At 47.5% G+C, this 55257-nt stretch overlaps 2 protein-coding genes across 4 annotated transcripts; one reads left to right on the top strand and one right to left on the bottom strand.

The window, feature by feature from the left end:
- Positions 1-25183: 25183 nt before the first annotated feature.
- Positions 25184-28070, bottom strand: LOC119339869 (methionine aminopeptidase 1B, chloroplastic-like). 3 transcript variants are annotated; one of them, XM_037611769.1, is made up of 10 exons: positions 27885-28070; positions 27725-27812; positions 27361-27598; positions 27052-27213; positions 26909-26953; positions 26764-26835; positions 26606-26685; positions 26070-26164; positions 25899-25946; positions 25184-25601 (listed from the first exon to the last, which is right to left on the bottom strand). In XM_037611769.1, exons 1-10 carry the CDS (start codon positions 27943-27945, stop codon positions 25456-25458), a joined length of 1035 nt encoding a protein of 344 aa, XP_037467666.1. In that variant the 5' UTR covers positions 27946-28070; the 3' UTR covers positions 25184-25455. The 3 variants fall into 3 exon arrangements, with proteins under 3 accessions (XP_037467666.1, XP_037467667.1, XP_037467668.1); XM_037611770.1 differs by having other exon boundaries at positions 25191-25601; positions 26912-26953; XM_037611771.1 differs by lacking the exon at positions 25899-25946 and having other exon boundaries at positions 25468-25601.
- LOC119339870 (oxygen-dependent coproporphyrinogen-III oxidase, chloroplastic-like) lies at positions 28070-52415 on the top strand. The gene is made up of 8 exons (XM_037611773.1): positions 28070-28483; positions 28663-28738; positions 49721-49815; positions 49944-50027; positions 50235-50322; positions 50405-50538; positions 50627-50725; positions 52151-52415. The coding sequence occupies exons 1-8, from the start codon at positions 28097-28099 to the stop codon at positions 52217-52219; spliced, it is 1032 nt and encodes a 343-aa protein (XP_037467670.1). The 5' UTR covers positions 28070-28096; the 3' UTR covers positions 52220-52415.
- Positions 52416-55257: the final 2842 nt, after the last annotated feature.

The following is a 55257-nucleotide window of genomic DNA, read 5'->3' as shown; positions in this document are numbered from 1 at the left end:
GAGGCCTCCCCCACCTACCTCCACCCACTCACAGATTCCCCTCGTCCGCTCCTCGCCTCTCCCCCTTGTTCCCCATCGATGCTCCAGCGCGGTCGCCGCCGTTCTCCATCGTCCCCGCGGCTACCGCCATCCCCGAGCCCGGTAACCGAGCCTGGGAGGTGCGCCGTCCTCGTCCATCAGCTGGAGTCGGGGAGGTCAGCGACGTCGGCATCACCCTCTTCCCCTTCTCAGTGGTCACCGGCGATCACCGGAGCCACAGGCCTCCCTCTACGCTCCCGAACCCCGAGAGGCCTCCGTGTGCCTGCCCCGTAAGCTCCGCCTCCTTCCTCCCCGTCCTTGCTCCGTTTCCTCCTTCCCTAGCTAGCTGGACGTAAGCGTCGGCTCCGCCGTCCGCCATTGCTGTCGCGCACCAGCTCCTGAGCTCTTCCTGCCCCGTCTAGTCCCCGCAGCACGGTCCTGGAGGACTACTGCTCCCGCCTACCCTTTCCCTGAGCTGTAGCACGCCATAGCACCTTTTCCGCCATCGACCGTAGCCGCTCCACCGCGGACCTCGTCGCCGGCAACGTTTCTGGCCAGGTCCGATGATGCCACCACCACCACTTGACGCGCGGTTGAGTGACCGTTTGAACGTGCCTAGCCGCACCCCTTTCCGTGCCCCGTACGCGTTTTCCGTCCAACTCTAGTGACGCACCGCCACGGGTAGGCTCGTTGGCGTCACTCTGTCGCCTGCGCTGACCTGGCGCCGACGTGGCACCGCCTGGGCCACTGGCCAGTGGGCCCAATGAGTCCCGCTGGGCCGGTTAACCCAGTCAACTGCTGACCAGGCAGCCCAGTGCCACTAACATGCGGGCCCTACTGCCTATATTAATTAATTAAAATGTTTTAATAATTAAAACCTAATTAGTTACTAATTAGAGACTGACATGTGGGGCCTAGTAGCTATTTAACCTTAGATTAGTTCAATATAAACTCTGTTAATTACAGTGGCTGACATGTGGGCGCCATCTGTGTGGTTTGACTGGTAAGCCGACCTGTTGACCTAGTGACATTAGCATTGCATCATGTTGATGTCATAATTCCCTATTCTATTAATTTAAATAATTCCAGAAAATGGTTTAATCTTTGAAAATTCATGGAAAAAAACCGTAGCTCGGTTGGAAAAACTTTATGCATGAAAGTTGCTCAGAACGACGAGACGAACCCGAATACGCTAACCACATACTTGTCAGATGCTTCTAACTATCTGAACATGGAACATTCCCCTCCGGTCATCTGTCTGACACAGGTCCGGAATCGGGAATACATTCTCGGTTGAATTCCCCCTTCACCTATATCGTGTAGCCATACGTTAGGTCACACCCGGCACAGCATATTGCCACGTTATGCATTGTGATGCTATGTTTGCTTTATATTTACTGTTTCTTCCCCCTCTTCTCTTCGGTAGACCCCGAGACCGATGCTGCCCCTGTGATCGACTACGTCGACGACGACCCCTCCTTGCCGGAGCAACCAGGCAAGCCCCCCCCCCCTTTGATCATCCCGATATCGCCCATTCCATTCTCTCATGCTCAAATTAGATTTTGCTACTATTATTGTTTGCTCCTATTCTGATGCATAGCTTGCTTTTTTATCTGTTGTTGTACCTTACCTGCTTATCCTAAACTACTTAGTATAGGTTGGTTAGTGATCCATCAGTGACCCCCACCTTGTCCTTGTTACCCATGCTTCATCATCGATGACTCGATCAACGTGATCGACGACCAGAGCCCGACACGTCACCTCACATCACATCACATCACGCCCCTTTTGTTGCTCGACTCTGCAGAGTTACCATCGAGTGCCGAGGGTGGAACCTCATACATCACTCTTGATGAGATCTCTGTAGTGTAGCTGTTCGGTCGTGGTCATCGAGGGTGATTTCCTCCTTAACCACTTCCGATACGACTCTGTCGTGCAACCCCTCAAGTGTGAACCTCGAGGATGGTTCCTCTTACGTTCACCTTGATGATTACATCAAGTGGAATCCACCGAGGGTGGTTCCTCAGGGTTCCCCTTGGTGTTAGACACACGGTTACTACAATTACTATGACTTTACACTGAACCATGTTACTAAAGACGGGTCGGCCCTGAGGGGTACCCGCGCGAGCTTAATTGCAAGTGATGTGGAGTCGGGTTGACCTGGAAGGTGCCCGCGAGATAATTACGAGGCGTGGCCGGGCATTCTTAGCCCTTGCCGCAAGTCCTCGAGACGGGGCGACGGGGTCACATCTTTCGTGGGTCTCTGCTTGTTATCGCGCGTTCCTAATCCACTACGACTTGGATATTTGATCTGATGGGCCTCTGGCCTGATAGCACTAACCATCACGTGGGCATAGTATGGGTGTTCTAAGTCGTATGCATCAGCCGAAGCTTAATAGACGTCAGCGACTGAGTGGCGCGTCGAGTTGGACTGTGTAAGCACCTGCCTTTTTAAGGAGGTAGCTAGGTCTGCTCACCGGCAGCCCACGCAACATGTAGGAGTTCCCGAGGCGATGGCCCATGACCCCTGGGGGCATAAGTTTAGTCCGGCGTGTTGACCTCTCTATTAAGCATAGGTCGGGTTGCGGCGTATTGTTTGGCCGAGGTCGGGCATGACCCAGGAAAGTGTGTTCGGCCGGAGTTAATCGAGCGTGGTGGGTAAGTTGGTGCACCCCTGCAGGGAAGAAAACATCTATCAATAGCATGCCCTATGGTAACGGACACTCGGAGTTGTATCCCAATCGATACAATTAGAACTGGATGCTGAGGCATTATTTGGATATGTTACTTCGGGAGTCGAGAAAGGATCCCGGAGCGTTCATACAACAACATAAATATGACTTATGTTATACTACTCTACTCCCTCATGTTGCTGCAAGATGGTGGTTTCCAGACGATGCTAGTCTTCGATAGGACTAGTTTTTCCCCTTCTCTTCTGGCATTCTGCAGTTCAGTCCACAGATACAGCCCATTTCAATTGACACCGATGCATATGTAGTGTAGATCCTTGCTTGCGAGTATTTTGGATGAGTACTCACGGTTGCTTTGCTCCCTCTTTTCCCTCTTTTCCATTCTTCTCGGATGACGCAACCAGATGATCGACGGAGTCCAGGAGCTAGATGCCACCTTCGACGACTACTACTACAAACCCGAGGGTGCCTACTACTACGTGGAGGCCGCCGACGACCAGGAGTAGTTAGGAGGCTCCCAGGCAAGAGGCCTTGCCTTTTCGATCATGTTGCTTTTGTGCTAGCCTTCTTAAGGCAAACTTGTTTAACTCATGTCTGTACTCAGATATTGTTGCTTCCACTGACTCGTTTGTATTCGAGCTGATGTATTTGAGCCCTTGAGGCCCCTGGCTTGTAATATAAAGCTTGTATTATTTTAATTTGTGTCTAGAGTTGTGTTGTGATATCTTCCCGTGAGTCCCTGATCTTGATCGTACACATTTGCATGTATGATTAGTGTACGATTGAATCGGGGGCATCACAAGTTGGTATCAGAGCCGACTGCCTGTAGGTAGACCCCTTCCAACTCCTTGGCCGAAGTCGAGTCTAGTCACTACAAAATGTTTACTAACATGGTTGTGTGCCTTACGGGCCCACGTCACCATTGGGTGGTATTAGGATCTTTTATTCCTCGTCTATACTCTAGGATTCTAATCTCTCTGCTATTCAGGTTAAATGTTTTTACTAACTCTAACCTTAGGTTCTCGTAACTACTTCCTCCTAGAGAGCCCTCATTCCACATGGTCGCTTGGTGCACAAGAAGATTCTGAAGATACTCTTCAATGTTTTCCCGAGACCCATGTGCCCTTCGTCGTTGCAATTCCCAAACATCGATGAATCCCTATGGATAGCCACATACACTTGCTGGCCAAACCTTCTTTCCAATTGATCTTGTTACTACAAGATACCTTGAAATTCTCTCTTTTGTTCCGAGGATCCTTTGTGCCACTGCCTTGCAGTTCCTTGCCGCATGAATACCCCTACGAATAATTCCTCACACTTACCGAGTATCCATTCATCCCTAGTTATTCTCACAAATTCTTCAAAATGCTAATCGATCTTCGGAAAAACCTCAGCGACCTATTGCTACTAAAGTTCTTTCCTTCCTGCATTATGGTTAACTCCATATGACTGGTAATCTTCATTGACATCCTTTGTCACTGTCATTCTGACCCTATTGATTCATCAGGTGTGCGGATACACTCAATCAACAGTTGATACCTAGAATTTGTCCTTCCGAAATGGACGTCATTCCGAATATGAGTTGGTCCTTGGCCAATCGAATTATGATCGGTTGTGCCTCTAAGTCTATTCAACTTGCTCATCTTTAATCAGAGCATCTGATCCTGATACACCGATCTAGAAATCATAATTTCTTTGCATTTTAAGCATCAAATTATTCATATGTTTCTATAATTCGATGCCTTTGCATTCTTCCTCATCTGGTTGAGTACCGATACTCACATCAGCTCTGTTGTGGATCGCTAGACCCCTTGCTGGATTTTGTGTGACAACATCCTTCATATGCCATAACCTTGTGAGCCTTTCCTCGGATACATAAAGCCTTTGGTAAATTGTCTCCTCTCCTTTTGTCAACCATGATCTGCTTTCAAGCTTGTGTTGTTTACTTCTGAAGTTTGTGGAATAGGTTCCTAAGATGCCCCTATGGGTTGAACCTATGCCTCCCCTAATCCGTTGAACCCAAGAGCTTTTAACGAGTCTTACTCTTCTGGTGTTTTGCCAGATAACATTTCAACACTACAACTTCATCAAAAGCGAGAAGTAAATGGAATGATATGCATTAAAAAAAAGTGGGGGTCGACCTTGAACTTTGTGTTCATGCGCATGGACATGATGTAGATCTTATCATGGAAGCTTCTCTTAAAGTTAATTATCCCCTTGGTATAAGATCATCTTATATCTAGGATTTGATCCTTTGCAACCATGGTTCTGACCATGATTGTTCCCCTTTGATTCCATTTCTCGGACAAGTTAAAGCACTTGTCTTATGTAGATAAATGCATCTTCGTAACCTCTATTTTTATCTTCCATCGAGTATTACCCTCCGGTATCTTGAGAATAACAAAGAACCGTGTTGCTTCCTATGAGTCTTCATCTGGTATTGCTTCTCATCGATTTCAGATTTCCCGGGGTTTTGAGTTGTTAGTCACTCGAGAACGCCGATAAGTGAATCGATTCCACACTCCAATTTAATAACTCTAAATAATTTGCGTTGCTTATGAGTTTAATAATCCTTCAAGTCATTCCTAGCCCGATCGGCTATATCATATCATGCTAAATTTTAACTGTGCTACCTGGTCCTTCTTCCCGGAGCACAATTTCCGACGATGAGCTAAGTCTACGTCCATTTTCCTTGTCACATCTTTTCGCCTTGAACAACAAGCTTGATTTCGAGTTTGTGCCATACCCGTGGTTCCAATAACCTTTTGCTTCATCATTCCTTTGACTTGATGTCATCGCTGATCGATTACATCTTCATGAAATCTCTCCACAATTGTGGTGATCATCATCAACATTATGAAATCTTCCGGGATATCAATACTTCATGATGAGAAATACCATGCTTACCCCTCGATGATTTGTGTTATCATCGACAACATTTATGCCTTCGTCCCAACACAAACTTGTTCATATAATTTTGGAAATACATCCTTTGTGACATGTCGATGGATTGCTGTTGAACCCATCGGCCACCTTCCCATCTTTTACCTAATAAAATTGCATAAGATGTTCTAAAAATTCTTGATTGATCCTTTGTATTCCCAAGGTCCGATCTTTACCGAATGACCATGTCAATGCTATCCGAAAGCATGGCAGTGGTACTCCGAACATCAATAAGAACATTGAGAGTGCAACGCTAACTGTTCTTGATCAGTTATCCCAAGACCATTGTATGGGTAAACCTCATAAATTCCTTACCCCTTTGTCTAAATGGTTTAATACTTGGAGCCCTATCATGCCATGCCTTTCCTTGGGAAAGTTATACTCTAATACTTGGGTATAAAGTATAAACACCTTTCCTCTCCATTGGTCTGATTATCATAATAATCACATTTTCCTTTCCCTTGTTTTGTTTCACCTTTCTTGTAATCTAACTTGTCTGAGCAGAGATAAATCCCTGCTTAAGTAAGCACCTTGGTGTACAACTCTGTCAGTAAGACCCTGTTACTATTGTTGATGTCATCCCGGTAACCACCGATGGATGATAACTTTGCCTATTGGTCCGCCTCGTCTTACGAGCAGGAAAATGGTTCTCTTCGTCCCACGCCCTTGGTACCAAACTTTGTTGCCAACATAACTGACAGGATATCCTCTGACCTGCCTTGCTATCATGACCGTTCAAGATGTTAGCACCTTCTTGCTTTTAACCCACATGGTGGGCCCATAACCCATAGTTCCACAAGATCAAAACCTGACTCTCCTGTACACCTTTGTTTCTAAGGTTATTTCTCACGCTTGGCTTCATATGAAAATCCCGAGCCGCCTTCCGAGAGGCGATCTATTCTGGTATCAGACGCAATACTTATTACCATTTCTCTGAACCCCTTTCACCCCTTGTTTCAGGCAACAAACGATTGCCTACCCTGTTGGAGCTTCTTATTGCACCTCACTTTGCTCTCGATGACTTTCATGAATTTCAACTCGAGAGATGCTTCTATGCCATGTTCACTGAGATAGTCCCCACGTACCTATCTTGTGTTGAGCTCCGTCCTTCCCGAGTCTCTCCCCCTTACTCCACCCCTTAAATCTCGGGACGAGATTTCTTGTAGTGGAGGAGATTTGTAACACCCGGAGAATCATGCTACAGTAATCCCCTATTGATGGTGCCATGTCATCACTCTTATTGTTGCTAATCCTCATTCGCATTCAAACACCATTCAACTTCAAATTCAAATTAAATTCAAAATTCAAAGTGCTCAAACATGAAAACTAAAATGTTCATCATGTGGAAAGTATTCTTCTGGTAATATTGGTGATGAACTAACATTTTTCCAAAATGCCTAAGTTCCCTAAACTAGTTAAAACTTTGGCTAAAGCAATTAATTAAATGCATGTTTAATATAGAAAAATTGCAAACTATTTCAAAAGCCTCACAATCTCTTTGTGGCAGTGCCCAATAATTCTTAGAAATTATTTTGTCCAGTAGCATAATTTTGCAAAGTCAATGGTGGCTAAAAGCAAATGCAAAAGCTGCTGAAAAAAAGCAAAGAAAAGTAGAAAAGGAAAAGCAGAGGGGAGAGAAAGCCCCTGCCCCACTTGGGCACAACTAGCCCAGCTAGGCCGGCCCACGCCCACTCCCTGGTCGCTCTCCCCTCCCTTATGTTCCCCCGGTGCGCGCTGCTACAGGGGCTCGTCGCCGCCCGACCACCTCGCCGGCAACGCCGCGGGTGGATAAGAGCCCCCCCTCCGGCTCCTCGAGGTCTCCCCCACCTACCTCCACCCACTCACAGATTCCCCTCGCCCGCTCCTTGCCTCTCCCCCTCGTTCCCCATCGACGCTCCAGCGCGTTCGCCGCCGTTCTCCGTCGTCCCCGCGGCTACCGGCGTCCCCAAGCCCGGCAACCGAGCCTGGGAGGTGCGCCGTCCTCGTCCATTAGCTGGAGTCGGGGAGGTCGGCGACATCGGCATCACCCTCTTCCCCTTCTCGGTGGTCACCGGCGATCACCGGAGCCATAGGCCTCCCTCTGCGCTCCCGAACCCCGAGAGGCCTCCGTGTGCCTGCCCCGTAAGCTCCGCCTCCTTCCTCCCCGTCCTTACATAGTTTCCTCCTTCCCTAGATAGCTGGCCGTAAACGCTGGCTCCTCCGTCCGCCATTGCTGCCGCGCACGAGCTCCCGAGCTCTTCCTGCTCCGTCTAGTCCCCGCAGCGCGGTCCTGGAGGACTGCTGCTCCCGCCTAGCCCTTTCGCCTGATCTGTAGCACGCCGTAGCACCTTTTCCGCCGCCGATCGTAGCTGCTTCGGCACGGACCTTGTCGCCGGCGACGTTTCCGGCCAGGTCCGGCGATGCCACCACCACCACTCGACGCGCGGTCGACTGACCGTTCGAACATGCCTAGTCGCAACCCTTTCCGTGCCCCGTACGCGTTTTCCGGCCAACTCCGGCGATGCACCACCGCGGGTAGGCTCGTTGGCGTCACTCTGTCGCCTGCTCTGACCTGGCACCGACGTGGCACCGCCTGGGCACCAGGCAGCCCAGCCAACTGCTGGCCCGGTTAACCCAGCCAACTGCTCACCAGGCAGCCCAGTGCCACTAACACACGGGCCTCACCGCTATATTAATTAATTAAAATGTTTTAATAATTAAAACCTAATTAGTTACTAATTAGAGACTGACATGTGGGGCCTAGTAGCTATTTAACCTCAGATTAGTTTAATATAAACTCTGTTAATTACAGTGCCTGACATGTGGGCGCCACCTGTCTGGTTTGACTGGTTAGCCGACCTGGTGACCTGCTGACGTTAGCATTGCCTCATGCTGATGTCATAATTCCCTTTTCTGTTAATTTAAATAATTCCGGAAAATGGTTTAATCTTTGAAAATTCATAGAAAATAAACTGTAGCTCGGTTGGAAAAACTTTATACATGAAAGTTGCTCAGAACGACTAGACGAACCCGAATACGCTAACCACATACCTGTCAGATGCTTCCAACTATCTGAACATGGAACGTTCCCCTCCGGTCATCTGTCTGACACATGTCCGGAACCGGGAATACATTCCCGGTTGAATTCCCCCCTTCACCTATATCGTGTAGCCATACGATAGGTCACACCCGGCACAACATATTGCCACGTTATGCTTTGTGATGCTATTTTTGCTTTATATTTACTGTTTCTTCCCCCTCTTCTCTCCGGTAGACCTCGAGACCGATGCTGCCCCTGTGATCGACTACGTCGACGAGGACCCCTCCTTGCCGGAGCAACCAGGCAAGCCCCCTCTTTGATCATCCCGATATCACCCATTTCATTCTCTCATGATTGCATTAGATTTTGCTACTATTATTGTTTGCTCCTATTCTGATTCATAGCCTGCTTTTGTATCTGCTATTGTACCTTACCTGCTTATCCTGAACTGCTTAGTATAGGTTGGTTAGTGATCCATCAGTGACCCCCACCTTGTCCTTGTTGCCCCTGCTTCATCATCGATGACTCGATCAACGTGATCGATGACCAGAGCCTGACACCTCACATCACATCACATCACGCCCCTTTTGTTGCTCGACTCTGCAGAGTTACCATCGAGTGCCAAGGGTGGAACCTCATACATCACTCCTGATGAGATCTCTGTAGTGTAGCTATTCAGTCATGGTCATCGAGGGTGATTTCCTCCTTAACCACTTCCGATATGACTCTATCGTGCAACCCCTCAAGTGTGAACATCGAGCGTGGTTCCTCTTACGTTCACCTTGATGATTACATCGAGTGGAATCCACCGAGGGTGGTTCCTCAGGGTTCCCCTTGGTGTTAGACACACGGTTACTATGATTACTATGAATTTACACTGAACCATGTTACTAAAGACGGGTCGGCCCTGAGGGGTACCTGCGCGAGCTTAATTGTGAGTGATGTGGAGTCGGGTTAACCTGGAAGGTGCCCACGAGATAATTACGAGGTGTGGCCGGGCATTCTTAGCCCTTGCCGCAAGTCCTCGAGACGGGGCGATGGGGTCACATCTTTCCTGAGCCGCTGCTTGTTACCGCGCATTCCTAATCCACTACGATTTGGATATTTGATTCGAGGGGCCTCTGGCCTGATAGCACTAACCATCATGTGGGCATAGTATGGGCATTCTGCGTCGTATGCATCAGCCGAAGCTTAATAGACGTCAGCGACTGAGCGTCGCGCGCCGGGTTGGAATGCATAAGCACCTGCCTTTTTAAGGAGGTAGCTAGATCTGCTCACCGTCCGCCCACGCAACATGCAGGAGTACACGGGGCGATGGCCGATGACCCCTGGGGGCATAGGTTTAGTCTGGCATGCTGACCTCTCTATTAAGCCTAGGTCGGGTTGCGGCATATTGTTTGGCCGAGGCCAGGCATGACCTAGGAAAGTGTGTCTGGCCGGAGTTAATTAAGCGTGGTGGGTAAGTTGGTGCACCCCTGCAGGGAAGAAAACCTCTATTGATAGCCTGTCCTACAGTAATGGACACTCGGAGTTGTATCCCCATCGATACAATTAGAACTGGATGCTGAGGCATGATTTGGATATGTTGCTTCGGGAGTCGAGAAAGGATCCCGGAGCGTTGATACAACAACATAAATATGACTTATGTTATACTACTCTACTCCCTCATGTTGCTGCAAGATGGTGGTTTCCAGAAGATGCTAGTCTTCGATAGGACTAGTTTTTCCCCTTCTCTTCTGGCATTCTGCAGTTCAGTCCACAGATACAGCCCATTTCAATTGACACCGATGCATATGTAGTGTAGATCCTTGCTTGCGAGTATTTTGGATGAGTACTCACGGTTGCTTTGCTCCCTCTTTTCCCTCTTTTCCATTCTTCTCGGATGACGCAACCAGATGATAGACGGAGTCCAGGAGCTAGATGCCACCTTCGACGACTACTACTACAAACCCGAGGGTGCCTACTACTATGTGGAGGCCGCCGACGACCAGGAGTAGTTAGGAGGCTCCCAGGAAGGAGGCCTTGCCTTTTCGACCATGTTGCTTTTGTGCTAGCCTTCTTAAGGAAAACTTGTTTAACTCATGTCTGTACTCAGATATTGTTGCTTCCGCTGACTCGTTTGTATTCGAGCTGATGTATTCGAGCCCTCGAGGCCCCTCGCTTGTAATATAAAAATTGTATTATTTTAATTTGTGTCTAGAGTTGTGTTGTGATATCTTCCTGTGAGTCCCTGATCTTGATCGTACACATTTGCGTGTAAGATTAGTGTACAATTGAATCGGGGGCGTCACATTCGTCATGTATGTACATGCATCACAAAAAAGTGACCTACTGTGACAAACACGTATCATCACGGAAGTGGTTTTTTTGTAATGAATGATTCTTCTTGGTGAAGAGGAGGGTCTGCATCGAAGCTAGGGTCCTCCTCCGCTGGAATCCTCGAATGACCGAGGTCTTGTCGACCTCCCTGGTGTACTACCACATCGGGCGAGTTCGGGCCTAAAGATGTTGAACACCGCGCTTGAGCGCCACGTACATCACATCAATCAATGTGACCTTCAGACTGATGAAATGTTGCACCTCACCATAAGCCTGGGCAGCTCCTCCGTGTCCTCCCAAGCATTGTTCTTGAAAATCTATGAGTGGATCCGCGTTGGGGGAGTGGCAGTAAAGGGGGTGGCGATGCCTTCTCGATTACCTAGGGGCACATCGGCCATGTAGAACCACTTCTCTTCACAGTTCTTCACAGTCTCGATAAATTTTCCCTCCAGCCATATCGAGTTTGGCGTCCTGTTTATCATGGTGGCCCCACATTTAGTTGGCTTGGAGCCGTTTGTCTGCATCTTGATGCATAAGAGCTTCAACCAAAACCCGAAGTGAGGCTCGATGCAGAGGAAGGCCTAGTAGAACGTGACATAGCAAGTGATGTGGAAGATGGAGTTGGGGGTGAGAACATGGATTTGAAGGCTATAAAAATAGAGAAGCCCTTGAGGGAAGGGGTGAATCGAAAAACCCAGACCTCGGAGGAGGTGGAAGAGAAAGACTACATGCTCACTGGAGCGAGTTTCGGGCACCCTGACCGAAGTACATGTACAGTCCGGCCCCGGGACCAAGGGAGAGCGAGTAACGGCCATCTCGGCGGGTGGTAAGTACCCATTGCCCCGGAAAGCATTCACCTCCCCCTTTATGACGACGGAGGGCTTCCACGGCCCCTATAGTGCTTCACTTCTGGCCCTCGACAACGAATTTCTTCCTCCCTTCACTGCGGAGGCGGAGGCACCCTCACCGGCCATCTCTTGGTGAGGAAGGGAGGAAGGATGAGTTGGGGGATTTTGATTTGAGGATGAGGGAGGGAGGCAATGAGGGGATTGAGAAAGTTAAGCTGAAATGCCCTCACCTTTTCACCTCTTATAGCAAGAATGTCAATCGCACGTCACGCATGGCAGTAATTTCGCATTTTCCCCATGCATTGTGCGTTAAGCGCGCGCAAGGATGGAGGAGTTTTGTTGGTAATGTTGCTGAAAATCCGGCGCACGATCTCCTTTTTATGATTTGATACATCGATGGCAGAGGCCTCAAGCCATGATTTTATTCCATGATGGCCTTTGAAATGACGGCACACAGCGGCAGAGCGTGGTGACGCTTCGGGTCGGTCAATGCTAATGCTTCGCCACTTAAGCGACCCGCCTAGGGAGTTGGTCCTTGAATCCAAGACCGCTTTTGGGTGTTGCAGGAATCTTTTGTTTAAATATATATGACGCTGGGATACCCTGGATATCCAAGGTATGCGACTCCTCGACCCAAAATGAAATTGCTTCAGAAGGCTACATGGGAGTTGAACCAGCTTGCAAGGTTGAAGACTGGAGATTAAGAGCAGCTCGGGGAGGGCCAAGGTGTGTCCTCGGCCTAAAGACCAGTTCAAGGGCTACTGATGAAGTCCTAGATTAAGGGGTGTTCGGTGAGTTGGTTACCAGTCTCTTGGATGGGCCGAGAACCCCCCCCCTAAGCCCAATCTCTTGGATGGGCCGAGAACCCCCCTAAGCCCATCACCGGTTATCCTAATTCGTCTACATTAGGAAGGAAATATCCAAAGACTTGGGTGTCAAAAAAAGATCCGAAGACTTGGTGCAGACTTCATGGCATAGAGATAGACTCTGCCATGTTTGACCCTAGATACAACCAACCTATTTGTAACCCTATGCACCCGATACCTAATATAAATCGAGGTGCGAGGACTGTAGAGGACAGATTCATTCATACACAATCTCGCGGTAGTTCACATGTATTTTGTACCCCATCCACAATTAATACAACAAAAACAGGATGTAGGGTTTTACATCTTTGAGAGGGCCTGAACCTAGGTAAACACCGGTGTCTATTAGAATAAACCGCGGCGTGTGTGGTCAGGCTCGTCGGGGCGTGTCGGGTGCGCGCGGAACGTGCGGGATACACTGGTGTGGTCGGGCTCGTCGGGCGCGTCGGGTGTACGCGGGGCGCGCGGGACGTGCGGGACACAACGGCATGATGTGCGTATGTGTGTGTCTGGGCATTGTATGGCCTGCGTGGGTGTAGGAGTCTAGGTTGAGTCGGACTGTGGTTGAGCTGTGATCGTGTGGCAAGGTAGGCAGGATGCAGCGGTAGCACGATGGCACCAGGTCTTGCGGAGGAGCGGGCTGCACATGTTCTAGGGAAGACCAGATCGCCATGGACTCTGTGAGCACTATGTATTGTTAGCTAGATAACCGGTTGTATGTTTGAGTCTGTTACTGCGTGCGTGGGTGCTACGTTTCTGTTGGCTACAAAAACGGCTGTAAAATGCTAGTCTGTATGTGGGTTGATGCTCTTGGAATAGTAACGGGGCTGTGTGGTGCGGCCGGGTGAAACTCCTGTGTATTCTGCTCTTTCTGCTACCTCTAGTCCAGAGTGAGAGAGAGAGAGCTGCAACAACAATTGGTATACAGAGCTTCAGTTCGGGCGATCACCGGCGACCATGGCGCTCGTTCCACACGGCGGCGGCGCGGGCGGATCGGCGATGATGGCGATCCCCATGGTGACCGCGGACAACTACACGGTCTGGGCCATCAAGGCGCAGGCGATCCTCAACGTCCACACCATGTGGGAGGCGGTGGCGCCAGGCGACGCGGCGGTGAACGCGCGGAATGACAAGACGGCGCGCGCGTTGCTGAAAGTGCAACTATCCTTAGGTGGTTTTGGTAATTCATAACAACATATAGCTCATTGAGCTAATGCTATTCCAAGACTATTATTTCAGGAAAGCTCAATGAATGGCATGGCATGGATGATGAAAGTGGATCCCTCAAAATACTAAGGACAAAGGATTGGCTCAAGCTCAAAAGCTCATGACTCTTCATTTTATATTTTAGTGATCCAAGATCACATTGAGTCTATAGGAAAAGCCAATACTATCAAGGAGGGATGAGGTGTTGCTTAATGAGCCTCTTGCTTCATGTGCTTAGTGATATGCTCCAAAACCCTCAACTACTTTCCCATATCCACAAATGACCTAAACTCAAAGCCAAATCGGTCACACCGAATCTTCCTATCCGGCGCCACCGATTCCAAAAGTCATAGCCACTGCCACAAACCCTAAGCAAATCGGTCTTACCGATAGGGATCTCGGTCTCACCGAGATAGGGTTGTAATCTCTCCGTTTCCCTTCGTAACATTTCGGTCTAACCGAAGTGAGCAACCGGTCCCATCGAGATTGCAATGTAAACTCTTTGTTTCCTTTTTGCAACATTTCGATCTCACCGAAAAGAGCAAATCGGTCCCACCGAGTTTACCTAACCAACTCTCTGGAAAGCTTATTACCAAATCGGTCTCACTGAGTTTGTGTAATCGGTCTTACCGAGATTATGTTATGCCCTAACCCTAACCGAATCGGTCTCACCGAGATGCATGTCAGTCCCACCGAAAATCACTAACGGTCACTAGGTTTACTAAATTGGTCCGACCGAGTTTAACAATTCGGTCCCACCGAGTTTGGTAAATTGTGTGTAATGGTTAGATTTTGTGTGGAGGCTATATATACTCCTCCACCTCCTCTTCATTCGTGGAGAGAGCCATCAGAACGAACCTACACTTCCAACTTACCATTTCTGAGAGAGAATCACCTACTCATGTGTTGAGACCAAGATATTCCATTCCTACCATATGAATCTTGATCTCTAGCCTTCCCCAAGTTGCTTTCCACTCAAATCTTCTTTCCACCAGATCCAAAACCTATGAGAGGGAGTTGAGTGTTGGGGAGACTATCATTTGAAGCACAAGAGCAAGGAGTTCATCATCAACGCACCATTTGTTACTTCTTGGAGAGTGGTGTCTCGTAGATTGGCTAGGTGTCACTTGGGAGCCTCCGACAAGATTGTGGTGTTGAACCAAGGAGTTTGTAAGGGCAAGGAGATCGCCTACTTCGTGAAGATCTTCCGCTAGTGAGGCAAGTCCTTCGTGGGTGACGGCCATGGTGGGATAGACAAGGTTGCTTCTTCATGGACCCTTCTTGGGTGGAGCCCTCCATGGACTCGCGTAGCCGTTACCCTTCGTGGGTTGAAGTCTCCATCAACGTGGATGTACGATAGCACCACCTATCGGAACCACGCCAAAAACATCCGTGTCTCCAATTGCGTTTGAATCCTCTAAACCCTTCCCTTTACTTTCTTGCAAGTTGCATGCTTTAATTTCCGCTGCCTATATACTCTTTGCATGCTTGCGTGAATATTGTGATGATTGCTTGACTTGTCCTAAAGTAGCTAAAATCTGCCAAACTCTAAAATTGGGAAAAGGTTAAGTTTTTATTGGTCAAGTAGTCTAATCACCCCCCCCCCTCTAGACATACTTCAAGGTCCTACAAGTGGTATCAGAGCTTTGGTCTCCATTTGCTGTGATTTCCATAGCTTTTGGTGGTCATAGCCTTGGTTTCACAACCTAGGAGAGTATGGCGTCTAGCGAGGGAAATTATCACCGTAGAGGTCCTTACTTTGATGGTACTAATTTTGCTAGTTGGAAGCATAAGATAAAAATGCATATTCTTGGACATAACCCCGCCGTTTGGGCAATTATTTGTATTGGCTTGCAAGGTGAATTTTTCGACGGGAGAGAACCGAACCGTGAAGCTAATGCGGAAGAATTGAAGATGCTGCAATACAACGCTCAAGCATGCGATATCATCTTCAACGGATTGTGCCCCGAAGAATTCAACAAAATCACCGTCTTGAGAATGCAAAGGAAATTTGGGATACTTTGATTGATATGCATGAAGGTACCGAGTCCGTCAAGGAATCCAAGTTGGATGTGCTCCAAAGTCAGCTTGACAAGTTCAAAATGAAGGATGGTGAAGGTGTCGCTGAAATGTACTCTAGGCTTGCTCTTATCACAAATGAGATTGCCGGCTTAGGGAGTGAAGAGATGACCGACAAATTCATCATCAAGAAAATCCTAAGAGCATTGGATGGAAAGTATGATACCGTGTGCACATTGATCCAAATGATGTCAAACTACAAAGATCTCAAGCCAACAGAAGTCATTGGAAGAATTGTTGCTCATGAGATGTCACTCAAGGATAAGGAGGAACTTCACAACAAGTCAAGTGGTGCTTACAAAGCCTCAAGTGAAGCCCCCACATCATCAAGTGAGAAACAAACCTTCAATGAAGAATTGAGCTTAATGGTAAAGAACTTCAACAGATTCTACAAGAGTAGAAGCAAAGAAAGAAGCTCTAAGTCAAGGTCTTACAATGACAAGAGATCTTCTAGTCGAGAGCGCAATTGCTACAATTGTGGGAGACCCGGACACTATTCCAATGAGTGTACAACACCCTACAAAAGAAGAGAAGATTCACCACCAAGAGAGAGGAGGAGTAGAGATGATCGTTATGAACAAAGACCCTCATGGAGAAGCAAGGATTCGGAAAGGAAGGACAAGTCATCAAGGAGCTACACAAAACAAAGACATCAAGCTCATGTTGGTGAATGGGTTTCCGGCTCCGACTCCGACAATCACTCCGAGAGAAGCTATCACTCTGACTCCGAATATACTCAAGATGAAGGTGTTGCCGGTCTAGCACTTGTGTCAACCAACTCCTACGACATATTTGATTCACCAAATGAAGGTGTTGGAAGATGCTTCATGGCCAAAGGTCCAAAGGTAACACATCCTGAGTATGTTGATTTCAATAGTGATGAAGATGACTTGCTTGTGGATGATGATTTACTTGTTGACAACTCTAGTGATGAATACTATGATGAAACGTCATTTAATCATGCTAATCAAGATAAAATGAATGACAATGATAAGGAGAAGATTGAGCTTCTAACTAAAGAACTAAACACTCTTAAGTTGGCTCATGAAACTATCTTCGAAGATCATCGTGAACTTTTAAGGGCTCATGAGAAGTTACGCTTTGAAAAGCTCAATCTTGAGCAAGAGCATGAGTTCTTAAAAGCAATCAATGATGATCTCCGCAAGAAAAGTTCTTCTTACATTGCCAAGCGTTTACTCTTATCTACTTACATGCCTCAAGTCAAGTCTAGTAACAAGTACAAGAAAGATACTTCCTCTAGTAGTAACAATAATAATGTCAAATCCAATATTGTTGCTTCTAGTAGTTCTCTTGATTCCACTAATGATTCTCTTAGCCAAGTTACACTTGAGCAAGAAAATAGCTTATTGAAGGGAATTATAGAGAAAGGTGTTTACAAGAGCCTTGCCGGGAGTAAGCAATTCGAGGAAATTGTACGCAAGCAAGGAAGGCACCGGAAGAATCAAGGTGTTGGTTTTGAACGAAAGTTCAATGCCAATGGAGTTGAGTGGGAAGAAGATCAATACCCCGAGACAAAGTTTGTTCCTCAATAAGAGAAGTATGATCCTACTTCCTTCAAGGTAACACAAGCTCAAGATGATCTTCCACCACAAGACCACAAGAACAAAGGCAAGGACAAGCTTCAAGAAGAGATTGATGCATTTGAAGAAGCACCTAAAGCCTCGTTCAAGTGGGTTCCCAAGACTACATCAAGTTCTACTTCATCAAGTACAACTACAACTCCAAGGATTCCCATCAAGATGATGTGGATCCCGAAGAAGAAGAACTAGAGAGTTCTTGAGGGTGACTCCACCAACATTCTTCACTCATATCATTATGGCAAGAACAAGTGCAATCAACTTCCACATATTGCACTAGTTCAAGGAGTCACAAACCCTCATGTTGGTAAGACAAGGGACAAGGTAACCTAATGATTTCATGGACATCATCTTGTGTGTGCATCACTCTATGTCTATGGATATTCTTGTTTGTTCCTTGTGGGACTAACCCATGTAGGTAAGTTGAAAGTGCAACTCACTCCAAAGGATTGCTCCAAATAATCTACATCAACATTGAGCATCTACATCTTCAACACCTACATCAAGTCATCATCGATAAAACCCAAGGTTAGTTCATCCCTCTAAGGGGGGATCTCACATCTAGGGGGAGCTTAACTCTAAGAATTGAGTCAAAGCAACCCTAATGGTGTGAACACATCAATGCATTATGTAAAAGTGGTAACCCCACTTGAGCTTAAACAATGAGTATGACCTATGATCAAATGTTCTCATTTGACTCCTAAGTCAATATACTCATATATAGATGACCTAGTCATCGCCAATTGTTTGATAGATGCTAAGATTGGTTGTGCATGCTTTGTCACATATTTCATTTGCCATTTTATTGTGTGAGCATGTTGGTGCATATTTTACTCATTCAAGGACATCCACTTGTTGTTTTGATTGTTTGGTTTCTTTTCTATTTGCCAAGTGGATGGACAAGAATGCCTAAGAACCTTCTTTAGCTATCTATGCTTTTCTCATCTCAAACACTATTCATGCTACATCACAAAATTTGATCAAGTCAGTTTCGAACCACTCTGTGTGAGGAGCACTCGGAGTCCCCGATTCGTCATAGACTTAAACTTCCAAAACCTCTTTGTGATTCTCGGTCTGACCGATTCCTCCATTTCGGTCCTACCGAGATCACTAAGTTGCTATGAGTTTTCAATCTCGGTGCAACCGATTTGAACTTTTCGGTCTCACCGATTTATTGTAACTGCACACAGTTATGCATCTCGGTGCCACCGAGTTGTTCCACTCGGTCACACCGACAGGGTCGGGCTATATATTGCCACGGGCAAAATTTTGGAAATTTCTCCGAAACCCTTCGCCCGCGCACTAGCTCGCTCTGCCATCGGTGGTCTCCGGATCGTCTCCTCACTCCTCATCGCCAGCAGCCTCCTATCGCTGGTCTCCGCCGCCGTCAACGGATTTCGTCCCCGTCGTTGCCGCCGTAGCAAGTCCACCGCCAAGTTAGGGTATGGACTTGATCTTTGTGCTATCCATGTCTGATTCCTAGCACATTGTATTCATATTGATTCTTGCCATGATTGAGACTCTTCTATCCAGCCAAAGTAATCCATAGATTAGATGAGATTCAAATTTTTAGGGTTAGGTTTCCGCCGAAACCATCTCGGACCCACCGAGTTGAAAAACTCGGTCTCACCAATTTGGCTTATGCCATTGCACTAGTGACTCTCGGTCTAACCGAGAATTACTAATCGGTGCGACCGATTTGAGGATTCTGTGAAACCCTAGCAGTCTCGGTGCCACCGAACTAAGACTCGGTCCAACCGAGATCATCAGTTTAGGTACCAAAACTGCTTCGGTATCACCGAGTTCGGAAATCGGTTGATCCGAAATGCTTTCTGTGGAAAACTAAAACTGAACTTTTCAATCATTCTTTTGCAAAAATCTCTGCATTTTGTGATGCTCATCTATTCTATCTCATCTATAACTCTTCACAGGTCAGCAGTCAGCTTTTGCAGTATGTCAGATCAGAGTGACAGCCAGAACAGGTCAGAAGAGCAGATGGACTTGAGTGAGGGCACTAGTCCCTCAACTTCAGATGATGGGAGCAGAAGTACTCCTAGCAATTTGCCTAAGGCTGCAACTAGGCAAAGGAGGAAAAGAACTTCAGATTCTGAGGATGAAGATTACAAAGCTGAGGAAGATGAGGCTACTTCCAAGAAAGTAGTGCTCAAGAAAGAGTATGGCTCTGCACAGAGCACTAAACCAGGACTGAAGAGGAAAGTTCCTACCAAGAGGACACCAATGCCAAAGGCCAGAAAGTCCACTCAAGTGCCAGCTCAGGCTCAACCCAAAGAGGCACCTACAAGGAAAGAAACATCATCCAAACCTCAGAAAGTTCCTACTGGAGAGACTATGAAATTCACAATTGAGTCAGAGGATGATGGGCCTCAAGACAAGAAGAAGAGAGCTAGAACCACAACTGCCAAGGTCCTTGGAAAGCCCTCAATGAGAAGAGATTCAGATGAAGAGGAAGAGGATGCTGCACCAGCACCTAAGGCACCTAAGCTTATGGGTGATGCAATCATATCAGGGGCTGCAACGTTTAAGCCCAAGGATGCACCCAAAGCTGCCTCCAAGGCCAAGAAAGTTCCAAAGAGGAATACTAGGAGTATTCCAGCTGCTGAGAAGAACAAGGCCCCAGTGCCCAATGTTGCTGAAGAAGAAGATGAAGAAGGCCAAGTCTTAAGAAAGCTCACGCCCAAGATACCAGACCACAGTGATGCCCATCCTGTGGCTGAGGACATGAGAATCAGGAAGGATTCAGGGCTGAGACTGTGGAGGATGGAAGATCCATATGCTTCAAGAAGAAGAACTGCTGTTGACTACAAGTTCCATACAAAGGAACAACAAGACTTTCATGAAACAATTTTGTTGGATAAGAAGCCTATAGTCTATGACATGAGGTGGGTCGACTGGACCTACATCAAGGAGAATGAACAGCACTATCCTGGAGTGCAAGACAGCTTTGTTGCTTGTGGAGTTGCTAATTATGTTGGACAGAAGTTCACTCACTGGAATGATGAGCTTATCATGCAGTTCTACTCCACAGCACATTTTTACCCAGATGGTAGAATTGTTTGGATGTCTGAAGGTACAAGGTACCAATCTACTATTGAAGAATGGGCAAATCTGATAAATGCCCCCAAGGAAAATGAGGATGGCCTGGACATTTATGCCAAGAAGAAGTTGGGTCACAATTCAATGGCTCACATGTACAAGGAAATCCCAGACAAGGCGGTAGAGACTCACAAGTTTGGATCAGTTCACTTTCTGCTGTCAGGGCTGCCAACCATCAATTGGATTCTGAGGCACACTTTGTTGCCCAAGTCTGGTGACCATAACATGATCAGAGGGCATGCCATCAACATGCTGCATGTGTTTGATGTGCCACAGAAGTTTAAAGTCATGAGCCTGATGATTGAAACAATCAAGAGGACTGCAGCAGATCAGAAGAGGAGCTGTGGATATGCACCTCAGATTCAGGAATTGATCAACTCAAAGATGGGCACAGGGAGATATCAATTGGATAAGGAACATTTTCCACTTTATCCAGACTTTGAGAACAATGAGGTTGTCATGAATGAAGATGATCCACAATCAGTTCAAGCTCAGGAGAAGAAGGAGAAGGCAAAGAAGGAGAAGGCTGCCAAGATGCCAACTCAAGAGGAGGCATCTGAATATTTCTTGAAAACCAAACAAGAGCAGCTTGGTTACTTGATAGCATCTACACTGAGGATTGAGAAGGGACTGGCCACCCTCACTCAGAATCAGGAGAGCCTTGAGAGAATCATGGAACTCAAGTTTCATGACCTTGATGTTAAAGTAACTAAGATTCAGTCAGTAGTAGAGCAGCTACAGGATGAAGTGCAGGAGAGGCAGGGCAAGACTACCACCAATGTGTTTGCCAGAGTGCCCACAGCCCAGAGGTCAGTTGCAGTGCCAGTGACAGACACTAGAGCAACAACTTCAGCACCAGCCACAGCACCTTCAGTTCCAGTGCAACCAGCTCCAGCATCTACTACAACACCCTCTACTTCAACTGAAGCCTTCGTCCTTGGAGTTATCAGGACACCACCACCAGAAGATCAAGCCTGAGAGATGATCTAGCACTATGCATTTTCTATGAACTTTTTGGTAACTTGTTGCCAAAGGGGGAGAAAAATTTATAGATCATAGGCTTCGAGAGAGAGTGTTGCTTTTATTCTCTCTTGCTTCATTTGGTGGTTTTTCAAACTTTGTTTGCTTTTGGTTGAGATACTATGCTTGTGAGACATTGATGATCATGTGTTTGATCATAAGCTACACTTATGCATGTTTGATGATATTATCCTATCTATCTTATGTGATCATTCACCATGCTTGGTGATGAGTGCTTGTATTCATTATTTATTATTTTGAGCGCTCCACCAAGATGTATGTGACATGGAAGAGTAACCCATGAGCCTAATTTATTGTGCATTTGCAGTCCAAAGCAAATCTTAAACTATGGACAAATTTAGGGGGAGCTCTTGCTTATCACATACTTCTCAAAGTGACGATGTTATTCAATCTTATTATCATTTGTCGAAGCTTTGATCTATATGTTGTCATCAATTACCAAAAAGGGGGAGATTGAAAGTGCAACTATCCCTAGGTGGTTTTGGTAATTCATAACAACATATAGCTCATTGAGCTAATGCTATTCCAAGACTATTATTTCAGGAAAGCTCAATGAATGGCATGGCATGGATGATGAAAGTGGATCCCTCAAAATACTAAGGACAAAGGATTGGCTCAAGCTAAAAAGCTCAAGACTCTTCATTTTATATTTTAGTGATCCAAGATCACATTGAGTCTATAGGAAAAGCCAACACTATCAAGGAGGGATGAGGTGTTGCTTAATGAGCCTCTTGCTTCATGTGCTTAGTGATATGCTCCAAAACCCTCAACTACTTTCCCATATCCACAAATGACCTAAACTCAAAGCCAAATCAGTCACACCGAATCTTCCTATCCGGCGCCACCGATTCCAAAAGTCATAGCCACTGCCACAAACTCTAAGCAAATCGGTCTTACCGATAGGGATCTCGGTCTCACTGAGATGGGGTTGTAATCTCTCTATTTCCCTTCGTAACATTTCGGTCTAACCGAAGTGAGTGATCGGTCCCACCGAGATTGCAATGTAAACTCTCTATTTCCTTCTGTAACATTTCGGTCTCACCGAAAAGAGCAAATCGGTCCCATCGAGTTTACCTAACCAACTCTCTGGAAAGCTTATTACCAAATCGGTCTCACCGAGTTTGTGTAATCGGTCTTATCGAGATTACGTTATGCCCTAACCCTAATCGAATCGGTCTCACGGAGATGCATGTCAGTCCCACCAAAAATCACTAACGGTCACTAGGTTTACTAAATCGGTCCGACCGAGTTTAACAATTCAGTCCCACCGAGTTTGGTAAATTGTGTGTAACGGTTAGATTTTTGTGTGGAGGCTATATATACCCCTCCACCTCCTCTTCATTCGTGGAGAGAGCCATCAGAACGAACCTACACTTCCAACTTACCATTTCTGAGAGAGAAACACCTACTCATGTGTTGAGACCAAGATATTCCATTCCTACCATATGAATCTTGATCTCTAGCCTTCCCCAAGTTGCTTTCCACTCAAATCTTCTTTCCACTAGATCCAAAACCTATGAGAGCGAGTTGACTGTTGGGGAGACTATCATTTGAAGCACAAGAACAAGGAGTTCATCATCAACGCACCATTTGTTACTTCTTGGAGAGTGGTGTCTCCTAGATTGGCTAGGTGTCACTTGGGAGCCTCTGACAAGATTGTGGAGTTGAACCACGGAGTTTGTAAGGGCAAGGAGATCGCCTACTTCGTGAAGATCTTCCGCTAGTGAGGCAAGTCCTTCGTGGGCGACGACCATGGTGGGATAGACAAGGTTGCTTCTTCGTGGACCCTTCTTGGGTGGAGCCCTCCATGGACTCGCGCAACCGTTACCCTTCGTGGGTTGAAGTCTCATCAACGTGGATGTACTATAGCACCACCTATCGGAACCACGCCAAAAACATCCGTGTCTCCAATTGTGTTTGAATCCTCCAAACCCTTCCATTTACTTTCTTGCAAGTTGCATGCTTTAATTTCCGCTGCCTATATACTCTTTGCATGCTTGCTTGAATATTGTGATGATTGCTTGACTTGTCCTAAAGTAGCTAAAATCTGCCAAACTCTAAAATTGGGAAAAGGTTAAGTTTTTATTGGTCAAGTAGTCTAATCACCCCCCTCTAGACATACTTCAAGGTCCTACAGTTGCTACTCGGGGCGTTGCTGGAGGACATGCTGCTGCAGGTGGCAACGAAGCTCACCGCCAGGGAGGTATGGGACTCCGTGAAGGTGAGGTTCGTCGGCGTCGATTGGGTCCGCACGGCGAGGCTGGCGACGTTGCATGGCGAGTTGGACCGCCTGAAGATGGCGGACGACGAGGAGCTCGACGTGTACGGCGGGAGGCTCACGGCGATGGCGGCGAGGTACGCCAACCTCGGGGAGACGCTGGGCGACGCGGCGCTCGTCAAGAAGCTGCTGGATACGGTACCGGATCGGCTCTTCCCCGTCGTCGCCGGCATCGAGCAGTTCTTTGACGTGACGATGATGGCGTTCGACAAAGTGCTCGGGCGGCTGCGCGCGTTCGGCGAGCGAGTTCGGCGTCGACGGCAAGACAGCGACGAGCGGGCGGACGGACAGCTCTTGTTCATGGCGGCGCAGTGGCGGGCGCGGGAGCGGCAGCAAGGCGGAGCACTGGACGACGATGACGGGCGCAGCGTGGCGTCAGGGAGCGGCGGCAACAGGCGCAGACGCTGCTACAAGTACAGGGAGCACGGGCACTTCCGGCGCGAGTGCCTGCAACTGCGGAAAGGACCGGCGGCGGAGCAGGCTCTCTTGGCCGGCGCCAACGTCAATGACGACGGACTCCTCTAGGCCGTGGCTTAGGGGGCCTGTGTTAGAATAAGCCGCGGCGTGTGTGGTCGGGCTCGTTGAGGCGCGTCGGGTGTGCGCGGACATGCGGAATACACTGATGTGGTCGGGCTCGTCGAGTGTACGCGGGACGTGTGGGACACAACGGCATGGCGTGCGTATGTGTGTGTCTGGGCATTGTATGGCCTGCGTGCGTGTAGAAATCTAGGTTGAGTCGGACTGTGGTTGAGCTGCGATCGTGTGGCAAGGCAGGCAGGATCCAGCGGTAGCACGATGGCACCAGGTCTTGCGGAGGAGCGGGCTACGCAGGTTCTAGGGAAGACTGGATCGCCATGGACTCCGTGAGCGCTACGTATTGTTAGCTAGATAATTGGCTGTACGTTTGAGTCTGTTACTGCGTGCGTGGGTGCTACGTTTCTGTTGGCTACAAAAACAGCTGTAAAATCCTAGTCTGTATGTGGGTTGATGCTTTTGGAATAGTAACGGGGCTGTGTGGTGCGGCCGGGTGAAACTCCTGTGTATTATGCTCTTTCTTCTACCTCTAGTCCTGAGTGAGAGAGACCTGCAACAACAATGTCTCCTCGTTTCCTTTTACCATCCAGCAAGACTACCAGATTGGGACCCCTTACCTAAAATCTGTCGGATTTAGCTCTGCCACTAACTATTACCTATCTTGACGTCCTCATGTTTTGAATTTTTGATTTGTACGCGTTTAAAATACTAAAATAGTGATCTAAACGATTTTATATTAGTTTACAGAGGGAGTAGGTTCCAAGGAAACCTCAAAAACAACTTTTTCTTCAATTTTCTCTCTAAAGAAAACTTTTCTTCAATGAGACGGGCCGTCAATGGGCTGAACTCGCTTGTGAACATACGCTCAAACGGTACGCTGACGCACCACCTTTCACCCTCTCTTAACACTTTGTGAGAATCTCTGCGCCGTTGACGGTAACCAGCACCGTATGCTCGAACTGCACGTTGAGGCTGCCATCCACCGTGATGGCGGTCCAGCCGTCGTCCCACACCTTGCACCGTGTGCTCCCCATGGACAGGGTAGGCTCTGCAGGATGAACCATCACAAACCAAACCGCCGGTTAGTCACATATTCACAGTCCTATGTTACTTACATCTATCACGAAAAGCAGACGGAGATCATCAGATCTTGTGACATATCTCAGTTACAGCTACACGCCTACACCACCTATGTCGTCTGACAGAGTCATGTTTCATCCTAAGAGTTTGCCGACTGATGGGAAGAAGGGATCAACCAGACAGAAGCTTTGCATTTGGGCTATTTTGCAGCAGAGACAAATCTGCACATATTGTTATCTTGAAGAAGGCCATGGAAGCGGCTTACCGATTGTGAATGTCTGGCCCGCGACCATGAATCCTGGCTCATAATCATCTATACAAAATGTGTGTTTAGTTGCTGTTTATGAGGACCAGAGCGTTGCCAAAAAATTGCTCATGTGGCTATCTAGCATTTAGTCCATGATCACGGTCAGTGAAAACAGCTAAGGTTACTTACAGGTGTGCCATATGATGGGTTCTGAATGGAAGATCGTCCCAACTCCGTGCCCGATGAAGGGATCGACGCTGTAGCCGTACTTGTTCACATGTTCGCTGAAATCCATTGGAAGTACAAAAATGATCACCAACAATAACACAACAATTACATGCATTGATAATTAAACTGTTTAGATTCTCAAGTGATAAACAGCGTCGAGACATTTTCTGAGGATGCATATGTTTTAAGACAAGTAATATCATCATTAACTGATAAACTGCATCAAGGCATATTCTGAGGATGCATATGTTTAAGAAACGGAAATCCTCGTGAAGCCATTCGAGAAGATAATCTTTGTTAGTGAAAAAACAATAGATGCTGATAATTTGGCTTTCTTCTCATCTGTTTCAGACCCAAACACATGAAAAACGATGTGCTGGCATCTGGTAATATTATATTTGTAAGTCAAATTTAAACAAAAAGCAACTGATTGGTATGGAAATTACCAAAAGCATCATAAAATTCATACTATTGGCCAAAATCTGAGAGAACACCACCTTATTCTCTCTCCAATTGCCTTAAAGCTAACACCATGTTTGCAGGCTGATATGCCCCTCAGCATGCACTCTTCAGTGACCTATTACATCAGACAAGTTCTTCAGGTGCTGTCTGAAACTTATGGTTGGAACTTGGAAGTAATCGGTAGAAACCAGACCTTTACAAGCTGCTTAGTAGGTTCATCGACCTCCCCACACAGATATGTTCTTGAGGTGTCACCATGATATCCCTAGAGCAACACAGTATGTCACACTACACCTCAAAATGTGCTTAATTTATCGTACAAATACAATAGGGCCTACTACATTTAAGTAGACAGTAACATCAATATTGATGATATCCCCATCCTGCAAAGTCAGCAGGAAACAACCATCATTTCTTTTCAGGACAAAGAGGTTGCTAGCAATTGGAGAATCAGATGAAAAAGATACGATCATGTTTCGACCCGTAGTGCGCGTGAGTCAGGAATTCCATGGCAGATGCACTCATTCACCGACGTGCAGACGCTCTTCAGGAACCCGCCGTATCCAAGGGGAGAAGGGTAGGCACCAGCATCAATGATCATCTGATGAACTGCCCTGTCGATTTCATCTGTCGTCACGGAGGGCTGATGGGAACACAGAGATTTCATAATTTGATATTAGTGGATATGAACAATCCATTGCAGAATACAGAAGAAAACTAACAAACTATATGATGAAATATTAGAGTGTTTGCCACAAGAAGATGTGGCTTCTTTGTAATGCAGCATTACCTTCACCATTGTTCCTGCATACTGAAGAACTCGGGCAGCAAGCTCGCATGCGGCTCTCATATGAACGATGCTCTCACGGTCATGCATTTGCCGATCGGGATTTACATCTGGCAGACGATCGGTACCATCGTAAGGCGGTTGGCGGATGTGCTCGGGCACCGGGAGGCGTGGACTGACCTTGCCGCGCGTAAGTGGTTCCCTTCCCTTTACTTGTTCAGAGCCATGGGTCTCTGCAACCCTTCAGTTTCAACAGTTAACAGGTGTTCATGATTCATGGCACCAATGAAATGGAAAGAAAAAAAAATCTGCATTTTTTTTTAAATCATGGTTCATGGCACCAAGGTAGCATTGGATTGGATTGTACCCGCAGATCGCCGTTCTGTTGGCTTCCCCGCATTTGCAAGATTCTCGTGTTGCTACCGCATGGAAATGCTTCTGGAGAATAGCCTTACCTGAGAAGATTCTTGTGATCAGACTAGGGGTCGGCGGGAATTATGAGATTCCCAGCAAGAGCGCGCACGGACCTGAACGGCGGCAGGGGGAGGAGGGGAACAGCGGCGGCGGAGGTGACACGAGGAGCTTCATCGCGGGTCGCCGTCGCCGCAATGTACGCAGGCGGAGTTGCCAATCGCACTGGCTGGTGGGAGATAAGACGAGTCCACGTGGAGGGGGCGTACTGGCTGGTGGACTCGCCTTGAAATCTCGCTCTCACACCGCCCGCAGACCGCAGGTGGACATGGAGCGGGAGACGCCGGAAGCCGCGCCACCGCTGACATTTCTCCGCGGGGAGGAGGCGTCGTCGGGGTCTTCGTCGGCGCGCGCGCGGTTCGAGCGCCTGATCCGGCGGGTGCAGGCGGAGGTGTGCGCGGCGCTCGAGGCAGTCGAGGAGGGCAGCGGCGGCGGTGGCGTGGTGTTTCGGGAGGACGCGTGGACGCGCCCGGGCGGGGGCGGCGGTATCAGCCGCGTGCTGCAGGGCGGCCGCGTGTTCGAGAAGGCCGCCGTAAACGTGTCCGTCGTCTACGGAGTCATGCCCCCAGACGCGTACCGCGCGGCGAGGCCCGACGCGGCGGCGGGCGCGGAGAAGGCCGGGCCCGTGCCCTTCTTCGCTGCCGGCGTTAGCTCGGTGAGTCTCTGAGAGGCGCCTCCCACCGGCGCTGCCCAAGTTCGCATGTCTCAGCAATCTGTTTGCGTCACCACCATTTCTGTGTAGGAATAGCTACTCCTACAGTACCAATCTTCTTGTGTAATGTGCAATTGCTTCCACGGCCTTATATGATTCTTGTTTTGGCGTCCGAGCTCCAGGTTATCCACCCAAACAATCCCTTCGCGCCAACATTGCATTTCAACTACCGATATTTCGAGACAGAGGCACCGCAAGGTACTACTTGTGCTGGCAAGTGAAATAAGTGGATTTTTGTATTAACAGAATCCAAATCAAATTCAGAGATTACTGCTGGAATTTTGTCCATTTTGGGCCTAGCCCAGTAGCAGTTTCAGAAATTCCTAGTAAATCCTAGAGGCCCACGCAGCCCATTTGTGCAAGGCAAGAGGTGGAACTAAAGTTTAGTCCCACATTGCTAGTTTAGAGGGAGTTGGACCTCTTTATAAGGTAGGCTCCTTCCCCACTTGTATGAGCATGAAAACAAGAGGGAAATCCACGCGCGCTCCTCCTCCGCCGCCCGCCTCGCCGCGGCGCGGCAATGAGCCGAGCTTGTACCCTTCGGCTGCTCCTCCTCTCGCCTCCTTCTCTTGCGCCTATAAAAGGGAGGTCGCTCCTCTCTGCTGCTACGATCTTCTCCATCCCGGCTTAAGCCTCCGAAACCACACTCTTTGAGTATTGTACGGGAGAAGGGTGATAAGGTTTTTGGGGAGCGCTCCGCGCGACTACTGGCTGCTTCATCACGGACGATCCGGTCGCCAATGACTACGTCCACGACCTCCTGGACGACATGGCAGGCGAGGACACCGACCCCAAGTCCAGCGATTCTGTTGCTGCTGTGCCGTACGTGTTCTTCTCCTTTCTGTTAGAAGTCCTGCTACAGTTCTTGGCTCTAGTTTCTGTCCTACGTACGCTCTGCGCGACTACTGGCTGCTTCATCACGGACGATCCGGTCGCCAATGACTACTTCCCCGACGTCCACGACCTCCTCGACGACATGGCAGGCGAGGACACCGACCCCAAGTCCAGCGCTTCTGTTGCTATTGTGTCGTACGTGTTCTTCTCCTTTCTGTTAGAAGTCCTGCTACAGTTCTTGGCTCTACTTTCTGTCCTACGTATGTTAGGTTCTATGTCGTATAAGCAACTTCATCTAGTGACTGTTCTAGATGTGTTTACCTCAAGTTCATATATGCAGACAATGTTTACCTTCTCTCTGTCAGATTGCATGACTTGCTTTATATTTGCTATTTTAGTCATGTTTTATCTACTATTTCTGTTAATAAAATCATTCGGTAAATTGCTCATATTTCCAACAATCCAAAAACCTTCTTATAGGCAATTTACCTCGAATGGTTTTGATGCTTCCATGAGACCTCCTGTGTTTGAGGGTATCCACTAGAAGAGGTGGCGCGTGAGAGCAGTCTTATGGTTTCAAACTATGAGTTGCTATGACGCCACTCTTGGCAAATCTGAAGGAGAGCAAGATGCCCAACAAGCACAAGCTTTTCAGAAAATGGATACCTTGTTTAAGGCTGCTCTCTTGAGTGTTCTTGGTGAGAACATAGTTGATGCTTATGCGACAATTGACAATGGAAAAGATATGCGGGACGCACTCGAGGCCAAGTTTGAGGTCTCGGATGCCGGCACTGAGCTGTACATCATGGAGCAATTCTATGATTATAGGATGACTGAAGAGCGCTCCGTGGTTGAGCAGGCTCACGAGATACAGTCATTTGCTAGAGAACTTGAGCACTTCAATTGTATCCTACCGGACAAGTTTGTTGCCGGGGGTATCATCACTAAGCTTCCTCCTTCGTGGAGGAACTTTGCTACCTTACTGAAGCATAAGAGACAGGAGTTTTCCATCCCCGATCTCATTGGTACTCTTGATGTGGAAGAAAAGGCGAGAGCAAAGGACACACGTGCTCGAGGTATTGAGGGAGGATCTAGTGCCAATCTGGTACAGAAGAAAAACTTCCAGCCCCACAAGTTCAAGAACAAGGGCAAGTTTGATGGTAAAGGAAAGTTTGATGGGAAGAACAAGGTTGTGCAGCACACGAACTTCAAGAATAAGAATGACAAGAAAAAAGGTGATTGCCATGTGTGTGGAGATCCTGATCATTGGGCTCCTAGTTGCCCCAATCGCTATGACAAGCGTCATCCTGGGAAAGGCGGCAAGACCGCTAATGTTGTCATCAGACAGAGACATTGACATGAAGGATGCTGGGTATGGTATATTTCCCACTATTCTTTCAGTATGTCATTCTCCTGATTGGTTGATTGACACGGGTGCTAATGTGCATGTATGCGGTGATATTTCCATGTTTTCGTCTTATCATACCGTAGGGACTTCAACCATGCTGATGGGCAACGGTTCAAGTGCTTCTGTTCGTGGTGTTGGCACGGTCGATCTGAAGTTTACTTCGGGGAAGATCGTGCGGCTGAAGAACGTGCATTATGTCCCCTCCGTCAATAAAAATCTTGTTAGCGGATCTCTTCTGTGTAGAGATGGCTATAAGCTTGTCTTTGAGTCGAATAAATTTGTAATATCCAAGTACGGAACCTTTGTTGGTAAAGGCTATGAGTCAGGAGGCCTGTTTCGTTTATCCTTATCAGACGTTTGCAATGAAGTTGTTAATCATATTTGCAACAATAGTGAATCAAATATGTGGCATTCACGACTTTGTCATGTTAACTTTGGTTGCATGTCGCGACTAGCGAAGTTGAACTTAATCCCTAGTTTCACCATCGTTAAGGGATCTAAGTGTCAAGTGTGTGTGCAAGCTAAGCAACCTCGTAAATTTCACGTGACTGCGGAGACGAGAAATCTTGCACCACTAGAACTTATACATTCAGATCTATGTGAAATGAATGGTGTTTTGACAAAAGGTGGAAACAAATATTTCATGATGTTAATTGATGACTCCACTAGATACTGCTGTGTGTATCTTCTGAAATCTAAGGATGAGGCTTTGAATTTTTTTCAAGATCTATAAAGCTGAAGTGGAAAATCAACTTGATCGAAAAATCAAGAGGCTTCGGTCCGACCGTGGTGGAGAGTATTTTTCCAATGAATTTGATGTTTTTTGTGCGGAACATGGTATAATCCATGAGAGGACGCCTCCCTACTCACCTCAGTCAAATGGGGTGGCCGAAAGAAAGAACCGTACTCTAACTGATTTGGTTAACATCATGTTAGACACATCGGGTCTCTCCATGGCATGGTGGGGGGAGGCGATATTGACAGCATGTCATGTCCTAAATCGAGTTCCCACAAAGAACAAAGAGATAACTCCATTCGAGGAATGGGAGAAGAAAAGGTTAAAACTCTCTTATCTGCGAACATGGGGTTGTTTGGCGAAAGTCAATGTTCCAATTCCAAAGAAGCGGAAACTTGGACCAAAGACTGTGGATTGTGTTTTCTTGGGATATGCTTTTCATAGCATTGGCTATAGATTCTTGGTTGTAAAATCTGAGGTACCTGACATGCATGTCGGTACGATCATGGAGTCGAATGATGCGACTTTCTTTGAAGATATATTTCCCATGAAGGATATGGCTACCTCTTCTAATCAGGAGATGCCTAGTTCATCGAATCAGGAACCAGTTACAATTACTGAACCTGCCATTACGATGGAACACTTTGAAAGTCCTGTGGAGGAGAACAATGAAGTTCCTATTAGGAGCAAGAGACAGAGGACTGCAAAGTCCTTTGGTGATGATTTTCTTGTGTATCTCATAGATGACACTCCCAGTTCTATTTCAGAGGCCTATGCATCTGAAGATGCTGACTACTGGAAGGAAGCAGTTCGTAGCGAGATGGATTCCATCTTGGCGAATGAAACTTGGGAGATAACTGATCGTCCTTATGGGTGCAAACCTATACGATGCAAATGGGTATTCAAGAAGAAGCTTAGGCCTGATGGTACTATTGAAAAGTACAAGGCTCGGCTCGTGGCTAAGGGTTATACCCAAAAGGAAGGTGAAGATTTCTTTGATACTTACTCACCTATGGCTCGACTGACCACTATTCGAGTTCTACTTTCACTAGCTGCCTCACATGGTCTTCTCGTTCATCAAATGGATGTTAAGACTGCTTTCCTAAATGGAGAGTTGGATGAGGAAATTTATATGGAACAACCAGATGGATTTGTAATAGATTGTCAGGAAGGGAAAGTGTGCAAGTTGCTGAAGTCTTTGTATGGACTCAAGCAAGCACCCAAACAATGGCATGAGAAGTTCGAAAGAACTTTAATAGCTGCAGGCTTTGTTTTGAACGAAGCTGACAAATGTGTGTACTATTTCCATGGTGGGGGCAAGGGAGTTATGCTTTGCTTGTATGTTGATGACATAATGATTTCCGGAACAAATCTGAATGTTATTAAGGAGGTCAAGGATTTCCTATCTCGCTGTTTTGAGATGAAGGATTTAGGAGTGGCTGATGTCATTCTGAACATCAAGTTGTTGAGAGATGATGATGGTGGGATTACATTGCTTCAATCTCACTATGTGGAAAAGATCTTGAGTCGCTTTGGCTATAGTAACTACTGTTGGAAATATGCCCTAGAGGCAATAATAAATTAGTTATTATTATATTTCCTTGTTCATGATAATCGTTTATTATCCATGCTATAATTGTATTGATAGGAAACTCAGATACATGTGTGGGTACATAGACAACACCATGTCCCTAGTAAGCCTCTAGTTGACTAGCTCATTGATCAATAGATGGTTACGGTTTCCTGACCATGGACATTGGATGTCATTGATAACGGGATCACATCATTAGGAGAATGATGTGATGGACAAGACCCAATCCTAAGCCTAGCACAAAGATCGTGTAGTTCATATGCTAAAGCTTTTCTAATGCCAAGTATTTTTTCCTTAGACCATGAGATTGTGCAACTCCCGGATACCGTAGGAATGCTTTGGGTGCACCAAACGTCACAACGTAACTGGGTGACTATAAAGGTGCACTACAGGTATCTCCGAAAGTGTCTGTTGGGTTGGCACGAATCGAGACTGGGATTTGTCACTCCGTGTAAACGGAGAGGTATCTCTGGGCCCACTCGGTAGGACATCATCATAATGTGCACAATGTGACCAAGGGGTTGATTACGGGATGATGTGTTACGGAACGAGTAAAGAGACTTGCCGGTAACGAGATTTGACAAGGTATCGGTATACCGACGATCGAACCTCGGCCAAGTACAATACCGCTAGACAAAGGGAATTGTATACGGGATTGATTGAGTCCTTGACATCGTGGTTCATCCGATGAAATCATCGTGGAACATGTGGGAGCCAACATGGGTATCCAGATCCCGCTGTTGGTTATTGACCGGAGAACGTCTCGGTCATGTCTGCATGGTTTCCGAACCCGTAGGGTCTACACACTTAAGGTTCGATGACGCTAGGGTTATAAAGGAAGTTTGTATGTGGTTACCGAATGTTGTTCGGAGTCCCAGATGAGATCCCGGACGTCACAAGGAGTTCCGGAATGGTCCGGAGGTAAAGATTTATATATGGGAAGTCCTGTTTTGGTCACCGGAAAAGTTTTGGGTTATATCGGTAACGTACCGGGACCACCGGGAGGGTCCCGGGGGTCCACCAAGTGGGGCCACAGGCCCCGGAGGGCTGCATGGGCCAAGTGTGGGAGGGGACCAGCCCCAGGTGGGCTGGTGCGCCCCCCACAAGGGCCCAAGGCGCCTAGGGTTTGGGGAGGGGGCTCCTCCACCTTGCTTGGGGGGCAAGTTTCCCCCTCTCCCCCCCTTGGCCGCCTCCCTAGATGGGATCTGAGGCTGCCGCACCCCTTGGGGTGGGAACCCTAGAGGGGGCGCAGCCCCCTCCCCTCCCCCTATATATAGTTGAGGTCTAGGGGCTGCCCAACATACGAGAACCTCTCCCTCTTGGCGCAGCCCTACCTCTCTTACTCCTCCTCTCCCGCGGTGCTTGGCGAAGCCCTGCTGGACTGCCACACTCCTCCATCACCACCACGCCGTTGTGCTGCTACTGGATGGAGTCTTCCTCAACCTCTCCCTCTCACCTTGCTGGATCAAGGCATGGGAGACGTCACCGGGCTGTACGTGTGTTGAACGCGGAGGTGCCGTCCGTTCGGCACTAGGATCTCCGGTGATTTGGATCACAGCAAGTACGACTCCTTCAACCCCATTCTCTTGAACACTTCCGCTTAGCAATCTACAAGGGTATGTAGATGCACTCTCCTTCCCCCTCGTTGCTGGTTTCTCCATAGATAGATCTTGGTGACACGTAGGAAAATTTTGAATTTCTGCTACGTTCCCCAACAGTGGTATCAGAGCTAGGTCTATTGCGTAGATCCTTTGCACGAGTAGAACACAAAGTAGTTGTGGGCGTTGATTTTGTTCAATATGCTTACCGTTACTAGTCCAATCTTGTTTCGACGGTATTGTAGGATGAAGCGGCCCGGACCGACCTTACACGTACTCTTACGTGAGACAGGTTCCACTGACTGACATGCACTTGGTGCATAAGGTGGCTAGCGGGTGCCAGTCTCTCCCACTTTAGTCGGAACGGATTCGATGAAAAGGGTCCTTATGAAGGGGAAATAGCAATTGACATATCACGTTGTGGTTTTGCGTAGGTAAGAAACGTTCTTGCTAGAAACCCATAGCAACCACATAAAACATGCAAACAACAATTAGAGGACGTCTAACTTGTTTTTGCAGGGTATGCTATGTGATGTGATATGGCCAAGAAGAATGTGATGAATGATATGTGATGTATGAGATTGATCATGTTCTTGTAATAGGAATCACGACTTGCATGTCGATGAGTATGACAACCGGCATGAGCCATAGGAGTTGTCTTTATTTATTGTATGACCTGTGTGTCATTGAACAACGCCATGTAATTACTTTATTTTATTGCTAACCGGTAGCCATAGTAGTAGAAGTAATAGTTGGCGAGACAACTTCATGAAGACACGATGATGGAGATCATGATGATGGAGATCATGGTGTCATGCCGGTGACGATGATGATCATGGAGCCCCGAAGATGGAGATCAAAAGGAGCAAAATGATATTGGACATATCATGTCACTATTTAATTGCATGTGATGTTTATCATGTTTATGCATCTTATTTTCTTAGAACGACGGTAGTAAATAAGATGATCCCTCATTAAAATTTCAAGAAAGTGTTCCCCCTAACTGTGCACCGTTGCGAAAGTTCGTCGTTTCTAAGCACCACGTGATGATCGGGTGTGATGGATCCTTACGTTCACATACAACGGGTGTAAGCCAGATTTACACACGCGAAACACTTAGGTTAACTTGACGAGCCTAGCATGTACTGACATGGCCTCGGAACACAAGAGACCGAAAGGTCGAGCATGAGTCGTATAGTAGATACGATCAACATGAAGATGTTCACCGATGATGACTAGTCCGTCTCACGTGATGATCGGACACGGCCTAGTTGACTCGGATCATGTAATCACTTAGATGACTAGAGGGATGTCTATCTGAGTGGGAGTTCATAAGATGAACTTAATTATCCTGAACATAGTCAAAAGATCTTTGCAAATTATGTCGTAAGCTCGCGCTTTAGTTCCACCATTTTAGATATGTTCCTAGAGAAAATATAGTTGAAAGTTGACAGTAGCGATTATGCGGACAATAGAAAGCTTATGTCCTTAATGCACCGCTCAGTGTGCTAAACCCCAAACGTCGTTTGTGGATGTTGCGAACATCGGACATACACGTTTTGATAACTGCGTGATAGTTCAGTTAAACGGTTTAGAGTTGGGGCACCAAAGACGTTTTTGAAACATCGCAGAACATATGAGATGTTTCGAGGGCTGAAATTGGGATTTCAGGCTCGTGCCCACGTCAAGAGGTATAAGACCTCCGACGATTGTCTTAGCCTGCAAACTAAGGGAGAAAAGCTCAATCGTTGAGCTTGTGCTCAGATTGTCTGAAGTGCAACAATCACTTGAACCGAGTGGGAGTTGATCTTCCAGATGAGATAGTGATGTTTCTCCAAAGTCATTGCCACCAAGCTGCTAGAGCTTCTTGATGAACTATAACATATCAGGAATAGATATGATGATCCTTTAAGTATTCGCGATGTTTGACACCGCGAAAGTAGAAATCAAGAAGGAGCATCAATTGTTGATGGTTGGTGAAACCACTAGTTTCAAGAAGGGCAAGGGCAAGAAGGGATACTTCATGAAACGGCAAATCAGCTACTGCTCTAGTGAAGAAACCCAAGGTTGAACCCAAACCCGAGACTAAGTGCTTCTGTAATAAGGGGAACAGCCACTGGAGCAGCATTACCCTAGATACTTGGTAGATGAGAAGGCTGGCAAGGTCGATAGAAGTATATTGGATATACATTATGTTAATGTGTACTTTACTAGTACTCCTAGTAGCACCAGGGTATTAAGATACCGGTTCGGTTGCTAAGTGTTAGTAACTCGAAATAAAAGAGCTACGGAATAAACGGAGACTAGCTAAAGGTGAGCTGACGATATGTGTTGGAAGTGTTTCCAAGTTTGATGTGATCAAACATCGCACGCTCCCTCTACCATCAAGATTAGTATTAAACCTGAATAATTGTCATTTGGTGTTTGCGTTGAGCATAGACATGATTGGATTATGTCTATCGCAATACGGTTATTCATTTAAGGAGAATAATGCACCTAAAGGAATGGTTTATTGAATCTCGATCGTAGTGATACACATTTTCATGCCAAAAGATATAAGATAGTAATGATAGTACCACTTACTTGTGGCACTACCATGTAAGTCATATTGGTATAAAACGCATGAAGAAGCTCCATGTTGATGGATCTTTGGACTCACTCATTTTTGAAAAGTTTGAGACATGCGAACCATGTCTATTGGTGTATACGCATGAAGAACCTCCATGCAGATGGATCGTTTGGACTCACTTGATTTTGAATCACTTGAGATATGCAAATCATACCACATGGGCAAGATGACTGAGAAGCCTCGTTTTCAGTAAGATGGAACAATATAGCAACTTGTTGGAAGTAACACATTTTGATGTGTGCAGTCCAATGAGTGCTGAGGCATGCAGTGAATATCGTTATGTTCTTACTTCACAGATGATTCGAGTAGATGTTGAGTATATTTACTTGATGAAACACAAGTCTGAATTATTGAATAGTTCAAGTAATTTCAGAGTGAAGTTGAAGATCATTGTGACAAGAGGATAAAATGTCTATGATATGATCATAGAAATGAGTATCTGAGTTATGAGCTTTGGCATGCAATTAAGACATTATGGAAATTGTTTCACAATTAATACCGCCTGGAACACCATAGTGTGATGGTGTGTCCGAACATCATAGGTGCACCCTATTGGATATGGTGCATACCATGATGTCTCTTATCGAATTACCACTATCATTCATGGGTTAGGCATTAGAGACAACCGCACTCACTTTAATAGGGTACCACATAATTCCGTTGAGACGACACCATTTGGAGAAACCTAAGTTGTCGTTTCTTAAAAGTTTGGGGCTGCGACGCTTATGTGAAAAAGTTTCAGGTTGATAAGCTCGGACCCAAAGCGGATAAAATGCATCTTCATAGGACACCCAAAACAGATGGGTATACCTCCTAATTCAGATCCGAAAGCAATAGGGATTGTTTCTTGAATCGGGTCCTTTCTCGAGGAAAGGTTTGTCTCGAAAATTGAGTGGGAGGATGGTGGAAACTTGATGAGGTTATTGAACCATCACTTCAACAAGTGTGTAGCAGGGCACAGGAAGTTGTTCCTGTGGCGCCTACACCAATTGAAGTAGAAGCTTATGATAGTGATCATGAAGTTTCGGATCAAGTCACTACCGTACCTCGTAGGGTGACAAGGATGCGTACTACTTCAGAATGGTACAGTAATCCTGTCTTGAAAGTCATGTTGCTAGACAACAATGAACCTACGAGCTGTGGAGAAGCGATGGTGGGCCCAAATTCCGACAAATGGTTAGAAGCCATGAAATCCGAGATAGGATCCATGTATCAGAACAAAGCATGGACTTTGGTGGACTTACCGAATGATCGGCAAGCCATTGAGATAAATGGATCTTTAAGAAGAAGACGGACGTGGATGGTAATGTCACCATCTATGAAGCTCGACTTGTGGCGAAGAGTTTTTCACAAGTTCAAGGAGTTGACTACGATGAGATTTTCTCATCCGTAGCGATGCTTAAAGTCCGTCGGAATCATGTTAGCATTAGCTGCATTTATGAAGTCTGGCAGATGGATGTCAAAACGAGTTTCCTTACCAGTTTTCGTAAGGAAAGGTTGTATGCAATACAATCAGAAAGGTTTTGTCGATCCTAAGGATGCTAAAAGGTATGCAAAGCTCTAGCAATCCTTCTAAGGACTGGAGTAAGCATCTCGGAGTTGGAATGTGCACTTTGATAAGATGATCAAAGATTTTGGGTTTATACAAAGTTTATGAGAAACTTGTATTTCCAAAGAAGTGAGTGGGAGCACTATAGAATTTCTGATGAGTATATGTTGTTGACATATTGTTGATCAGAAATGATGTAGAATTTCTGGAAAGCATATAGGGTTATTTGAAAGGTGTTTTTCAATAGAAAACCTGGATTAAGCTACTTGAACATTGAGCATCAATATCTATGAGGATAGATCAAAAACGCTTAATGGTACTTTCAAGTGAGCGCATACCTTGACATGATCTTGAAGGGGTTCAAGACGGATCAGTCAAAGAAGGAGTTCTTGCCTGAGTTGTAAGGTATGAAGTTAAGAGTTAAAGCTCGACCACGGCAGAAGAGAGAGAAAGGACGAAGGCCGTCCCCTATGCTTCAGGCGTAGGCTCTATAGTATGCTATGCTGTGTACCACACCAGAAGTGTGCCTTGCCATGAGTCAGTCAAGAGGTACAAGAATGATCCAGGAATGGATCATTGGACAGCGGTCAAAATTGTCCTTGGAGTAAATAAGGACATGTTTCTCGATTATGGAGGTGATAAAGAGTTCAGCGTAAAGGTTTACGTCGATGCAAGCTTTAACACCTATCCGAATAACTCTGAGTAGTAAACCGAATACGTATAGTGGAGCAACCATTTGGAATAGCTCCAAGTGGAGCGTGGAAGCAGCATTTACAATATGACCTAGAGATTTGCAAAGTACACACGGATCTGAATGTTGCAGACCCGTTGACTAAAACCTCTCTCACAAGCAGAACATGATCAAACCCCAGAGCTCATTGAGTCTTAATCACATGATGATGTGAACTAGTTTAGTGACACTAGTAAACTCTTTGGATGTTGGTCACATGGTGATGTGACATGTGAGTGTTAATCACATGGCGATGTGAACTAGATTATTGACTCTAGTGCAAGTGGGAGACTGTTGGAAATATGCCCTAGAGGCAATAATAAATTAGTTATTATTATATTTCCTTGTTCATGATAATCGTTTATTATCCATGCTATAATTGTATTGATAGGAAACTCAGATACATGTGTGGGTACATAGACAACACCATGTCCCTAGTAAGCCTTTAGTTGACTAGCTCGTTGATCAATAGATGGTTACGGTTTCCTGACCATGGACATTGGATGTCATTGATAACGGGATCACATCATTAGGAGAATGATGTGATGGACAAGACCCAATCCTAAGCCTAGCACAAAGATCGTGTAGTTCGTATGCTAAAGCTTTTCTAATGTCAAGTATTTTTTCCTTAGACCATGAGATTGTGCAACTCCCGGATACCGTAGGAATGCTTTGGGTGTACCAAATGTCACAACGTAATTGGGTGACTATAAAGGTGCACTACAGGTATCTCCGAAAGTGTCTGTTGGGTTGGCACGAATCGAGACTGGGATTTGTCACTCCGTGTAAACGGAGAGGTATCTCTGGGCCCACTCGGTAGGACATCATCATAATGTGCACAATGTGACCAAGGGGTTGATCACGGGATGATGTGTTATGGAACGAGTAAAGAGACTTGCCGGTAACGAGATTGAACAAGGTATCGGTATACCGACGATCGAATCTCGGGCAAGTACAATACCGCTAGACAAAGGGAATTGTATACGGGATTGATTGAGTCCTTGACATCGTGGTTCATCCGATGAGATCATCGTGGAACATGTGGGAGCCAACATGGGTATCCAGATCCCGTTGTTGGTTATTGACCGGAGAACGTCTCGGTCATGTCTGCATGGTTCCCGAACCCGTAGGGTCTACACACTTAAGGTTCGATGACGCTAGGGTTATAAAGGAAGTTTGTATGTGGTTACCGAATGTTGTTCGGAGTCCCGGATGAGATCTCGGACGTCACGAGGAGTTCCGGAATGGTCCGGAGGTAAAGATTTATATATGGGAAGTCCTGTTTTGGTCACCGGAAAAGTTTCGGGTTTTATCGGTAACGTACCGGGACCACCGGGAGGGTCCCGGGGGTCCACCAAGTGGGGCCACAGGCCCCGGAGGGCTGCATGGGCCAAGTGTGGGAGGGGACCAGCCCCAGGTGGGCTGGTGCGCCCCCCCCACAAGGGCCCAAGGCGCCTAGGGTTTGGGGAGGGGGCTCCTCCACCTTGCTTGGGGGGCAAGTTTCCCCCTCTCCCCCCCTTGGCCGCCTCCCTAGATGGGATCTGAGGCTGCCGCACCCCTTGGGGTGGGAAACCTAGAGGGGGCGCAGCCCCCTCCCCTCCCCCTATATATAGTTGAGGTCTAGGGGCTGCCCAACATACGAGAACCTCTCCCTCTTGGCGCAGCCCTACGTATCTTACTCCTCCTCTCCCGTCGTGCTTGGCGAAGCCCTGCTGGACTGCCACGCTCCTCCATCACCACCAAGCCGTTGTGCTGCTGCTGGATGGAGTCTTCCTCAACCTCTCCCTCTCACCTTGCTGGATCAAGGCATGGGAGACGTCACCGGGCTGTACGTGTGTTGAACGCGGAGGTGTCGTCCGTTCGGCACTAGGATCTCCGGTGATTTAGATCACGGCGAGTACGACTCCTTCAACCCCGTTCTCTTGAACGCTTCCGCTTAGCAATCTACAAGGGTATGTAGATGCACTCTCCTTCCCCCTTGTTGCTGGTTTCTCCATAGATAGATCTTGGTGCACGTAGGAAAATTTTGAATTTCTGCTACATTCCCCAACAACTGCAAGCCCTCTCCAACACCATATGATGCTAGCGTGCTGCTTCGAAAGAATCGAAGAATTGCTAGAGATCAATTGAAGTATTCTCAGATTATTGGCTCGCTTATGTACTTAGCCAGTGCTACAAGACCTGACATCTCTTTTGCTGTTAGCAAGCTGAGCCGGTTTGTCTCAAAACCAGGAGATGTGCATTGGAAAGCTCTAGAGAGAGTTTTGCGTTATTTGAAAGGCACTGTGAATTATGGAATTCACTACACTGGGCACCCAAAGGTGCTTGAAGGGTATAGTGACTCAAACTGGATCTCACATGCTGATGAGATAAAGGCCACGAGCGGATATGTGTTCACTCATGGAGGTGGCGCTGTTTCTTGGAAGTCTTGCAAGCAGACCATCTTAACGAGGTCAACTATAGAAGCAGAACTCACAACACTAGATACAGCTACGGTCGAAGCAGATTGGCTTCGCGGGCTCTTGAATGACTTGCCGGTTGTTGAGAAACCTGTACCGGGTATCCTTATGAACTGTGAAAATCAAACTGTGATCACGAAAGTGAACAGCTGTAAGGATAACATGAAGTCATCAAGACACGTTCAGAGAAGGTTAAAGTCTGTCAGAAAAATGAGAAACTCCGGAGTTATTGCATTGGATTAAATCCAAACGTCTAAAAATTTGGCAGATCCTTTCACTAAGGGTCTATCACGTAATGTGATAGATAATGCATCGAGGGAGATGGGTATGAGACCCACAATATGAGTTGTTCACAGTGGTAACCTATTCTTTGTGATCGGAGATCCCGTGAATTAGATGTGGAAGACAAGCTGTTGGTCAACTGGGAGGAGAGTATCCTTACTATTAAAAATACCACTACATGAAGATGCAATACTCTCCTAATCTACATGGCAGGTTGATGTATATCTTCATGTGTTCTAAGTGGCTCTTTGAAGCAAAGATGTTGTCCTGCAGAACATCTTTTGAAGAACACACCTATATGAGTCTGATTGTCAAATGTCGCAATCTATGAGAGTAGGGTTCTCTCTAGTAAACTCATGAAAGGTCACGGAGTATGACGCATAAGCTCCACCCGCGGGGAAGACCCACGGTAGCCACGTATCGGTCAAAGCTTTATGTGAAGCTAGATTCGCAGAAAACTTGCAGTTCAAGGCCCAGTCCACTGTTCAAGTTGCTTACTAGTGTAGCATAGAGTTCTAGGTGGAAGTTCAACTTAACAGTCTCCACTGCAGTACCGGTATATAAAACAGTGTTTTGGAACCAAAGGCAAATTTTGTGTGCCTCTGGGATCTGGTGGGGGATTGCTGGAATTTTGTCCATTTTGGGCCTAGCCCAGTAGCAGTTTCAGAAATTCCTAGTAAATCCTAGAGGCCCACGCAGCCCATTTGTGCAAGGCAAGAGGTGGAACTAAAGTTTAGTCCCACATTGCTAGTTTAGAGGGAGTTGGACCTCTTTATAAGGGAGGCTCCTTCCCCACTTGTATGAGCATGAGAACAAGAGGGACATCCACGCGCGCTCCTCCTCCACCGCCCGCCTCGCCACGCCACGCCTCGTCACGACGCGCCGCGGGTTGCGGGAAAGAGCCGAGCCGATGTCTAAATTTTTGCCATGCACTAGGGTATACGAAAGGTCAATCGGGAGATGGGAAGTTTTTGTTGTAGTGGAGATTAAATGCGAACGCTGCACCCTTCGGCTGATGTCTGTTAGTTTCACCTCTCTTGGTCCCTTCAGCTCCCGGCGCTGCCCTCTCGCCTCCTTCTCTTGCGCCTATAAAAGGGAGGTCGCTCCTCTCAGCAAGACGCACCAGAACTACTTCTTCCTCTCGCCACCGGTTCCTGAGCACTGCGTTGCTGCTATGATCTTCTCCATCCCGGCTTGCGGCGTGCACCGCAGGTCGGGACAGTAGGCCTCCGAAACCACACTCTTTGAGTCCTGTACGGGAGAAGGGTGATAAGGTTTTTGGGGAGCGCTCTGCGCGACTACTGGCTGCTTCATCACGGACGATCCGGTCGCCAACGACTACTTCCCCGACGACGACTTCTTCCCCGACGTCCACGACCTCCTCAACGACATGGCAGGCGAGGACACCGACCCCAAGTCCAGCGCTTTTGTTGCTGCTGTGCCGTACATGTTCTTCTCCTTTCTGTTAGAAGTCCTGCTACAGTTCTTGGATCTAGTTTCTGTCCTACGTATGTTAGGTTCTATGTCGTATAAGCAACTTCATCTAGTGACTGTTCTAGATGTGTTTACCTCAAGTTCATATATGCAGACAATGTTTACCTTCTCTCTGTCAGATTCCATGACTTGCTTTATATTTGTTATTTTAGTCATGTTTTATCTACTATTTCTGTTAATAAAATCATTCGGTAAATTGCTCATATTTCCAACAATCCAAAAACCTTATTATAGGTAATTTACCTCGAATGGTTTTGATGCTTCCATGAGACCTCCTATGTTTGAGGTTATCCACTATAAGAGGTGGCGCGTGAGAGCAGTCTTATGGTTTCAAACCATGAGTTGCTATGACGCCACTCTTGGCAAACCTGAAGGAGAGCAAGATGCCCAATAGGCACAAGCTTTTCAGAAAATGGATACCTTGTTTAAGGCTGCTCTCTTGAGTGTTCTTGGTGTGAACATAGTTGATGCTTATGCGACAATTGACAATGGAAAAGATATGTGGGACGCACTCGAGGCCAAGTTTGGGGTCTCGGATGCCGGCACTGAGCTGTACATCATGGAGCAATTCTATGATTACAGGATGACTGAAGAGCGCTCCGTGGTTGAGCAGGCTCACGAGATACAGTCATTTGCTAGAGAACTTGAGCACTTCAATTGTATCCTACCGGACAAGTTTGTTGCCGGGGGTATCATCACTAAGCTTCCTCCTTCGTGGAGGAACTTTGCTACCTTACTGAAGCATAAGAGACAGGAGTTTTCCGTCCCGGATCTCATTGGTACTCTTGATGTGGAAGAAAAGGCGAGAGCAAAGGACACACGTGCTCGAGGTATTGAGGGAGGATCTAGTGCCAATCTGGTACAGAAGAAAAACTTCCAGTCCCACAAGTTCAAGAACAAGGGCAAGTTTGATGGTAAAGGAAAGTTTGATGGGAAGAACAAGGCTGTGCAGCACACGAACTTCAAGAAGAAGAATGACAAGAAGAAAGGTGCTTGTCATGTGTGTGGAGATCCTGATCATTGGGCTCCTAGTTGCCCCAATCGCTATGACAAGCGTCATCCTGATAAAGGCGGCAAGAGCGCTAATGTTGTCACCAGACAGAGACATTGACATGAAGGATGCTGGGTATGGTATATTTCCCACTATTCTTTCAGTATGTCATTCTCCTGATTGGTTGATTGACACGGGTGCTAATGTGCATGTATGCGGTGATATTTCCATGTTTTCATCTTATCAGACCGCAGGGACTTCAACCGTGCTGATGGGCAACGGTTCAAGTGCTTCTGTTCGTGGTGTTGGCATGGCCGATCTGAAGTTTACTTCGGGGAAGATCGTGCGGCTGAAGAACGTGCATTATGTCCCCTCCGTCAATAAAAATCTTGTTAGCGGATCTCTTCTGTGTAGAGATGGCTATAAGCTTGTCTTTGAGTTGAATAAGTTTGTAATATCCAAGTATGGAACCTTTGTTGGTAAAGGCTATGAGTCAGGAGACCTGTTTCGTTTATCCTTATCAGACGTTTGCAATAAAGTTGTTAATCATATTTGCAACAATAGTGAATCAAATGTGTGGCATTCACGACTTTGTCATGTTAACTTTGGTTGCATGTCGCGACTAGCAAAGTTGAACTTAATCCCTAGTTTCACCACCGTTAAGGGATCTAAGTGTCAAGTGTGTGTGCAAGCTAAGCAACCTCGTAAATCTCACGTGACTGCGGAGACGAGAAATCTTGCACCACTAGATCTTATACATTCAGATCTATGTGAAATGAATGGTGTTTTGACAAAAGGTGGAAAGAAATATTTCATGACATTAATTAACGACTCCACTAGATACTGCTACGTGTATCTTCTGAAATCTAAGGATGAGGCTTTGAATTTTTTCAAGATCTATAAAGCTGAAGTGGAAAACCAACTTGATCGAAAAATCAAGAGGCTTAGGTCCGACCGTGGTGGAGAGTATTTTTCCAATGAATTTGATGCTTTTTGTGCGGAACATGGTATAATCCATGAGAGGACGCCTCCCTACTCACCTCAGTCAAATGGGGTGGCTGAAAGAAAGAATCGTACTCTAACTGATTTGGTTAACGTCATGTTAGACACATCGGGTCTCTCCAAGGCATGGTGGGGGAGGCGATATTGACAGCATGTCATGTCCTAAATCAAGTTCCCACAAAGAACAAAGAGATAACTCCATTCGAGGAATGGGAGAAGAAAAGGTTAAAACTCTCTTATCTGCGAACATGGGGTTGTTTGGCGAAAGTCAATGTTCCAATTCCAAAGAAGCAGAAACTTGGACCAAAGACTGTGGATTGTGTTTTCTTGGGATATGCTTTTCATAGCATTGGCTATAGATTCTTGGTTGTAAAATCTGAGGTACCTGACATGCATGTCGGTACGATCATGGAGTCGAATGATGCGACTTTCTTTGAAGATATCTTTCCCATGAAGGATATGGCTACCTCATCTAATCAGGAGATGCCTAGTTCATCGAATCAGGAACCAGTTACAATTACCGAACCTGCCATTTTGATGGAACACTTTGAAAGTCCTGTGGAGGAGAACAATGAAGTTCCTATTAGGAGCAAGAGACAGAGGACTGCAAAGTCCTTTGGTGATGATTTTCTTGTGTATCTCATAGATGACACTCCCAATTCTATTTCAGAGGCCTATGCATCTGAAGATGCTGACTACTAGAAGGAAGCAATTCGTAGCGAGATGGATTCCATCTTGGCGAATGAAACTTGGGAGATAACTGATCGTCCTTATGGGTGCAAACCTATAGGATGCAAATGGATATTCAAGAAGAAGCTTAGGCCTGATGGTACTATTGAAAAGTACAAGGCTCGGCTCGTGGCTAAGGGTTATACCCAAAATGAAGGTGAAGATTTCTTTGATACTTACTCACCTGTGGCTCGACTGACCACTATTCGAGTTCTACTTTCACTAGCTGCCTCACATGGTCTTGTCGTTCATCAAATGGATGTTAAGACTGCTTTCCTAAATGGAGAGTTGGATGAGGAAATTTATATGAAACAACCAGATGGGTTTGTAATAGATGGTCAGGAAGGGAAAGTGTGCAAGTTGCTGAAGTCTTTGTATGGACTCAAGCAAGCACCCAAACAGTGGCATGAGAAGTTCGAAAGAACTTTAACAGCTGCAGGCTTTGTTGTGAATGAAGCTGACAAATGTGTGTACTGTCGCCATGGTGGGGGCGAGGGAGTTATGCTTTGCTTGTATGTTGATGACATATTGATTTTCGGAACAAATCTGAATGTTTTTAAGGAGGTCAAGGATTTTCTATCTCGCTGTTTTGAGATGAAGGATTTAGGAGTGGCTGATGTCATTCTGAACATCAAGTTGTTCAGAGATGATGATGGTGGGATTACATTGCTTCAATCTCACTATGTGGAAAAGGTCTTGAGTCGCTTTGGCTATAGTGACTGCAAGCCCTCTCCAACACCATATGATGCTAGCGTGCTGCTTCGAAAGAATCGAAGAATTGCTAGAGATCAATTGAAGTATTCTCAGATTATTGGCTCGCTTATGTACTTAGCCAGTGCTACAAGACCTGACATCTCTTTTGCTGTTAGCAAGCTGAGCCGGTTTGTCTCAAAACCAGGAGATGTGCATTGGAAAGCTCTAGAGAGAGTTTTGCGTTATTTGAAAGGCACTGTGAATTATGGAATTCACTACACTGGACACCCAAAGGTGCTTGAAGGGTATAGTGACTCAAACTGGATCTCAGATGCTGATGAGATAAAGGCCACGAGCGGATATGTGTTCACTCATGGAGGTGGCGCTGTTTCTTGGAAGTCTTGCAAGCAGACCATCTTAACGAGGTCAACTATGGAAGCAGAACTCACAGCACTAGTTACAGCTACGGTCGAAGCAGATTGGCTTCGCCGGCTCTTGAATGACTTGCCGGTTGTTGAGAAACCTGTACCGGGTATCCTTATGAACTGTGACAATCAAAATGTGATCACGAAAGTGAACAGCTCTAAGGATAACATGAAGTCATCAAGACACGTTCAGAGAAGGTTAAAGTCTGTCAGAAAAATGAGAAACTCCGGAGTTATTGCATTGGATTATATCCTAACGTCTAAAAATCTGGCAGATCCTTTCACTAAGGGTCTATCACGTAATGTGATAGATAATGCATCGAGGGAGATGGGTATAAGACCCACAATATGAGTTGTTCATAGTGGTAACCTATTCTTTGTGATCGAAGATCCCGTGAATTAGATGTGGAAGACAAGCTGTTGGTCAACTGGAAGGAGAGTATCCTTACTATTAAAAATACCACTCCATGAAGATGCAATACTCTCCTAATCTGCATGGCAGGTTGATGTATATCTTAATATGTTCTAAGTGGCTCTTTGAGGCAAAGTTGTTGTCCTGCAGAACATCTTTTGAAGAACACACCTATATGAGTCTGATTGTCAAACGTCACAATCTATGAGAGTAGGGTTCTCTCTAGTAAACTCATGAAAGTTCACGGAGTATGACGCATAAGCTCCACCCGCGGGGAAGACCCACGGTAGCCACGTATCGGTCAAAGCTTTATGTGAAGCTAGATTCGCAGAAAACTTGCAGTTCAAGGCCCAGTCCACTGTTCAAGTTGCTTACTAGTGTAGCATAGAGTTCTAGGTGGAAGTTCAACTTAACAGTCTCCATTGCAGTACCGGTATATAAAACAGTGTTTTGGAACCAAAGGCAAATTTTGTGTGCCTCTGGGATCTGGTGGGGGATTGCTGGAATTTTGTCCATTTTCGGCCTAGCCCAGTAGCAGTTTTAGAAATTCCTAGTAAATCCTAGAGGCCCACGCAGCCCATTTGTGCAAGGCAAGAGGTGGAACTAAAGTTTAGTCCCACATTGCTAGTTTAGAGGGAGTTGGACCTCTTTATAAGGGAGGCTCCTTCCCCACTTGTATGAGCATGAGAACAAGAGGGACATCCACGCGCGCTCCTCCTCCGCCGTCCGCCTCGCCACGCCACGCCACGCCACGCCACGCCACGACGCGCCGTGGGTTGCGGGTTGCGGGTTGCGGGAACGAGCCGATGTCTAAATTTTTGCCACGCACTACAGGTATACGAAAGGTCAATCGGGAGATGGAAAGTTTTTGCTGTAGTGGAGATTAAATGCGAACGTTGCACCCTTCGGCTGCTGTCTGTTCGTTTCATCTCCCTCGGTCCCTTCAGCTCCCGGCGCTGCCCTCTTGCCTCCTTCTCTTGCGCCTATAAAAGGGAGGTCGCTCCTCTCAGCAAGACGCACCAGAACTACTTCTTCCTCTCGCCACCGGTTCCTGAGCACTGCGTTGTTGCTACGATCTTCTCCATCCCGGCTTGCGGCTTGCACCGCAGGTCGGGACAGTAGGCCTCCGAAACCACACTCTTTGAGTCCTGTACGGGAGAAGGGTGATAAGGTTTTTGGGGAGCGCTCTGCGCGACTACTGGCTGCTTCATCACGGACGATCCGGTCGCCAACGACTACTTCCCCGACGACGACTTCTTCCCCGACGTCCACGACCTCCTCGACGACATGGCAGGCGAGGACACCGACCCCAAGTCCAGCGCTTCTGTTGCTGCTGTGCCGTACATGTTCTTCTCCTTTCTGTTAGAAGTCCTGCTACAGTTCTTGGCTTTAGTTTCTGTCCTACGTATGTTAGGTTCTATGTCGTATAAGCAATTTCATCTAGTGATTGTTCTAGATGTGTTTACCTCAAGTTCATATATGCAGACAATGTTTACCTTCTCTCTGTCAGATTGCATGACTTGCTTTATATTTGCTATTTTAGTCATGTTTTATCTACTATTTCTGTTAATAAAATCATTCGGTAAACTGCTCATATTTCCAACAATTACTGCTGCATATGCTCCTGGGGCACCCAGGCAGTGGTGGTTTGGAGGTGGTACTGACTTGACACCGTCGTACATCATCGAAGAGGATATCAAACATTTTCATTCTGTATGACATCTTGCTTCTGCTATTATCTTGGCTAAAATCATACTACTATGATCCAAGGCCATTTGACACTTCTCTGTTGCTGTCTACTTTGTTCGATAACCTTTTTAGGTTTTGTTGTACACTTTTAGGTTCAAAAACAAGCATGCGATAAGTTTGATCCAACATTCTACCCAAGATTCAAAAAATGGTGCGATGATTATTTCCATGTCAAGGTTAGTTTGACCTGTGCTCGTTTAGTAAATCTTTTGGGTGATTAGTCTGTACAATGTCTCCGAATTAGGTGACATGATCCAGACATCTGAAAAGTGAGATCAGGCTTGCTAGTCTTATGAATATCCCGCAATGTGTAGTTTGTCCTGCACTGTCTCGTGTTTTTTCCAGAGATAATCATGGAGATGATTACTTCCCTGTGACTGCAGCATCGTGGTGAACGCCGTGGGGTGGGTGGAATATTCTTTGATGATCTCAGTGACCATGATCAAGAAACTCTTCTTGACTTCGTGACAGGTATCAATAGATAGAACTCTGAATTTGGGTCCTTTTCTACCATCTTCTGAAATGCTAAGGCGCCTGCCTTCCTTCCCTGCAGACTGTGCGGCCTCTGTAATTCCTGCATACATCCCCATGGACCCCATCATAGAATGTCGGAAAGATACCCCATTTACAGAAGACCACAGGGCATGGCAGCAGCTACGGAGAGGTCGCTATGTGGAATTCAACCTCGTAAGTGCTCCGACATGGCCACGGTCATCATGCTTGTTAGTACAGTATTAGCGTTACTCTGGTTCTTAACTTTTTGCTCCTTGCGAAGGTCTACGATCGTGGCACCACATTTGGCCTCAAAACTGGAGGAAGGATTGAGAGTATCCTTGTTTCCCTCCCTCTGACCGCACGGTGGGAGTATGATCATGTAAGTTAAGATGCTCTGTTACTGTTATATAACTCTGATAAACACATAATTTTGATCCCCGCAAAAAAAAATACACAAACTTTTTGAGGTTGTACTGTTTAAAGGCGCTGCAATATTTAAAGGGCGACGCTAGGCGCCGGTGCGCCGGCCCAAACGGTTCGGCCGGTCCAGGCCCAGCCGTCCGATGCGCGAGCCTGGACCGTCGGATCTGTGCGAGATCCCGTCTTCTCCAGCACCCATCGTCAACCTCCCGCGCGGGGGAAAAGGAGAAGGAAGGAGAGCGCCGCCCCCGCACGCGAGCCGCACCACTAGCCTTCCCGCGCTGCGCTTGCAACCTCTTCCCCGCCGTTCGCATCCCTCATCACCGTCTGTCGTGTTCCTTGCAACTCCTCGCCATGGCGGGTCGCCGCTTCCACATCACGCCTATGTAGCACCGGCCAACAGCGGTTGCACCTCGCCGCCCCCATGGTTGCAACACCAGGCGCCCTCGCCGACCCTCGCCGCCTGGTGCATGCCGCTCGCATCGGCGCCGTATCTCTGGTCGCCACTTCCATCTGTCGCCATTGAAGCAAAAAAACTCACCGGTGGAAGCTTTGCAGGTTGCCGGTTGCAACAAAATCAGAGCTGCGGGGGTTGGTTGAAGCAAAATCGACAAACGCTTCCAGCAAAATTGAACACCCGTTCCAGCTTTTGTTTGGTTGGTTGTAACATTTCACGGCGTCGTCGGCGAGGGTGTCAAGAGCTCCGGTAGGCGGTTGAAGCAAAATTGAAAAACGCTTCCAGCAAACGTGAATGCCCGTTCCAGCTTTTGTTTTCGCCGGTTACAACATTTTACACTTGAAAAACATCTGGTTGTAGCAAAAAAAGTCAGGCGCCATCACCGCCGGCGACGCTCGTTGTCGTCCTGGTTGCAACAAAATCAAGCGTCGGTGCTAGCTTCCTCAAGACCGGTTGCGGCAAAAACGCAGCATCGTTGTCGGCGGAGGAGCGGGGTGGGGTGGGGGTGGGGACGGAGCGCTGGGAGGCGGCGGTGGAGGCACGCAGCTTGGCCAGCGGCGAACGGAGGGTGAGCTCGCGGCATTGAGGTGAAAAAGGGGAGATTGGATCGGGGGAGGAGGAAGGATGGTTACATGGGCCCACAAAAAAAGGAGGTGCGGCCCACTATGCTCGCGCTGGGCGCGTGATGAGGCGTGCGACCGGCCGAAGCTTCGGCCGGTGCACCGTCTTGGAACGTTTCCCATATTTAAAATCTTCAAATTATTCTGAAAATAAAAGGTTTTCAGTTTTAAATAGTTTGGAAAGATTGATTTGACACGTTAATTGATAGACTCGTAGTGTGTTGTGATGCATCTTTTGATTGGGTCAGGTAAATTTTGTTACAGCAGTGGCATTTTGTCAAGTTTACTCACGACCATTTGTATGCAGAAACCGCAAGAAGGGACTGAAGAATGGAAACTTCTCGACGTGTGCATCAATCCAAAGGAATGGATCTGATTGGTTGGAACTGGAAGTGCTTGCTCTCCAATTTTGAAGCGTCTTCTGTGTGTAGATTTTGTGCATTTGCATGGTGCGGTTTGGTCCAGTGAGCTTATCAAGCTTGGAAATTTGTGTTTGGCTGTTTGCTTAATTTTCGCATAAGAAAAAAAAAACATGGTCTTGTTCCTTCCAATAGAAACCTCCGTTCAAGTGAGATCTCTACTGCTGCAACATAGCAGATCATGACAAAGAAGAGTTTTTTATCTAAAAAGAGGGAAAAGTCCACCGGCCTCTGCCATAATTGATGCACTCAACCTTCTATTATTGCAAAGTTTTAAGATCCAAACACGGGAGGCTCGACCAAGATTTTTCATGTCCTACTCGATGCTGACCAAGGCTTCGAATCACGGAGATCATGTGTTGCAGGGTTCACGTAGGGTCCACGAAAAAGCAACCACCTATCCACAATGGCTTCTGACCACAAAGATCTAGCCTTACTCGAAGTAGATCTCCAGGCTCGTACAAACTTCTTGGATCATTCACTATGTGCCGCCTCACGCGACCGCCTCGTCGGCACCGACCTCTTGAGCGCTGCGGGCGGTGGACCATATCGCGGCCGCCAGGGACCGAATAGGAAGAAGAAACGCCACGGTCAGGGCCGCGGCAACCCGGCTGCTCCTACCCCGCTCGCTCCGGGCTCCTGTGCCGCCCCGGGGCCCATCTCCGGCCTCCCCCGTCCCCCGTGCTTCAATTGCGGGGTGGCGGGCAACTCTCAAGTCAACTGCGTCAACCCTCAGTGCTGCTACATCTGCAAGGACCCCGGCCACCCCGCCCTCCTGTGCCCGGATAGACCGGTGACCTCTGAGCTCATGATATATGACCACGGCATCGAGGGGCTGGGGTTCTTCCACCTCGAGGTCCCCGACATTCCCCCTCCCACCCCCTCGCTCCAAGCGATTGTCATGGTGGTGGATGGGGTGGCCTCCCGGGAGATGATCGAGGCCGAACTCAACCACCTCTACCGGCCAGTGGGATTGGGTGGTCACGCCCACCGCAGGCAACATCTTCACCGTGATCTTCCCCGACGCCATCAGCTATGGCTATGCCACCTGCATCGGTCAGATCACCCTCGCCCTCAACCAGCTCGTCGTCGACATCTCCAAGCCGATCCTCGACTCGAATGCGGTGGCCGTCCTAGACACAGCTTGGATCCTTGTGGCCGGCCTCCCAGACATCGCTCGGTCTGAGCCCATCATCCGCCAGATGTCCCGGATCTTGGGCAGGGTGGTGATGGTTGACGAGTTGTCCCTCCGCAAGGAGAAGGAGGTCCGGGTCAAGGTCAAGTGCTTGGACTCATCCAAGCTCTGTGCCACTGTCCGAGTGTTCTTCAACGACCAGGGCTTCGACCTCAGGATCGCACCTGAGGCCCCCAACCACGTCGGCCGCCCTCGCTACTCCGACGATGGTCCTCCCGGGGGCAACCCGGGGACGGGCGGAGACTACCACGGCCGCCATCACCCCCGATCCCACCGCTCCGACAATGATGTGGGCTCTGATGAGTCTCCCTCCCGCTCCCCCTCCCCTTCGCCTCCGCCGCCTGCTGCTGGGGGACGGGGCCGCCATGCCGCGCCTTCCTCCCTGACCGAGGTGCTAGTGCCCCTGGATGACTCTGCGGTCCAGGTGGTCGAGACCTTGGAGGGAAGAGACGTGTCCAGCGTCGGTCTGGTCGTCTTCCCGGCCTCCTTGCCGCGCTCCCCTGCCGTCCTCTCCACCGACCTTCTAGGCATGGGGGAGATGTCGGTCCTTTCCCCGGCTGCTCCAGGACCCCTCGCAGATGAGCTCCCGCCAGCTGTGTTGGCCCCCGAGCCCGGCCCCATTGACCTGGAGGCGGGCCCGATCGACGCCGGGCCCCTGGCCCTCGACTCCATCACCTCCGTCGAGTTGGTTATGCCAGACCCTCCAGTCATCCCTCCGGCCTCTCCGGTGCCGACTGCACCTGCTCCTCTTCGTCAGCCTCTCCTATGCACCATCTCCTCCGACCACTGCTCCACACTGGCGCTTCGGCCTTTGTCCCCGCCGGCTGCAACGGTGGAGTGGTTGGTGACCACTCCGATGGTTATCCACCCCCTTCCTCAGTGCTCGACCGCGTACTCGAGGCAGGGCTGGTCGGCCTCGTCTCCGGTCTCGTCCTCCCGCCTTATTGTTGCTGATTTGAGGCCCTCGGTCCTCAAATTGCAACACCGCATTGAGCCCTGCAAGGGGAGATGGCTCTCAAAGGCGGCACAGACCATTCTCATAAACGCCAACCTGTCCAACCTCATATTGTTCATTTATGAGTTCTACAGCCTGCACGAGACTTTGCACCACGAGATTGGCACGATCCAAGCCCGCTTTTTCTGGGCTGGCGACGGTGACAAGCAAAAATACCACATGGTTGGGTGGTCTGAGATTTGCAAGCCTCGTGGCCAAGTTGGCCTCGGGATTATGTCCTCCAAATGCATGAACATCGCCCTCCTTGCTTGATGGATTTGGCGAATCTCGACGGTGAGGGTGGTCTCTGGCTGCAGCTTATCCGGAATAAATACCTTCGCGACCAACCACTTGCTTTCTGCCATAGGTCCGGTGGCTCCCAGTTCTGGCAGTCCGTGATTCAGGTGTTACCTGTACTCCGGATTGGGACCTCCATTATGGTTGGCTCGGGCGCTAGTACCCTCTTATGGTTTGATAGGTGGGCGGGCGATGCCCCCTTTGCCGCCTGCTTCCCGAACTTGTTCGCCATTGCTGTCGACCCTCGGATCTCCGTCGAGGCGGCCCTTATTGACTTAGGGCGCCTCGCCTTTAGGCAGCCTTCGGGCCCCTGGAAGTTAACGCATGGCATGAGCTCCTGGACACCGTTGCTCTTCATGAGCCAGACCTCTCGCTTCCCCAGGACCTTGTTTCCTGGCGCCTAGAGCCCTTGGGCAACTTCTCCACCAAATCCCTTTACAAGTACATCGCTCCCTCCCCCGCCTCGGAACCTCTTACATTGATTTGGGAAATCAAACTTCCCCTTAAGA

The sequence above is a fragment of the Triticum dicoccoides genome, chromosome 7B (genome assembly GCF_002162155.2).
Source record: "Triticum dicoccoides isolate Atlit2015 ecotype Zavitan chromosome 7B, WEW_v2.0, whole genome shotgun sequence".
Taxonomy (NCBI): domain Eukaryota; kingdom Viridiplantae; phylum Streptophyta; class Magnoliopsida; order Poales; family Poaceae; genus Triticum; species Triticum dicoccoides.
Note: the sequence above shows the minus strand (reverse complement) of the source record. Positions and strands in the feature narration are given on the sequence as shown.

Coding starts and splice junctions, on each gene's coding strand:
- LOC119339869 (XM_037611769.1), bottom strand. CDS start 27,945: ATGAAGCTCCTCGTGTCACCTCCGCCGCCGCTGTTCCCCTCCTCCCCC. Junction 26,165..26,605: donor GCAATTGGAGAGAGAATAAG/GTGGTGTTCTCT, acceptor AATGGATTTCAG/CGAACATGTGAACAAGTACG. Junction 25,947..26,069: donor ACCCATCATATGGCACACCT/GTAAGTAACCTT, acceptor CATTTTGTATAG/ATGATTATGAGCCAGGATTC.
- LOC119339870 (XM_037611773.1), top strand. CDS start 28,097: ATGGAGCGGGAGACGCCGGAAGCCGCGCCACCGCTGACATTTCTCCGC. Junction 28,739..49,720: donor CGAGACAGAGGCACCGCAAG/GTACTACTTGTG, acceptor TTACTGCTGCAT/ATGCTCCTGGGGCACCCAGG. Junction 50,323..50,404: donor TCTTCTTGACTTCGTGACAG/GTATCAATAGAT, acceptor CCTTCCCTGCAG/ACTGTGCGGCCTCTGTAATT.